Source organism: Crotalus tigris, unplaced genomic scaffold (assembly GCF_016545835.1).
Source record: "Crotalus tigris isolate CLP2741 ecotype Arizona unplaced genomic scaffold, ASM1654583v1 scf7180000018585.330925593:3314079, whole genome shotgun sequence".
Lineage (NCBI taxonomy): Eukaryota > Metazoa > Chordata > Lepidosauria > Squamata > Viperidae > Crotalus > Crotalus tigris.
This window is the reverse complement of record NW_024097088.1, coordinates 2823977-2888162: the sequence shown is the minus strand read 5'-3', so window position 1 is coordinate 2888162 and position 64186 is coordinate 2823977. Positions and strand designations below refer to the sequence as shown.

General features: G+C 48.1%; 2 protein-coding genes across 5 annotated transcripts; both read left to right on the top strand.

The window, feature by feature from the left end:
- The first annotated feature begins 13840 nt into the window (after positions 1-13840).
- Positions 13841-41289, top strand: PLS3 (plastin 3). 4 transcript variants are annotated; one of them, XM_039354809.1, is made up of 16 exons: positions 13841-13892; positions 31195-31282; positions 31802-31965; positions 32806-32935; positions 33605-33737; positions 33861-33942; positions 34625-34790; positions 35758-35900; positions 36366-36461; positions 36975-37170; positions 37439-37517; positions 37632-37746; positions 38125-38258; positions 38418-38541; positions 39114-39238; positions 39608-41289. In XM_039354809.1, exons 2-16 carry the CDS (start codon positions 31216-31218, stop codon positions 39738-39740), a joined length of 1887 nt encoding a protein of 628 aa, XP_039210743.1. In that variant the 5' UTR covers positions 13841-13892; positions 31195-31215; the 3' UTR covers positions 39741-41289. The 4 variants fall into 4 exon arrangements, with proteins under 4 accessions (XP_039210743.1, XP_039210747.1, XP_039210745.1 ...); XM_039354813.1 differs by lacking the exon at positions 13841-13892 and adding an exon at positions 23880-24512; XM_039354811.1 differs by lacking the exon at positions 13841-13892 and adding an exon at positions 24718-24874.
- A 3227-nt stretch (positions 41290-44516) lies between these two features.
- On the top strand, positions 44517-46772 carry AGTR2 (angiotensin II receptor type 2). Its single transcript, XM_039354659.1, has 2 exons — positions 44517-44898; positions 45383-46772. The coding sequence occupies exon 2, from the start codon at positions 45463-45465 to the stop codon at positions 46591-46593; it is 1131 nt and encodes a 376-aa protein (XP_039210593.1). The 5' UTR covers positions 44517-44898; positions 45383-45462; the 3' UTR covers positions 46594-46772.
- The last annotated feature ends 17414 nt before the right edge of the window (positions 46773-64186 follow it).

The window sequence follows — 64186 nt, the reverse complement described above, 5'->3', positions numbered from 1 at the left end:
GCGCCTGGCAAGCAAAGCGTAGCACGTAGCCAGGGCTGGTCCTGCCTGTCTCCCTGCGAGAAAAGACGTTGCAAGGCTCCCCTGCTAATGGCTGCCTTTCTCACAGGAAGCTCAGCAGCCTGGAAAGGACCGCGAGACCCACAAAAATGCCAGCCACCTGCTCTGCTCCCCCCCCTCACCTCGCTCACTTCCTCTCAAACTTCCGGCCTCCCCCTTCTCTTCTCAAGCTCATGGAAATGGGTGCAGTGTTAACCCCCCCCCCCAGCTTTCCAGTTGAAGGCGGGGAATTGGGTGTGTGTGTGGGGGGGTGTATCATGAAGGACTTGGTAAGGGAACTTGGTGCCCTTGTCAGGGGAAAATGACACCCAACCCAAAGAAGGCTTCAGACATGTTTCTCCAACGCCCGTTTCGAGCAGTGACTCAATCCTGCCCTGGGGTTTTTCAAGTCATTTCTTGCTGTTTGGAAGAACCTCAACTCTTTAAAGCTGAACGCCACCCACCCCTCCCTGATTGCTCTGCTAGGAGGCTGATTCTGCTCCTAATCAAACCTGATCCTCCACCCCCAGGACGCCCAAGTGGACATTCTTCCCCAAGATGGGTCCAGGCCACACTAAGCATGAGGAAACTTCAGTGGCCTTCCCTGTTCTGAAGACCAACTTGACGCCACTTAGGAGAAATGCTTGAGCTGTTTTGGAACTTGCTGTTGATTCCAGCTGCATTTTCCTTCCATCTTGGTAAACGGACACCTGAGGCCAGCCATGCCATGTGTCTTCTTTTTGCAAGCAAGACTCGCCAGGGCCGCCCATCCACTTGCCAGCCGTGCTTGTCTGCTTTTAGAAATCGGGGCCAGCTTCCTCTGTCATTACAAATATTCTTCCTCCATTTCGGTAACTTGCATGTTCGAGAGTTTGTGGGCAGGAAGTGGCCACCCTTCGTTCTCTCTGCTGCCCTTAATACATTTCTAAAAAAGACGAGCTCTGGAAGAGGACGTGATAATTGCCGGGGGGGGGGAGCACAGCTACACAACAATGGCAGAGACGAAATATACGGGGGGGGGAGTCCTCGGAGGGGGTGTCACACAGGTCAAGATGGCAGCCAGTGATGCACCCAGAAAAGGGGCAAGGCTTTGAGTGTATAGCCATGGCTGCCATGTTAACTTTTGTTCACAAACACACACAACCCGTGGAGGCATCTGCATCTGGCATTGTGCTAAAACTCGCTTGTTGTTCCTGTTCTACTTAGCCTTCTCTTTCCCCAGGAACTCTGGACCCCATTTAGAACAAAGTTGGCTTCGAGAAATGCCCAGCCCTTGGTGTCCCCTGGCATTGTCCATGCCATTTTCTTGGATGTTGTTGGCACTGCCTGCCTGCCCTTTTTGCCTTTGTCCCACCTTCTCAAGCCTCTAGGCTAGCCCTTCTACCCAGCCCGCTACAGCCTCACAACCCCGTTGTGCAAAACAATGTCTGGGCCTGGGACCCATCTTGCAGAGTAGCCCCCCCCCCAGGAGACAGAGTCTCCAGGGCTACCTGACATTCCACCTTTTGCACTTTTTTTCCCTGATACTTTTGGAGAGCAGCTTCCCATGAAAAGGAAGTAAAACTGTGGGTGAGCCGACCCACCTGATTGTTTACTTGGCACAGAGCTAAGCCAGGAGTACAAGAATAAAATAAATTGCAGTCCCTTGTCTGCTCTGGTGCTCAGACCGTTAATCTGGCCACAAGCTGGAAATTATTTGCACTCCATTTGCTTGCACGCTTCACTTGTTGGATGACACGGCCTGCTCGGGGCGTCCCTCAGAAGAAGAATTTAAAAGTACAATCTCTCGGGAATCTTTCTCATTCTTGGCTTGGCTAGTTTCTTTTCAATTTGCTCTTGGTCCAGTCAGAGCTGTTTTGACCTGAATCTCCTTCAGGTTGCCTTCAAGGCCTGCTGACTTCAAGGTCACCTCTATGGAGATGCCTTCGCAACCCTGAGGACCTAGTTTGCTATCACCTTCTTTCCAAGATGGTTTAAATGTCTCAGTCTACTTTAGAAAGAGGGATGTCCCAACCGAATGCTAAGCCAGTCTGATTCTGCAGCTTCTCCACCTAGAGAAGATCAGCCAAGCGGGATGACATACAGATGTTGCAACACCTGGACCTGGGAGGAATTCGTGTGGGTGTCGATCATGCTGCCTTCGTGTGCCCTCAGTGTGTTCTGAGCAAAACTCTGCAATGGAAACATCTGAAAAGCCCTGTCACACCATGCTGGAAGAGCAGCAATTGGTGGTTTCCTTGAGGGAGATTCCTGGCCTCATCAAAATCACCAGCTGGCAAGAAAGCCACGGCCAATTGCCTTGGAGAATGGGTTTCAGGGTGGTGCTTAAATGCTCTGGTCTGGTCCAATCCAATCTTTATTCCTAATTTTCTGCTAAAGAATTCTAGATGCACCACTAGATGGCGGCAATAAGCACTTCTGTCCCTCTAGGCTGCCCTCTGCAGCTGCAAACAGAAAATGTTCTTGAGACATGCAAGGAATGGCATTTGGGGTGTGTGAAAAAGATGTGGTTCTGATGTGAAGCATTTTCAGGTATTTTTGGCTGCTTTTTCTAAGTAGCAACCAGTGTGCATATTGATCCTTCAGCCACCAAATTGCCCTAAAGTTAACACTTCCGGCCTGAAAAACTCTAGTTAAAGTTTTAAAAATTACAATCTCATACCCTTCCTCCCTGGCGGAAGTTGACCGATGGAGTCTTTGTCTTGACTCTTGGGACCTCACTCCTAGCAGCCACCCCCACGGAACCCTCCCCACAGTTTATTTATGCCCTCGGCTTTTAGTCCATTAGAGCCTCTCAGACTCAGCAAGGCTTAAAGCTGGTTCGGCTCAGAGATTTGACACTGAGGATATGCAGCCAGCCAGCGCCGTGAGGGGGGGGGGTTGCAGGGGGGCAGCAGCCGGCAAGAGGGACAAAGGGCTCAACTCTCTTTTCAAAGAGCAGAGGCAGAAAATTGAGCCTTTTTTTTTTACTCCACAGCCTCTGGGGTTTCTTATTTTTAGAATGTGCCACCTCACCAGAGGCCGAATTGTGGGCTGGTTCCTTTCAAGCACTCTCCTCTGCTGGACACGGATGCCACCTGGGTTGAGGCTGGCAAGACAAAAGCCCAGTGCCCCTCCCAGACAGGGGAGCTAAAACTGGAGGTGGTATTTAGCCCCAGGACCTCTTCAGGGAACCAGGGCTAAAATCTGACTGTTCTGCCCAGGAAGTGAACAACGGAGGCCGAGGAGACTGTTGCCAAAATGGGGCAGGCGTTTGGAAACTCAGCAGAAGAGAAACGGGCCCTCCTGCCTGCAAACCCCAACCGGCTCAGGATGGAGCCCTCTCTGCCTCTGCAGAAATTCTGTTCGGGAAGAAGCAGAAAACAGGGAGGGAAACGGAAGGGAGTGCCATGGAAAAGGGCAGGGCCAGCTGGCAGGAGCAACGGCTCATCCTGCAGCCCTGTGTTGCAGTTCCCAGCTGGGTCGGGTCGAAGAGAGGATGCTTTGGGAAATCGGAGGCCAAGCTGTTGCCTCAGATCTCCGTGGTTTAGCAAGGTTCCAGAGGACGTGATTTTCAGTAAGTCTGGGGGTCACGCAGTTTTTCTCACGTCCAAAAGAAATCTTCCAGAGATTGCAAAGATTCATCAAGTGAGCCTGAAATGCGAAATTTCAAAACCTCCAGAGCACTCAAGTGTTGTCATCCTCTGACAGTACAAACGCTGAAAAACAGCCGCATAATTTCCTGCCAGTTTGTAAGTTGAAAACAGGTTTAATTTGGCTACCAAATGGTGCAAAGTCTTCCTTTTCACTGAAAATGCCAAATGATTCCCCCCCATTCCCAGCTGTGTGTCACAGCCCTCCCATGCCTAAAATGACAAAGGGACACACACAGAGACCAGCATCCGCACTGACACCCACCCTGACTTCTCCAGGGTAGATTGTTGAGATTCAAAACAGAAGCGGGTCACCCCCAGAACAGCCAAACCCCACCATCTAAATTTAAATCTCCAGCTCTCCAGCGCCCCAAGCAAATAAGAAAACCTTGGTTTCACAGCCCAACATAGCACTGGGAGAGAAATGCCCCCCCCCCAAACACACAGGCCTTTGCAGAGGTACCAGCTAAGCAGGAGGTCCCCAAACCTGAATGTTTTCATTCTGGGCTAGAAGCTCGTCTGCTGCTATTTTTGCAGACGTTTGGCTGGGATCTGAAGGCTGCTCTTAAGCATGAAAAGCTGAGTGCAAATTTGAGAGGTAAGTATTTCTTCTCATCTCCCCAAACCACAGCCTGGAAGGGAGGGTTTAAATTTGGCCATTTTGAGGCCATCTTAAGAAACCTGTCTCCTATTTCTGCACAGTTCCCAAATAAAGAGCTATATCCAGTAGCCTCCGTGTTTGGCTATCCCGCCCTCTGTTCAGTGACAACGCAAGTGGATCCGGCCCTTCCTTGCCAGGGCAGTCAGTGGGGAAGGTGGCCAGCCCCCTCCTTAGCTCCAGGTGGTCTTGAAAGAGGAAGGGGTAGATGTTCTTGGATGAGCTGCAGGCCTGTGGTTGTCGTGAAAGAGAGCTCAACGATGGAAGCAGTGGTCCATACAGGAAGTTGAGCTGAGCCTCCCCAAATGGAACCGAGATTCAGGGTGAAACTGAATATTTGCAAAGGTGTCTTTTGAAAACATTTATCTGTGATATTTCTGATAAGAAGGGAAACTGTGTGTGCACCAAAAAAGTGAAAATCGCTGCCCCAAACAGTGAACGATCAGGCTCCACCAGAGGGGAAGAGAAAAGGCTGCTTTGTCCAAAGTTCTGCAGATGTCCTTGAATGTGGAGACTTCTCAAAAGCCCCCTGAGATGGTGGTACTGCCACTGGCCTCTTCCGCAGGTGCCAAAAACACCACACACACTGCCTCAGGGCAAGGCTGGCCATCCTCTGCTCCAGCGTTGATAGCTAGCGGAGGGTGCTGGAGCCGCTGTGGTCCTTCAGAGGAGGAACCGTGTCCGTGATGTCATTCCAGAGGCCCAAGAAGGTCTGGAGGGAACTTCCTCTCCAAGGGGGAAGTGGGGAGACAGGCAGCCCTTGGGAAGGGGAAGCGGGAGACATCAGTGGAAAGCCTTTGTGGCTTCCTCCTTTGGCCAGCGAGACCCAAAGCCCAGGGGCCTTCGGATGCTCCTCCTCGGCTCAATTTGCAACCACCTCTGAGGACGGCAAAGGAGGAAATTAGAGATATTGTAGTTCAGGAGGGAACATTTCTCCAGGGCAGTTATTTCAAGACCATTTTAGGTATATTTAGCTTTGTCTTCTGTAGCTTTTAGCCTCCTACTGATTCCCTGGAGGTGTATTTGGAAGGCTTCATCAGGGCACCACTTCCACTTCAGTCTCCTTGTCAAGGGCTTTTCCTCCTTTGGAAGGCAAAGTTACTCTGAAAAACAGAATATGAAGGCCAAATCATCATCATCATCTCCTCGTCTCACAGTTCAACCTTGGGCTGCAAATATTCTCTTCTGGTTGAGAGTCTCCCTTTTCAAGCGCCTTGACCAGAACAGCAAGCAGCCTGGTAGTTACCCCTAGATTTTACAAAGGGGATTATTATATTGCGGGATCCAGTCTGGATCCTTCCCTGGGATCAGAGATTTACTCTTCTGAGCTTTCGGACCTGAGGTCTGTGTGAGCCTTAAGTCTCTGGTAGAAAATGCTCTCGGCTCATGTTCTCGGCTCACATCTGTTCAAAAGAGAAGGGAGTCCACAAGTTGAAGGCATAAAGCCCAAACATCTGGCACTGAATTCAGTTTCCTCTCTCTGAATTTTCATTCTCTCCTTCTTCCCCTGCCAAACAACAGTGCTGATGTCCACTTGAGTTTTAGGCAGAGGGGATTTAAGCCCCCCTCCCTGCTCCCATCCTAAGTGGCCTGTTATCTGAGGTGGGGGGGTTCTGCAAGGTGGCGGAGGGGCCAGCTCTACTTCTCCTCTGCTGCTTGGAGGCCGCAAGCGAAGGGCTGCCCTGAAGCCAAAAAGAACCACAGGAATGCAGCTGTCTCTGAAGGGGAGCTGGGGAGAGACGCCTGGCAGCTGAAAATAATACGTCTGCCTGCCGTGCATGGAAGATGGAGGGAAGTGATCCTTTTGTCCTGCTGGAAAGGAAGCAGATCCCAGGGCTGCGCTGAGCTGCAGGCCAAGGCAGATGAAAGGGGAGAGGGGCACCTCAATGAATGAAATTGCAGTTACTTTCCTCACTGGTTGAAGGGGACAAAGGATTTGGCTTCGGGGTTTAAGCAGTTTCCTTGGTTAGGAAAAAAGGCTGATCTTCCAACCAGGGGAATCTGGTGCCTTGGCTGTCACAGAGTTGAAGAAGGTCAGAAAGACCTTTAGCTGGTTCAGACTAAGTGAAGCCCTCCTGCTGGGGGAAAGGGAGAGAACTGGGCTGGAGTGATGGCCTTATAGACAGGGGTCTCCAAGCTTGGACACATTACGACTTGTGGACTTCAACTCTCAGAATTGCTCAGCCAGCCATGCCAGCCAGCCATGCTGGCTGAGGAATTCTGGGAGTTGAAGTCTACAAGGCGCAACAAGGCTGAGGTTGGAGAGCCCTGTTGTAAAAGGTGGAGTGGGAGGCTACTGTGTGATAGCACACTTCAGGAGGTCACCTGGAAGAGACTCAAGAAGTGCAGTCCATCATTCCAGAGTGTGGGACACAGAGCAATGGATTGAAATTATCCTTTCCAGCTTTCCAAGGCTCTTAAAAGATGGTTTTGCTAACCAGCTTAGACGCCCTATGGTAGAGTGGAGCCCGTTAGATCATTGTGTAACATTGTAGAATCCTATGACAATCACAAACCCCCCAACCATAATGGCTCTTTCTTCATGTTTGGTGTCTTCCAGATGAGTTGGGACACCAACCAGGAGGCAGTGGAACTTCAGCTCATGGGGGCTGTAGTCCACATCGGAAGAATTTTAGGTTGAGGAAAAACTATTTCCATCCAAATCCATCCATTAGTTGACCTGGAAAAAGAATTTGGGGCTAAGGGGGTCAGACTGAGGCCTTAACCTTCATGCATATATTCTCTGTTTTCTGGCTTTTTCTTTGGAACTGAATCCAAAGTGTTTTTTAAAAAGCATCCTCATGTGAGGGCTACCAGGATGAATTTTCCAGAAGGACAAGAAAAAGAAAAAAAAAAAAAAAAAGAGAGAGAGAGAGAGAGAGAGATGCTAAAAAGAAACCAACCCCAGACAAAGACTCTTTAATAAAGAAGGCCCCACAAGAGGCTATTTTCTTTTTTAGCTTTAGTCCCTTGGCTTTTCTGGTGGAATTAATTTACAAAGTTAAAAAAAAATCCAAAGTATTGAGTGTGTGATTGTAAAATTTCAGTTTATTTGATACTCCAATGATTAAAGATCAAAGAAGCAGAATGAAATGGAAATTAAAGGAATGTGGTACGGAAGGGGAATGGAATTTAAGTTAAAAATTATTCAAGACGGCTTAGTTTACATCAGAGCAGAAAAAAGCAAAGAATTTTTGTTTTTATTGTCCCTGGTATACAATTTATGGGTGTGGGAGTGGGTATGTGCACATGGGTGTGTCAGCAGTGAAACTGAACGGGAGTTAAACAAGCAAAAGACTTTTAACCAGCATTGCAAATTATTCTCTCCCAAATAAAACGCAGATTAGAGTCTGGGTTTTCTGAAACTCCCAGCTGAAACCATCAGCACATTTCTTATCTGTTGAATTCATAGGAAGGGTTTGTCAACCTGGGGGCCGCCTTCATTACCCAACAGGTTGATCTCACTTAGTTGCTCTTTGGAGGGGGGGAAGAGAAGGGCAAGAGGCCGGTCAGATTAGCAACCTCTTTTTCATCAGGCTGCCCAACATCTCCAGGAAGGAAGACGACACAGAGCAGCCCCTGCTGTCTCCCACTACCTATCTATTCATTCATTCATTCATTCATTCATTCATTCATTTATACTTTATGGAGTTGAGAAGTATGGAAATGCCACTCTCTTGGCAAGGCATATTTATTGTGCTCTCTCGCTCTTTTGCTAACGCCCTGATTTTGAGAAAAAAAAAAGGAAAAGAAAATGACTGCAAAAGCTCAAGAGCTGGAAACAAAGAAGTAGATCTAAAATATGGAAGTAAAATATGGAACTAAAAAAATTGTGAGCTTCCCAATTCACAGCTTTTTCCCAATATGTGTTAAAAATGAGACTTGCTCTGCCAGAGTTTCAGTGGCATGATGTGAGTATTAAGTCCATCCGGTGCATACAGAGGAACTCGGCTCTCATCCTGATGAAATTTTGCCTAAGCTCTTGCCAAAAATCCACTGGTCAGTCTACGTTCCAGATCAGCAGTTCCCAACCTTCCCGCTTCTGCAGACTGGTGACCCTGGCCGGTGGTGGCAGTGGCAGGGGAGAGGGGATGGTTTCATGTGTGCACATGGGGCTGTGCACGCTTGCCCATCACTTGCATGGCCTTGTTCCCAATGGGCCACAGGCAGGTACCCGTCCATGAACTGGGGGTGGGGGTCTAGGGACCTCTGTTCTAGATGATAAACCCTCTTCCTATCTTGCTGCAATTCAAGGCGAGCCAGAACTTCAAGGGAAAGTCAGCCCAAAACAATGTTGCTACCACAAAAAACCATCACTGCCTCATCTTGGCTCCCCTGGAGTGTGGGACTGCCAGCACCTGTCCCCACACCAACAAAGTGAACTTCTCAGCCCCGAGATCAAGGAAAGTCTTGGCATACATTTCTGTGAAAAAGTCCCCATTCAGGTTTTACAGGCTCTCCATCTTGGAAGAGACGACCCATTCTCTGGAGGTCAAGTCCTCTCCAACAGCCTGGGAAGAAAAAAACAGAACAATGCCCAACCTCAAACTGCTCCCTCTTTTGCTCACCCTTGGCATGAATTTCCACTGCACTTATCAAATGCTTTTTGTGTGTCATTAACACGAGGAAGTTCAGTGCTTCCCTCTGCAGCCTCTTTTACTTCCCTCTTTGCTTTAATGCTTCCCTTTCATTGAAGCAACTTGGCCAATTTCCCTCGCTTGCCTTAAGAAAGACCCGATTTGGGGCATTTTGCAAATCTAAAACAGGGAGAGGTAATTCCAAGATCAAGTTCCTAGGTCAGAGGCAAGGAGGTCCAAGTCACATTTTCTGTTTTTATGAAAGCAAAATTTATGAAAAACCAACACAAACTTGAAGGTCAGATTCGATAGCAAGACATGATAACTGGCTAACTGTTCAAGCTTTTTTTTTTAACTAGTTTTATTCTCTTAATTCACTGGCTAAGTGGAGGCGCTAGAGGGTGCCCCGTTTACACACAGACCTGGAATGTGGGTTCAGCTTAGCTGTTGAGTAGGAAGGGGCAGAGATGGAGCGTCCCTCTTCACTCTCCAAAAGTTCAGTGTGTTAATGCTGATTAGGTCTTTGGAGATGACCATGGCTGCATCAAGAAGCAGAGACACCCAGCATCAGTGAGGGCCCCTCTTCTCAGTTGTAATATTTCTGTAGTGTTGGCCAAGTTTTTGAGTATTGCAAGACGATTCGCAGGCCTTCCTCCCACTGTTTTGCAACTTGGGCAATGGGGAGAAAGTCCTCTGGTTGGGCTCAGATACTGATTTACACAAAAGTGCAAATAATAGACAGATCCAGAGTAATAAAATTTGTGGACAAGAAAAGTCCCTAACAAGCATGTAAACATTAAAGAAAGAGGAGGAAAGAGAAAACTAAAAATTAATATCTATACAGGTAATTCATTTTAGAATGGATTGTTCATTATTCACAATCAGCCATTTCCTATTTTGTTGCTTTCAGACATGTTGTACCAAAAACTCTCAGAATTTGGGGAACCCTCCAGATCCTCTGTTTTCAAGAGGATTATAGTATTCAGTCAAAGTTGAAACCAAACTTCCAAATCAGCTTTACTGCTTAAGAGTGTCTTGACTTGTCTGAGTTCAGCCTGAATTTGATGTTCTTCATCTACCCAACATAATTTCTGATCCTAAGATGGACATTCCCTCTCCAGCTCCTAACACAGGTCATCCAATGGAATCCACTGATCTGAAGCGGTACCAAAATGGAATTCAGATCATCCAGAAAACCTGGAGTTGGGAGCAAGTGGACAGTGGGGCACCTGGCTGAAGAACGGACAACTGGGCAATTGCATGAAGCCCTGTTAATGGGCCAGAATGATTTGCTTTTGCTTGCTCCTCATGGGTGGAACTGTTAGGGTGGCAGTGAAAGCCTCAGGAGGGCCTCCTCTCTCCTTGAGTCGTGGGAGCCAAGGGAGTTGGGCATGGAAAGAATGGCCCTTGATCACAGAAGCTCACAAAGGTTATCCTCATGATCATCCTTCTTCCTCTGGCGATCATCATTAGCTGGTGGCAATTGTGGTTCCTTGATAAGAGATCAGACCCAGCTCCTACCCGGATTTTTCTCTGACGTGTCACGAAACCCTTGCGGCAGAAATGTGCGCCTTTAACTTTGCATATCACTAGCTTTATTCACATCTTCTCTCTCAAGCTGTTAACACAGCAGTTGGGCAACGTTCTTTGGGGGGGAAAGCACCCAAACCACATCCTCCCATTTTTGTCCCTTTTCATCACCTTTTAAGTACATTTCTTGAGGCCCCAGGAAGTGGGAAGGGCTGCGACACAAAACAGCAAATCAGACGTGGAAGGTGATGTGATACTGTATTATCAGTAGGCAGAAGTCATTCTTAATTCAAAGAAGGGGGTCAAAGATCACCTCATCCTCCTCTTCCCCTACCAACCATATCAACCCCATTGTACAGGGAGCAAACCTCAAGGTTTTCCCCTGCAGTGAAAAGGCCTAAAAAGTGATTAGCTGATGGTGGCCATTGTTTACTGGGCTCGTGATGGGGGGAGGGAGGAGGGCTAGGCTACAACTGGGAATTTGAGCCTTCTTCTACAATATGCCAGTGCTGTATTTGGAGGGTGGTGGTGTTCTAGATAAAGTCATAAAGTTCCTCAAAAAGAAATTCTAAAAGAATCCCAGTTTAAAGGAAACAAACTTGAAATTATGTGCCTCCAGAAAAAAACACAACCTATACTTTAATTTCATTTGTGTTTAAACTTAGAACTCTTTGCGTCCCTTCCATGTTGAAGAAAGACAATGTACACATATTATTTCCAACTGACTATTATCAGTGTAAGAGTTAACTGTTCCATAAATCATCAAGACAAAATATGTACAGGTTGTCTTAAAGCCCAAATACAAAACTGTTCATTGGTTCATAATCTCTTTTTAATAATTGATCTTAGCATCTGTCATTTGTTGAAATTCTCTTCTCCTATCCCGATTTCTAGCAGGGCTATTTGGTGGATTATTTTTGTAGCATTGCTATTTTTTCCTTACTAAAGGCACTTTAAAAAATTGTTTAAAAGCACTTCTAAGATGGCACTTGGGTTTTCTAAACCCTTCCCCATCTGCTCCTGGCCTCCAGCCCCTCTTTGCTCCAGCCTTGATCTCCAATGGAAGACTTGGAGGGTGAAGTCCTGGGCCCATGTTTCTCCCTGCTGCTGCTTTGGACTTTTCTTGCTCAGCTGGGCCCCCGGAGGACCCCCGTTTCCCCTCCATGAGCCTGGATTTTCTGTTCCCCCAACAGCTGCTGAGCAAGTGTCTCTCGGCCGGGACAGCTGCCGAGGGACTCGTGGCCTTAGAAGAGAAGAAACCCCAACACTTGTTTCCAGGAACAAAAGATGTTTGATCACATGTAATCCGTTTTTGGTTTGGAACGCTGGGAATTTTGCTGACTAGTGAACATGCACCGCCTGGCTTTGCACCAGGGTGCCAGCAGGGTCTAGTCAAAAAAAGTCAAGATGGCAGTCACAGTGGTGGGATCAAAGTTCTCCCTGGTTTTTTGGTGTATCAAACTGTTGTAGCTACTACTTTGATGTGCGTTTTAAAAAAAAAAAAAATTATGATGTCCTGTGGATGCCAGAAGGCAGAGCTCCAACTTCCTTGGGTGAACTCAGCCCCTGCAGCTTCTGGACTAGCTGAATATGGGCAGCCACCCGTCATGGCTTATTGAATGATTTCCTTTGAGCCACCCTTGGCTTATGGGATGTATAGATCAGAAATGAAAAAAAAATGGAGAAGCCCCAAAGGGTAAATGGAACAATAGCATCTTTAGGAAAAACAGTGGTTCAGGTGGTGACCCCTTCAAATCAAGCAAGCCCGCCAAACTTCAGAGAAGGCAAATGGACGAGAAGGAACAGCTGGAAGTCTTTAAGGGGCACCAGGGAATCTCCAGGTCTGCTTGAAGGTCCGAGTGACCAGGCACGCGAGGGATCCACAGAATTTTCTGAATCCAGATCAGGCTGCTTGTGATCGCATCTGAAGATCTTTGAAGGACAATCAGAGAGACTTCGTCATAGTTTTAGTCCGGGCTGTCTGTTTGATTGAACCTTTTTAGCTGTTTTTATGTTCCCTCTAGTTTTCTACCCCACACAGTGTCCACTGGTGTCAGGGGCCAATACATTTAAATAAATAAAGGAGATATTTGCTTTGGTTTGTTCTTATGAGAGGAGAGTCAACTGACGGCCCCTGTGTTTGCATGCACAGAAAGTTTATTTAAAGTCAGTTAGGCTTGTAGGTAGACAGGAAGCCCCACGTGAGCAGAATATCACACTTGCTCTGAGGCTGGGTTTACCAAGGGGAAGCTTAAAACAATAACAAATCCTCCAGTCCTGCTTTCTGCAGAGCCCACTCCAGTCCGATCTTCCTGTAGAAAAGCAGCTAGCAATCCTGCCCAGAGGGCTGGGATTGTTTGCTCCCCAGCTCTGCACATCCTGGGCGGAGACCAAGCACTGACAGCCGAGGAATCCCGTGACAGGCCTGCCTTGCTGTGGCACCCGTGGCGAAGGGGGGGGGGGGGAGACATTTCCCAATGTACAAAGTCCAGGGTTCTTCACTTGGCTGTAGCACTCCAAAACCTGACATTCCAATATTTTACAACATTTCTAGCTTTAAATAAAGTTGCCTTACTTGGTGGTATCTACCTAGCATGCTCCAGATTGATCTGGAAGAAGAAGTAGATGCCACCTTGAAGGTGGGTCAAGCCATGGCCTGCTTAAGCCGGCATTCGAGGCCAGCCAACAGTGTGCTGGAGACCTCTCCTTGGCACCAGAGGCATGGACCGAAGCCGTTCATCTGTTGGGTTTCGGGAGAAGCGTGTTCTCTAGGAGAACTCCTTTGGGCCCGTTTGCTACCCACGGATGGGCCCATCTTGGTCAGAGTGCTGCTGGTCCAGCGCTGCGCGAAAACGGAGTGCGGAGAGCGCTCGGACCAGAAGCGGGAAGAAGAAGAGTCGGAGGGGTCGGAACCCAAAGCAGCCCCGGCCCTTCCTGGCAGGGGGAGGGCAGCGCTCAGGCGGGGAAAGACCCCCCCTCGCCCTCTCCTGGCACCCGCGGGCGCAGCGCTGAAGTTCGCGCCAGCTGGGCCAACTGGGGGAGGACGCCGGCCAGGATCGCGGGCAGCCCGGGGGGCTTCGGGGGGGCAGGGAGGCGTCCGGGATGAGCCGAAATTTCCCCGAGACCCCAAAGCGCCCCGCTCAGCTGGGTCGAGACCCCCACGATCTGGCCGCCCCCTCCAGCCCAGGCGGGCGCCCGGCACCTCCCCCCCCGCGATGGGGCGCTTCCGCAGCGGAGCAGCCCAGCCGGCGCAGCAGCCCCCCGAGAGGCGCGGGGCGGGGGGCTCCCTCCCTCACCCGATGCCCGCCCCCGGCTTTGACGGGCGGCCGCTCGGCCAATGGCACCGGACGGGCGGGGCGGGGCGGGGGCGAGGGCGGGGCGGCGCGCGGTGCCAGCCGGAGCGGAGAGCCGCGGAGAGCGAGCAGCGGGCGAGCAGCCGGAGGGCGGAGCGGCCGAGCCGTGAGTGGCGCAGCGAGCGGGCGGGGGGCTCCGGCGGGGCGAGCTCCGGCCGCGGGCGGCCCGAGCGGGAGATCGGGAGCCCGCCGGTCCCGGCTCAGCCCGAGGGCTCCGACGGGAGCGGGCGCAGCTCTCCGGGAGCCTCCAGGGCGAGGGGCAGTCTACCTCGGCCGGGACTCGCAGCCCCCTCGCAGGCAGAGCCCCAGGCGGCGCTGCGCCCAGAGGTGGCCGGGCAAACGGAGCCCGGGGCTTCCCGGCGCTGCAGACGGGCGGGAGGCGCGCGGGCTGGGCGGGGCGGGGAGGCTGAGACCGGAGAAAAAGGCCCTCCCGCCCCCCCCTCCCCCGCCATCTCTGCGGCTCTCCCCGGCCCCGGCCGGCCTTGGCAGTGGCCGAGCGGCCGATCTTCCCCGCGGGTCCCGGGGAAAGCTCGGGTGGGCAGCTGGGAAGTTTTGAACGGGGTTTCCGGCTCCTCACCGGCGCTCGAAGCGGCTTTTCGCGGATGTTCGTGAGGGCTGGGACGGGGGGCTGCAGGCAGCGGGCTCCCCCTTTCAGTGAGGCGGCTGCACGTGGCCCCACCCGGCCCCACCCGGCGCTGGGCACGAGGCCCCGCGTGGCGGCTCAGTCCGGAGTCCGGGCTGCCCATCAGGGCAAACCCGGTTGGCTTCCCCCACCTACCCACCCCCGCCCTTTGCTTCCCCAAAGGCAGGAGTCGAAGGACTGAGTCGCCCCAGACCCGCCTTTAGGGCTTGGCCAAGGATGCCGCGATCTCTGCCCCTCCGCTTTCCGGGGCGTCCGTCATCCGGAGGTGGTGAAGGAAACGCAAATGAATCTTCTTGCGGGTCTCGCTGGGCAGCTAAAGGGGTGTGCTGCACCCCAACATCTGGGTTCCCCAGGGCTCCTGCCACGCCTCCCCCTCTTCAGGCTGTGCCTTGACCTCCCTGAGGGTTTTGTCGACACCCAGAATCAAAACTGCCCCCATCGCCCCCAAGATAAAGTGATAAAGTCAAAGAAGACGAAGTGCCCCTCAAAGTTGGAGGCTCTTTGGTGGGATTTCTGCAGCACCCCCGGGATCCGGGCTGGGTCCGCTGAGCTCTTGCACACGGGGAAGGTGGGCCAGCCCAGCTAGAGGAAAGATGTGGGTCGCAGGAGTTCTTCTTGAGGGCTTGTCCCCACCAGGACTCCATTCTTCTGGCTCTGATGCTGAGTTTCTCAGCCTGGCTAACTTAAGACTTGTGGACTTCAATTCCCAGAATTCCTCAGCCGACTATGGGGTATCCTCAGCTAGTTAGCTGGGGAGTTCCTGGAACTGAAGTCTACAAGTCTGACAGTTGCTGAGGTTGAGGATGACTGCTCTGATGAATTCCCTCCTTTTTGATGCCGGAAGCCTTAATTCTAGTTCAAGGGTCAGGGATGAAGCCCTGCTGTTTTCGGGGAGGGGGAGACGTCCCTTCTGGTCCCCAGGGCATCGTCTTCAATGGGCTGATTCAGGCTGAAGTTTCTCAGGTCAAGCCCTCCTAGAGACCCACCATTGAGCCTGGCAAGATAAGAGTGCCATTCTCCTCCAGAGGAGGGGGAAGGGCTGCTGGGGGCAGCAGAGAGGGGAACATCGATGGGAAAGGCAGGCACCCCGGGGACATTTGATGTGCCAAGAAGCAGGGAAGGCGGCCCTGAGCATTTGGGTCAAATGCCAGCATTTCTGCACAAGAGGCTTCTCCAGCAGCTACTTTCATTTCTTTAGGATTCCAATTTATATAACCTCCATCTCTCATTTATGACTCTGGGCAGCTTACAGACCATTTCTCTCCTCTCTTTTTGGCTCCGTGCCTGCTTGCATTTTCCCGTCAAATCTCAAAACTGCAGAGTTTCAGAAAGCCTGTGAGCTTCAGCCTCAGAGCCAAAGCATCAAAGGGGGGGGGGAGTTAGGACCCCTTTGGCTCCTGAGACACAGCTGCAGCCAAGCTGCATCCTGGCTCCCAAATTAAAGCCTTTCGTAGAGAGTAAATTCAACTTCAGAAAATTGATTTCTGGTTTTACTCTTGCCTTAAGATGTTGCTTCCCAAAAATATTATCGATAACTCCTAAAACAAGCAGGGCCGAGTGGCCTGAACAAACTATGGCTAATATATTGCCTAATCCCTGTGGAATGTGAGGGCATTGCCCCAAACGGTGCTTCCTGTTTTTATTCTTTTCTGTGGATATATATATATAAAAAAAGCTGTTCAATACAAGAGGTGCCTCAGAATTTACCTTCTTGAAGCAGCTTCACTGGGGGGAGCTAGGCGTGAGAAACAAGCAGAGGACGTTCTTTAAAAGGGATTTGGATGACTTTTTTGTTTTTTTAATGAAGAGAGCCATACTGACACCCCCCCCCCACATGGCTCCCTCCGGATGGGCTAGACTACAAGGGCAATCCTGCCAACTGGTTGGTGGATAATGGGTGCTTAGTCAGACACACCGGGAGGCTGGGAATGGTGGCCAGTGAAGGAAAAGGCTACACACACAGAGTCCACTTTCAGAATGAAGAGGATCTGGCAGCCCCATGGCAGACTAACCACTTTCATTAAAACAAACTTTCATAAAAGTTCTGCCTTTTAATAAAATTAGCCTGTCACGGGACTTTGGCTAGCTTTGGCTCTCCTCTTGCAGACCTGGTTTTGGGAGACTTGGGGAGCAGAGTAAACTTGCTGAATGTTAGAACTTTTGGGTGAAGTAAAAAGGGCCTTCGGCCTTCCAAAAAGCATCCTGGGAGTCTCTTGGGGAAGGTTGAGAATTGCTGGCACCTAAACAAGATATGGGTTGTGCTGGAGGGACTGTCATTGATGGGACACATGATCGAGGGGTTTAAAATTATGCTGCAAATGTTGAATTGCAGTTGGGTTCCGTTGCATGCTCTCTAAGGAGATTTTCTGCTGCCATCATCTGGAGAAGCAGATTCCAGGAGACTTCCTTGCCGTAAGCTGCCCACTCATTCCCTTCCTTGCTCTTTGGAAAGAGTGCCTTAATCTCCCTTCCTCCTCAGTTCGGGGTTATTTCTCTGCCTGCTGACCATCTTTTCTTCTGCTGGAAATCTGTGCGGTCCTGTATATTACTCATGAGTAAGAGTCTTACATTCAGTGGGGTTTACTTCAGAAAACTTGTGGAAGATTGCAGACAGCTCAGAGACAAATCATTTTGCTTACTTTATTATTTCCATATTGCTGTATGTGCGTTTTCGGAAACATGGTAGTAAAAAATGCTTATTTGCCATAATTACTTCTGACTTGGTATGTCAAGCTGATGGAATTGACTTGCTGGGACTTCTTCTGTCTTGTGCTTATTGGAACATTGTCCTAGCAAAGATACTTTATTTTTATGTAGTTCCTCATTCTTTGTTGATGTAAAGCAGATGTGGAATATTTGGGGAAGTTAGAAATGCAGTTAAGGTTGAGTCTTATCTTGCAGATGTTTTAGGAGAGTCTCTGAAAATACCACAGGGTGGGTTATTTTTAGTATGAGTGGTCTTAGTTATCCTCCATCTCTAAAATAATGTATTCCTTGGTCATATCTCACATATGACTTAAAATGCTATTGGAGATGTGTCTGCTCATTCACAGGCCACCTGGATAATGTCCTTGTTAGGGCTAATCGAGATGCACAACAACATGGATTTATTTTTGACCTCCACTCTGCTTAGGATGTGAAGCCAAGAAGAAAACTTCCTTTCCTCCTGCCTCTAGTTGTGATGGGAGTTGTAGTCCAGCCAATCTGGGGAAGGGCTGGTTTCAGAAGATGGTAAGGAGGCAGATTTATGCCAGATGCTACATTTGCCAGTTGGTAGCCACAAAAAAACAACAACAAAAAACCCCACCTACTTTGCTGTTAATGCAACGGCATCATCTCAAACATGTTTTTGCAACCCATTTTAATTCTCCTTCTGGTGCAGATATTCTGCATTTCCCGTTACCTCTGATATTTCACCTATTGGATATTTGGGCTCCTCTGCTTTGACTATGGGAAGCCAGCAGGATACCAATAGATAATAGATAATCTTCCTCTTTCCTTGCCTTAAATGGCAGTTGTGATGGGGTTCATGGCAGTGTATAGAACGTGTGTTTGTAATACATTTTAACTGGTGCTTTGACTGTGCACTGAATTTGCTTTACAAGGGCTTAAGGGTTCCTGACAAAGGAGGTGAAGAGCCTCCCTTCCTGTCTCTTGACAGGGCAAGTCTGCCAGAGCTAATGGCTGTAGCAGCTGGCAGAACTGGGGGGGGGGTGTAAGGGGAGGGGCAGGATATGAACATGGTAGTCAGCTGACCAGGCCACAAGCACTGCTTGATGCAAACGATGGGAGAGAGTGCCCTGCAATTATGCAAACGTGATCCGGCTCTGTTTTATGGATGGGCATGTTTTCTTTTAATATTTTTGCTATGCACTGATCATAAACATAAACTCTAAACTTCTTTCTGAAATTGTAGGAGTTTTGCTCTGTAGAACTCAGTGGCTTGAATTGTTCAAAACTAGCACTCACTTTAAAATTATAAAGTGGTTTTAGGCAAGGCGGGCTCTTAGCTTCGCCAAATTTGGAAAGCAGTTGTCCCACTGAAAGGGCAGCTTGCAGGTGTAACACAGTGATAAGGGCTGAATTTTGCAAAAAACCATTCTCAAGAGATTGCAGCTATCTAGATGTGTCTGCGCGCATTGTTCTCTCCGGTGTAATACAAATTAGTCCTTCCTCAATATGCCCACTTTCTTTATTCTTTTCAATGGAGTGTGGCTTGAAACCAAAAGCCTGGCTGGGTGGAATTTATTGTCAAGAGCAGGGGTTCTCAGCCTTGGCAACTAAGACTTGTGGACTTCAAGCTGGCTGAGGAATTCTGGGAGTTGAAGTCCACAAGTCTTAAAGTTGCCAAGGTTGAGAACCCCTGGTCAAGAGCTTTGCACTGCATCTGTCCAAACACTGCCCCCCTCCTCCTCCCAGAATATTAGCACCCAACAGCAGTTGTTGAGACAGGTTCTTTTTAAGCCCTCATCCCTCCAGGGTAGGAAAGATGCCCCGAAGATTTTGTGGTGGACGAGAAGCTGCCCTTTTACCCCGCAAGCTTGCAACAAGTGTTCAGAGCAAAGCAAAAGTCTCTCTTTCCCCTACAACAAATGTTGCGAACAGCTGCTGTGAACACACGTGTGCAAAAGAGAACAGCCGTTGCACTGCACACTTAATGTAGTAACTCAAAATGTACAAGTTTGAGAAACATATTTATTTTATTTATTAAATTTCTGTTCTGCCTTCCTCATCTAAGTGACTCTGGGTGGCTTACAACATCATAACAAAACCATGTAAATACGTGAAGAGAAGCATAGACAACAAACAGAATCAATGACAAGTAAAAAAGAAAAATCAGAGTTACCAATTCAAAATGCTAAAAAGTATCCAAAAAAGGAAATGTTGCTTCTATACAGGAAGCAAAATGGATATTTTCCATCCACAAAGTAGCACTTTTTTTTCTTCTCATCCTTACATGGAAGCTACTTTTACATTTTGCTACTCTTTATTCATTCTTTCCTTCCTTTCCTATCAAAACAAACCTGTCCCAGTCCTATGCTTAAGATGAAAAAAATCCAGGCATCGTGACGTTTGAAAGAGTGAAGTGTGCCCTCTTGTCCTTTTTAAGAAACAACAACTGAGCTGCTAGATTCGGCTGCTTTCACCAGATACCAACTTCTAGTGCCCCCCAAACAATCCCAAGCAGCGATGATGGGCCTGCAAGGCAGCTGCTCTGCCCTGGCAGATGTTTTTCTGGGTCTCACTTGGCTGCCCCACGGCCGAGGGAGCCCTGCCAGCCTCTGTGGGCAGCCTTGGGGGACGGATTCGTGTGGATCGTAGCCCTCTGTGGCCTTCTGGAGGAGCGAGAGTCCTCACTTAGGCCACCTGGAATGGAGGAGGCCTTTCCTCCCCTGCGACAGCCTTGGCTGCTACCTTTAATGACTTGGCCAGAAACTCATTTTGCTGTGATTCCAGACATGACCTCCACCTTTGATCTGGCTTCCTGCTTGCATTCCTTTCTCAAAATGCATAAATGCTGAGCTCATTCTGGGAAGTGACTCTTCAGGCAGCTGAAAAACTCCTCAAGAGGCCCCCAAGCACCGGGGCAAGAATCCTGCTCAAGGCTGGGCCTCTCTAGAGCCTTCGTCCTGGGGTGTTTCCCAGACAGGTTGAAGCGCTCCCCGTCTGCCTCAGTCAAAACAGGCATCCCTAGTAGGCTTCCCTAAAAGCTCGATGCTTCGCAAAATGAGTAGCATCTGACAGGCAAGAGGATTGGCCGGTGAAAGACGATTTTCCCAAGAAGCAAATGGGAAGGATTATTGCTGTTGTCATTTTTCTACCGGTGAATCTAGAGCCGACTGATCCAGAAGGACATCAGCTGCATTAACAATGGCTGGTCTGTCTGGGTCATGCACCAATGGTATTTGGATGATGACGCTTTTCTGAAGAAGTGGTCATTACCCTCCCCTTCCAGCTCCGTATATAGAATCCACAGATGCCCCTGTCCATTTGGCTAGCTTGGCCTGAGAAGGGATGTAAAGGTTGCTCCAAGGCAGAATTGAGATGGAACTGTCGCCTCTTTGCCTTTCAAACCTTCTGTACCTGTGCATTAAACACGGGTTCAGTTGGGAGAAGGTCCATTTTTGCTCTGTTTTGAAAGGGGACATGTATAAGACTAGCAACTTTGGGTGGGGCAGCCCCCAAGATAACACCCCCCAAACAGCCTGCCAGTTCAAGATCTGTCCTGGGTGGAAAGCCAATGGACTTCCTATTGTAGTCCTGGATGTGTTATTGTATTTTAAAAACCCCAAAGCTATGAGGTCATTTTCCCTAAATATCCGCGGGGTGGATCTATAAATAAAGGTCGCCAGACTCCAGTCTTTGGGCAACATAATGGTTATTTTGGCCTGACTGGAGTCTGAGGCACACCCAGATGGGGGCTGTAGGAAAAATAACATCCTTCCCTGTGACAGAAGGAGATGTTTACATCTCATTTCCATACCAGCAGAGAATTTGGAACAGGGCAGACTTAAAAGGCCCCCCCCGGAGAAGGCAACCCTCTTCCAGCCCAGGGAGCCCACACTGAACCCCGGCTGGTTGTGGTTCCATTCCAGGAGGATCTAGGTAAACCTATTCCCTGTGAACATCACCTGGTGTTCTCTGCTTTTGTCTCGCCAAGCCTTTGTTTTTGGGCAGAGTGGCCGAATGAGGAATAGATGGAAGGAGGCCACCTCTGTGGGCTGACCAGCCCTCTCTTTTCTGCAGCAGCCAGCAGATATATTTGGGAAGTTTCTCCCGGGCTTACGTCCAGGCACTGGGAGCCTGGAATGCTGCGGAAGCGAAGGGGCTCCCTTGCCAAGGGGGTCTGGTGGGGGGGGGATTCACCTTGCAAGCCAATAACGCTCACAGAGAAATGCTCTCTGGAAGCTTCTGGGGGAAACAAATGTTTTGAAAAAGTCTGGAGCAATTCTCCCTCCTTGGGATGGGAAATGGTTAGAGATTGTCTGGAGTTTTTGACATTTATCCCAGCTGGGAGAATTCTTGGAATTTTCTCTCTCCCATTGGGGAGCTGGTGCATCGTGGTTTATCCATTGCTCTTGAAACAAATCGTATCTTTCTTAGGAAAGGTGTCGTTGCTATAGATAAAATTCGGAGAAAAAGCGCGAAAACTGCATTTGGTCTCCTTCCCAGGAATCCCAGATGAGATGGGAATCTGGGCTGCCCCGTTCAGTCTGTAGGTAAAATACTCTGAAGATGAAGGACTCACCTTCCCTGGCTGCAAGCATAGAAAGTGAGAGGCAAATTCCATCTGCCTGAAGTGATTTGTTTTCTTTTTGGAAAAGGGGTTTATTCCCTCATTTCATCTTGTTTTATCTCAGCCTGAAATTGTCAGAGCTCTGTTTCCCTGTGTCTGGATTCCAAAGGCGGCTGTTTCCTCCATTCTGGGGTGGTTTAGTGGTGACTTAACGACCGGCAGCCTTCAGCTCCCAGGATTCCCGAGCCAGCGTTACAAAGCACAATAATGAGGAAGATGCATACGATTAAGGCAAGAAAGAAGGCATAGAGAGCGCTCTAACCCCAAAGTGAAGGATTTGCAGAGCTGCTTTTACCAATTCTGAACATTTCAGAATTGTAGGGCTGAAAGCACTACCTGAGCACAATGGAGACAACTTCTTGCCTGGAACCTATAATAATCAGCTTTGACCCATTCATTTCCTGATGCTGCCAAACTCCACGAAGCGAGAGGCAAGGTTTAAATTTAGCTCTGAGTCTCTGGCATGGCTGCTGTGCCTCCGAATGGCGGGCGAGCCTGGGAGAGCAGCCACGAAGATGGGCAGCAGCTTCTTCAACAGCCCACGTTGAAGAAGGCTTGGAGGCTGCTCTCCCTATGCTTCGGTCCCATGGGTGAAAGGAGAGGACAGGGCAGCTATGGGGATATGGAGAGATGATCTGCCAGATCCTTCAAGGGTGAAGTTTGACTCCAACCCTCAACTTAACGGAGGATTAGCAATGTCCTGGCTCCTTGGTTGGTGTCCCGTCATCTAAAGGGGGGAATTGCATGCATTTCATGGGAAGGCCTAACCACCAGCTTGACAACATTTTAAAATGAAATGTGCAGACATGTGCTAAAACAGGAGCATGGTCCTGCCTTCCTCAGCAGCATTGACCCTAGTTGGACACCTCCCCACAGAATCAAAGCCTCTTCCGAGCCACCAAAAGGCTGCTCATCCTGGTCTTGGATGATTAAAAATCATTAGTGATCGCGGCCTGATTGCCGGCGGGGCTGCACTCTAAATTATTTGGGGGACGTGCTCCTAACAAGACACACTGAACTGGTCCCTTGCGACGTCTTGATGCTTAGGAATAAATCCATTGATGTGGGCGGAAAGGTGGTGGTAGAACTGGCTACTTTTCATCCTTGCAGATTAATTAGTTTAATGCATTTTGTTTCCTGTGGTCTGTTCTTACCACTCCCAGTTTCTTCTTTTATTCCAACTCTGCTGTCTTCATTCTCATTGCTTTTTGGAGGCTGCCACCCTGTTTGCTTTCCAGGAAACCTTACGAATAAGCCCTCTTTTGCTCCATGCAGGGTTCAGAAGAGGATTTGGGACACCTTCTGTCCCTGCCCCAAATCTGCAGTATTTCCACCCAGGGGCAAGACATCCCCTCCCTCCTGGTCTTCCCGCAGGGCTGGAGAAGTGGAGAAAAACAGGGCTGCTGCTGCAGGGCCCTCTCCTTCATTTAGAACTGCTGTGTCACCCTTTCCGAGAAGAGAAGAGAAGAGCCGTGTGCCCCCCTCCCCCGCAGCCTTCCCCTGCAGCTCTTCAGGGAATAATGGAGCGCAGGAAAGCAAACAGCTTTTTTCCCTGGCAGAGAGGCCAAGCCTGCCGAGGCACGTTCAGGCAGGCAGCAGTTCTCCTGCTCCAAGGCGCGGCTTGGGAGGCGATGCAAAAGTAGGTCAAACTGGCCTCTTTTTAGGAATCCCGGTGCCGTTTACCGTCCCCTCATTTTTGCAGGCTTTCCTCTGTGCAGGGGCAGAGCTGGCTTCTTTGGGGCTTTTCCCCGCCTTTCTCAGAGGAGATGTTCCCCGGTGGTCTTCCGGCAGGGCCTTCCATCGGCTGCAGCCTTGGCCTCCAGGGTGTGGAGCTGGGCAGCTGATCTTACTGTGCCAAGCAAAAGCCGCTTCCTCCCGATTTCAGCATCAGAGAAACCCACGTCCTTAGCAAGGCCTTGCCAAGTTTCACTGATAAATCCTTTCCCAATGGAAGGCCGGGTCTCCCCAGTTTTTCTGCCTCCATCTTGATCAAGAGCACTTGGCCCTGTTTACTTGAATGCCTCCATTGCAGAATTCAAAATGGTGGATTATCTGCCTATTTGGAAAACTTTGAGCTATGAAGGTAGCTTCTCTTTCCAGGCTAAACCACTCTCGGCAGGGATTTGACCGAAGGAGGAGGAAGAAGCGGTAGTACTAGTGCTAGTAGCAGTTCTAAGAGTAGTGGGGGTAACTTCTGACATTGGCAGGATGTGAGAGAAATGTACTGAGTCTTCCCTATTTTTCGGACTCAGGGTGTTGCCTCCCTCTCTGCAGAACTCTTTTCCTCTTCTTTCCCTGGTTGAAAATCAAAGAATAATCATTTGGGCATTGTGACATCTATGCTCATCAAAGCCTTAAGAGCTCCTGACTAATGTGTGGCTGGACCGCAACCCAGCAGCCCCCCAAACTCTGGGCTGGAGGCAACGGAGTCCTGCAGCGCCCAAGAGAACTTCTTGCTCTGGGGGTTGTTGAGTGCGGATCTGCAGAGACCGGGAACGAGAGCAATGGGGACGTGCCTGGTCTTGCAGGGCAGAGCGAAGCCTTCAGTCAGCCAATGCTTTGCTGTTGTGCTGGAGTCTGACGAGGCGAACGCAGCCTCTTCCGTGATAAAAGGACGGAGGCATGTTGCGCTCACCCTGCCTTGCAAGGAGCAGAATAGCTGCCTGATTCCCCAAAAGCTGAGCAGGGTCAGCCCTGATGACTGTTTAAAGCAGGGGTCTTCAACCCCGGCCCGTGGCCCACTACTGGGCCATGAGCTGTTTGGAATCGGGCCGTGGAAGTGGTAGGTGAGTGCCCACCTGCATGCATCCCCCCCTTGCACCAGCAGCGGGTGCTCATGCCCGCCACTTGGGCAAATGGAGCTGTGTGTGCACTTGCCCGCTGCTCACATGGAATTATCCCCTCTTCCGCCCCCCCCCCCCGCCAGTCTGCAAAACCGGAAAGGTTGGGGAACTCTGGCTTGAAAGGAAACGCCAGAGAGGAGGGCCAGGAGAGTAGGACAGACGGGAAGTTCACAAAGGTCTCAAAAGAAAACTGCAATGGGATGTTTTCATTCTGATGGAGTCGGCTGGCCGATTGGCTGTTACTTCACCTTCTCTGTGCCCTTGAAGCAGGCATTGGATGTCTGCCTGCCCTGCCATTCAGGCTGGTAAGAGTGGAGTAAGGAAGGTGAAGGGCTGGGGTGGCACCCGCTTTGGGTTCTTTGGGGGTAGGAAGAGAGGGAGGAAAGGGCGTCCTCCTGGCAGAGGACCGATGTGGCCAGACGTTCATCCCTCAACTGCTTTCCTTCTGAGGATGCTGCCTCTTTCCGTTTGCCACGAGCACCGGTGAGCCGAGTGGCTGCCTCCACGAGGCAAGGAGGCCCCGAGGCAGCGAGTGTCCTCCGGAAGCCTTCACCCAACGGAACTGGCCGGCTCTTTCAGGCACGCGAGAGGGAGGTGCCAGGTGATGCCAGGCTTGTCCTGGCAGGGCTCTGTTCCAAGGGTCCCCCAACCAGACAGCAGTCTGCTAGCAGGCTCTGCTGGAGAAGGGCAACACCATCAATGCATCCTCCCAAAGTGAGGGGGGCAGAATAATCAGACCCTCTTGACGGGGAGAAAGATGGCAGCCCTCCTCCCGTGCCCAGGCTGGCAAGGCCTCCCTCCAACTGCTTGCTGAGACTTGCTTCCTAAGGGAGATTCTCATCTCACAGGATAAATTTATATTGATTAAATTGGTTAGTTATAATTGGTTCTGTTAGCTATTGGTTATATAACCAATATAACAACCAGGTGACCAGGTGTTATTATACTGGTTTCTGCTCTGGACCCCCTCAGCCCTACATGTGGCCTTTGGGGGGGGGCAGGTGGAAGGCTTGGAGCCGGAAGGAAGCCGGACCCTCTCCTGGGCTGTGATGCGTGAATTGCTTGGCCCCCAGCCCTGGTCTTACACGCACCTTGGCAAGAGTCTCCACTCTTGGGAGAAGCAGCAGTTGAGTTCTGGGGAAGGCCTGGGCGAAGGGGACTCACTTCTCTGGCTGATGGAAGCCCTAAGCGTGGAGCTATCGGGGCTCTCAAAGTCTCTTGAGAAATCTTGGGGGGGGATCATCCATCCACACCTATTGGGTTGGCAGGGCCGGGACTCCCACTCCTGTCTGGGCAGAAGAAGAAATGCTGCTGGGTGGAAAAGATGCACACAAGTGATCCTGGGGACGGGTGGGGTGGGGAGACGCCTGTGGTTTCCAAGCAGCCCCCTCTGCCTTCTCTTTGCTGCTGTCAATATCTGGTGCATTCAGCAGCAGCAGCAGCAGCAGCAGCACTTTTGTGAAGGCTGATCCTGCTCTATGATTTGTCTGCAGAAGGAGAGGAGGGCGGGCAGTAGTTGTGTGTGTGTTTGTGTGTGCGTGCGCAAGTGTTCAAGTTTTGCTGTGTAATGCACGATTCCAGCCCAAGAGGGCCGAGAGCAAGCGGGGCCTCCTCTCTGCACACCCTCCTGTGCTGGCAGGAAATGTTTTGACTTGCTTGCCTGGGAAGAATGCTGGGCTCCCAGATTTAATGTGCGTTTGGGGCGTGGGAGGAGGCCCCATCCTGTGCCTGGGCTGGGCTGAGAGGAGCTGCTCCCTCGGGGGTCCCAGCGGGCGAGGTAAGGGGGCTTCGTGCTGCCGGGTCCAAGCCTGGCTCAACTCTGCTGCAGAGTGTGTTTGGGGGGGGGGGGGGAAGAAGGGGTGTGGGAGATTCAGCTTGTCAACCTTCCTCTCTTCTATGCGCTTAACTTTTCTTCTGCCTCCCTTCGCCTTCCTCTCCGCCTTGGGTTTCCTGCCAGTCTGCCTGGTGGTAGGATGGAGGAAATGAACGCTGAATGGGAAAAAAAGAGAGGGCCTTTTGGATTTTTGTTTAGTCTCTGCGTTCAGCAGAGTTTGCTCGGTTTGGGGGGATCTTTGGGGTTCACTGGGCCAAGAACGCCAGTTCTGATTTGCTTCCCATTGAAAGCCTTGGGAAGGTGGCCCATTTGCTCACTGCACTGGGGCGGAGTTGATGGGAACGGCCATGTAGCACATCTGGAGAAGGTCTAAGATGGAAGTGCAAGTCATCATATGGGGGTAAGGAAAAACATCTGGCCGGTGCTTTTCTTGTGAGGCACCCAGTCGAAGGAGCAAAGGCTGCAGCAGCTGCTGGGAGGCTGCTCTGCTGGAAATCCTGAGGGATCAAAGAGATCCAGAGAGGCCTGAACTTTGAAAGGTCCCAGGGAGCTCCGGGAATCCTGACCTGGAGATGGCAGAGGCGCCTTGCTTGCCTAACTGGCATGGCGGGCAATCTGTGTCTGGTGGACAGAGGTGTGTCATTGTTTTCAGCAGGAATTCAGTGTGGGTCGTGATGTAATGCCAAATGGAAAGAAAGGCCTTCTGGTGCCTCTCCTTCTAAAGCTGGTAACCTGATGCCCAGCAGGAACAAACATCCTGAGGTCTGGGAGCAAGGCAAGGGGAGGGAGAGGCTGGCCAGGCTGGCCACAGTCACCCCTTTGGCTCACTCAAGACAGAGGTGGGAGATGCAGCCAGCCTTGTGCAAAGACGGCTGAGCGGCTGGGAGATGCTTTCCTGTTCTTCCCAGGAATGTCTTTGCCAGCATATTGGCCACCACCGTCCTGCCCCCCCCCCCTCGGAATGTGCTTTTATCATCAGCACCATTTGGGCCATCTCATGATGGGGCTGCTTCTGCCTGACTTCTGGGCAGCTGAATGACCTCGCTGGGATGGGGGTGGGGGATGTTTGCCAAGAGCACTTTTCTCCTTTGGGGGAGGCAAAATAAATACATGAAATATGTTCCTGAAGAAGCCCCAAAGAAGGGAGCTCTAAAGGACATCCAGCTGCTTCTCCAGGCAGGAATGTGAAAAGGGTAACGGCACTCCAGGACTGGGCAGTGGCTACACCCTTGGAACATAGAAGAGATTAACCTCCCCAAAGATTTGGTTATTTCGTATTCAAGGATTGATTATTTGGAAGAGGAGCTAACTTCTCCCTGGGGGGGGGGGAGCTGCAGGGCATGTAGGGTCCCATAAAATAAACCATAACTTCTTTCTTAGATGCCTCTGCAAAACTTTTTTTTTTTTTAGAACTGTTTGCAGTTTCCTAGCAAAGGACCTTCCGTGCAGAAAGCAAATCTATGTTTCATTTCCAGGTGCTGAGAGCTTTGTGCTAAAGTAGGTTGGGAGTAAGACCCCCCCCCCCAACACAAGGATGGGTCTCCCTGCCTGGTGTGATAAGAGCAGCAGGTGTTTCCTTCCCAGCCTGGAATTGGGGAGGGACTGGGGTCACCCCTCCCTCATTGGAGCTGATCTTAGAAAGCGCTAGTGCAGCTCCCTCCCTCTGTTTTTCTCAAATTTCCGAGGAGAAGTTAGGAGCATTAACCGAGGTGAAGGCACATCATTTCTAGAATTTTTTTGTGTTTGGCAACACATGTCTGCATTTCCCACCTCCTCCGTGCCCATTTTGCCTGTTGCACATGTAAAATATGCAAGGACTGGCACTCACCAGGACCAAAAAGCATGGGGAAACTCTGATTATGCTTCATTTAGAGCGAAGTCTCCCTTCTGCAACTAGTTCAAAATATTTTAGTTCATCCCTGCACTGTGGCTGTTCCGGTCTGTGAGAATTCATTTGGAAAAGATGCAGCTGGAGAAAAATGAATGTGAATTTCCTTAGCAAGACGTATGGAAAAGGCAGGCGTTGTGTGCAAACTGTATTCAGTGGAGCACCGATATATGATCTGTCTCGCGCATGTTCGGGTGGAGCCTCTCTGAGGCTTTTTCTCACAGTCTTGTAGTGCCCCAGAGGGGAGGCGTCTCCCTTCGCTGATAGTGGGGACGTTTGCAGTTGGTTGCCATAACTGTAGCTTGGATCTTTATCAACCTGGGAACCAACACTTAGATAGGGGTGGCCGTATGTCTGGGTGCTGCAATTATTAATTTCTTCCCTGAACAGGGAGTTGAACTAGATCAAGGTTTGATCAAAGAAGAGGGGGGGGGGATCAACCTCTTCTCCAAAGCACCAGAAGGCAGGACAAGAAGCAACAGATGGAAACTAATCAAGGAGAGAAGCAACCTGGAACTAAGAAGAAACTTCCTAACAGTGAGGACAATCAACCAGCGGAATGGCTTGCCTTCAGAAGTTGTGTGTGAGCCATCACTGGAGGCCTTTAAGAAGAGATTGGACAGCCACTTGTCTGGAGTGGCACAGGGTCTCCTGCTGGACTAGAAGATCTCCAAGGTCCCTTCCAGTTCTGTTCTGATTGACTGATTGTTTTCCATCCTTGGCCACAATGCCAGCTAGGGAATTCTGAGAGTTGAAGTCCACCCATCTTCAAGGGGCCAAGGTCCTCCTTCACTTCCATGTGATCTCAGCGTTCACTTTTTCTTCGATTTCTGCAAAAGGCAGATGCATGCCAGCTCCTTTCCAGTACAGAAGAATGACTTTCTTCACGAGAGACCTGTCAGGGCCCTTCAAGCTGACCTTATTCAGGAGCCCTCAAATGTTAACGCTGCTATGTGACCTACAATAAAAGACCCGCAGCTCCCCCAAGAAGTTTTCCAAACCCCAAGTGGGTAAAACTTCCCAAAGCAGAGAAGAGGCCAAGGATGGACAATCTCTGCCCTCTCCTGGCGATGCTCCTACTTGGAGTACAAAATCCCAGAGCCCAGATGGGAAAACCTCAGCCCTTCCGGAGGTGAAAATGGAGCGCTGTCTGTTGACCCTGTCCTGGGTCTCCTGCAGCTTCTGCTGTGGCTCTTCGTGGGCTCAGCCTGAGTCAGGCTGATGTCATGGCGGCTGGCGACTTCCTCCAGATTGTCCTCCCGCCTGGGCGTTCCCTGACCTCGGGGTTTACTCCTACTAGTAAAAGCAACACGTAACTAATTAGAGAAGGAAGGCCTCCTCTGCTTAAAGACATAACCGTCTCGTCAGCAAAACACAGATCCGTCTGATGGCCTGCATTTTTGTAAGTGGCAAATTCTATTCCTTTTTCCGAAACTGAGTCTGGGCCAGCCTGACAGTCCACGCCTTTTAAAATGGGATAGTTCCACAGCTGCCCGTGAGCCGTGGAGCGTTGTGCAATGGCGACCGGCATCTTTGGCATAGAGAGAATTTAGCAAACAAGGAAACGGCTCATCCCTTCAGGCTTCCAGACAGCTGCTGCAGGAAAGTAGGAGATGGTTCAACTCTCACCCACCCCCCTGCTTGTTTACCTAGAGGAAAATGTGCCTTAGGACAGGAAAATCCCCCGCCCCTCGGAAAAACAGAATTGCTCCAGATCAGAGGTGAATCAGCCTGTCTGCCCAAGAAAGGGAGGGAACCTCAGGTAGTTCCCCCCAATGAGAAGACCCGCCTACTGGTGGAGCCAAGGAGTCTCTGGGCTGCAGGCGTTTTCATTGCACTGGATGGTTCGCAGCTGGAAAACATCTGGGAGGGGCTGTTCCCTGGGCCTCTTCCCACCAAACCTGCTGGCAGGCAGCAGTTTCCCCCAGGTGATGGCTCTTGTTGGCCAAGGCTGTTTTTCTGAACACCTTTTCCCTGGCCAGAGAGGGCCACAGACACACCTTCTGCCCCACGTTTGAGTTTTCATCCTGCTGTTTGTGAGTTTTCTCCAGTTTTTCTCCAGGTGGCTTAGCCAGGTGTGCTGGGCCTGGACCCAGGAGGAGGTGTTTGTTTTGCCAAGGGGGTGGCTGGCTTTAATCCTGGATAGTTATTGATCCCAAAGGAGGAGGAAAGCCTCTCGGAGACCTCCCTGCTAAAACCCCCGAAACCCTAGTCTGGCCTTGGGTCAGTTTCGGCTCTCAATCCAACCCAGCCCCACCCCCAGCAGGGTTGCATCTGTGCTCAGGAGCTCTTTCTGGGAGGGTGGAGAGAAAGGGGAGAGTAAACCCAGGTACACACAACGGAGTGTTTGCTAGGACTTTGGGAACATGATTTACAGGATTTGTTTATTTGCTTAAGACCTGCATGTCCCTTGGTGACAGAAAACCAGGAGGCATAAACCAGTTTGAAAAGGGGATGGAATTAGGAGCGGATCTTTTCAGCCAGTGCGAAGCAGCTGAAGGAGAGAGTCTTTCAGAGCAGTTTGCGGATTTTAAAAACAAGGTGACCCCGTGGTTATCAAATCCCAGAAAAAGCACTGAAGAATTTCAGGATTTACTCTGTTAAAAAATCAGGTGTCTGGTAGTGCCTTCTTTGGTTTTTTTTAAAGGTTTTGTGGGCTGTGCCTCTCCATCTTTGGGGTTGACTGTAACATAGAAGCCTTCCTCAAAACACAATAATTTCCCCATGCCAGATGGGAGGTGCAACTCTTTAGCCAACTAATAACACAAGCCTGGCAAAATGAATCAGTCCCTTGTGTTGCTTCAGTAGATGAATGAATGAATCTTAAGGGATATGGACTTGTGTTCCTAATTTATTGATTTTCTGTCTCTCTCTCTCTCCCCTCCCTCCTGCTCCTTTTTTAGGTGTAGTGTTAATGCACAAAAATGGCCAACGTCACACAGATATCCAAAGATGAGCTAGAGGAACTCAGGGAGGCTTTTTCCAAAGTTGGTAAGTGGTTCTTTTCTTGCCAGCACCAGGCCTGATGCCTTTAGCTTGGACCCGTTTCCCAGAACCCCCGTTTGTTTGCAGTCATTAATATTTTCTCATCCTTCACTTGCTTTTCACCAGTTGCTTCCAACTTGGATATTTAGCTTCCAACTTGGATAAAGAAGTCGTAATGCTCCCTGTTTGGGAGGCTCAATTCGGATTCTCTGTAGGAAAAGCTAGAGCCTTTAGCACCGAGTTTTTCAGCCCCAGCAGCTTTTAAGAGACAGAGTGGAGCAGGGGATGGCAACTGGCCCCCAATGACTTTGGATGTTGGCCTTGCAGTGGAGCAGGGGTCTCCGACCATGACACCTTTAAGACTTGTGGACTTTGACTCCTGGAAGTTGAAGTTCATGAGTCTTAAAAGGTTGCCTAGGCTGGAGAGCCCTGCAGTAGGGGAGTAAGGAGTGAGGGGGCTGGAGGTCAGACTCCTGCCTTGTCCCTGCTCTGATTTTCCACCTGTCTCTGTCTTCCACCTGCAAGATCTCAACAGCAACGGATTCATCTGTGACTATGAGCTGCACGAACTCTTCAAGGAAGCCAACCTTCCCCTCCCGGGATACAAAGTCCGAGAGATCATTCAGAAACTCATGATCGACGGAGACAAGAACAAAGACGGAAAGATCAGCTTCGAAGAATTTGTTTACGTAAGGCTGGAACCATCTTCGTCTGATCCCCCAAACTCTGGACTGCGGCTTTTCCTGTGAAACCACCCAGCTCTCCTTCCTTCAGTCCTCCATCCATGCATTTATTCACCCCGTTATTCTACCACCCATCGCAGCCGTTTTCTGGGCAGAGCTAAAATGTGTAAAGTGATAAAACAACGTTGAAAGCAGCAGAGCAGAGAGAATTGAGCCAGAAAATTGGGGGGGGGGCTCCTCAGAATAAAGTTATGGTGGGTTAATGCAGGACCTTCCCAGAGGTTCCATTTTCTCAGCTGCTCCAAAGACCCAAAAGAATAACAGAATAACAGAGTTGGAAGGGACTGTGGATGTCTTCTGGTCCAAGAGCCTGCCCAAAGTAGACCTTGCTGCATCCCGAACATACAGCTGTCCAATCTTTAAAGTCTCTAGTGAAGGAGCCCCCACAACTTCTAGGGGCAAGTCATTCCACTGTCAGGAAATTTTTCCTCACCTCTAGATTAGTTGTCTCCTTGATTAGTGTCCATCTATTACTTCTAGTCCTGCCCTTTAGAGAATAGGTTGACCCCTTCTTCTATGTGGCAGCCTTTCAGATGTTGAAAGATGCTATCCTGGCACCCCTAGTCTCTCAGAAGACTCTTCAGGATTGGTGTGGGACTCTCCTGCTGCCCAGGTCCTCCTCTCCCAGAACTTATTCTGGGTTGCATCCCAGGGTTATCCTGGCTAGGTAGACTTTGGCCACTGCGGAGCAAGACCAAAACCTTTTTGGGGTTTATCCCGTCCATCTTCAGAGACTTCCACAAGTCCCTCAAGGCCATGAATTAACAGTTGCATTTCTGCTTGCAGCTCTTCCAAGAAGTGAAAAGCAGTGACGTTGCCAAGACCTTCCGCAAGGCCATCAATCGGAAGGAAGGCATCTGCGCCATCGGGGGCACCTCCGAGCTGTCCAGCGAAGGCACCCAACACTCGTACTCAGGTACTGCCTGGGGGCTTCATCTCCCCTCCTGGCCCTGCCAGGCCTGCGACTAGGTGGGCCCTTTCCTGCCCTTCCAACATCTGCCCTGAAGTTCTCACAGCTGCCCAAACCTCTTCTGTAGACCCCACCCCACCGATGCCTTTAGTGGCCAAGGTGCCCATGGTTAAGTCTATTTGTTTTGTTCTCCACCTTCCTTGATAGACCCAATATCCTGATATCCATCAGGACTGTAGTTCTGATCCTTGGGTGATCTAAAGCAGGGAGAAAGTCTGTCTCGGGATTTTTCTAATGCGAGTAGTCCTCACTTTATGAACATTTGTTGAACTACGGTTCAAAATTGTAATGGTTTCTGGTCAAAAAACATTTCGGTTTGAATTGTGCTCATAAGTTGAGGATTATCTGAAGTTCATGCAGTGTTGATCCAGGGGCCCCCAAGGGGCAAGAAGGATGAGATGGAGGACACGGTATTGCAGTGCAAACCCCAAGTCTTTGACTTCAGGGGGAGAACTGACACAGAGTCTCCTCTCTATTCTCTTGCCTTGGCAAACTGTTGTACCCCCTCCCACGCTACCCTCCCAGGTGCCACTGGGGGGCTTTGAGCTGCAGTGTTGGTGGGTTTCCCCAGTGGTGTCACTTGAGTGTTAATCTCAGAGCTTTTTTCCACTTTAGAGGAAGAGAAATACGCCTTTGTGAACTGGATCAACAAAGCTTTGGAAAACGACCTGGACTGCAAGCATGTCATCCCCATGAATCCAAACACGGACGATCTCTTCAAAGCCGTTGGGGACGGGATCGTCTTGTGGTGAGTCCTCTGCTCTGGGATGATGCCCTTGGCGGGAAGGCTAGGAGAAGCCCCCGTGCAGAATTGTCTCTAACTCCAGGGGTTCCCGGGTGGATGTTCATTTTCCTTCTTGCTTCCTCGTAGTAAAATGGTCAACCTCTCTGTTCCTGACACCATTGATGAACGAGCCATCAACAAGAAGAAGCTTACCCCATTCATAATTCAGGTGGGGGTCCATTGTTTCCCAGGTCTTCTCTCCCCACAGCTTAAATAATGCTGGATTTGTTCATTATCTAAGGGGGCGGCTAAGAGAGGAGATGGTTTTGTTTGCTTTAAATTATTAAAAGAGGCTTTTGTGCTGTCTCTTTGTTGGACATTGAAAGCAGAACCTTTCCCAACAAAAGAGATGCTGCTCAGTAAATATTAATTGCATTCAAAGAGGAAGATGAACCAAGGCTGCATTTGGCATCTATTCAAGTGGAGAAACTACCAGGAGCTTTTCAATTATCCCCTTCTCTCCTCTCCTTCTGCCTTGTCTCTCCCCCTCTTTCTTTCCCTCTTTCTCTTTCCTCCTCCCTTTTTCCTTTCCTCTTCCATCTTTTTTCTTTTCCCTCCTCTCTTCCTTTCTTGTTCAGTTACCAGCATCTCAAGCCTTATCTTGCTCTGGCAGTGAGAAAGCTACCCGTTTCTCTCTTGTTTTCAACTTGCTATCTCTCCGTTCAAGGTTTGCAAGGCGGAGAATTTTAAATATTTTGATTCGGAGAAGCACTGGTTTGATGCCTTTCATTGGGGTGGGGGGTGGGGGATGGGGGGTTAGGGAAAATTCAGGGCCTCTGTAGGCGTCATTGTGACCCGCATAGCCGGAGGACTGCAGATGACTTCCTATTAAAAGACTTCTTCATTTGCAGGAAAACCTGAACTTGGCTTTGAATTCTGCTTCCGCCATTGGGTGCCACGTGGTCAACATTGGGGCAGAGGATTTAAGGGAAGGGAAGCCCCATCTGGTTCTTGGCCTGCTCTGGCAGATTATCAAGATTGGCTTGTTTGCAGATATTGAACTCAGCAAAAATGAAGGTGAGGGAAGTCCACCTGGGCCTCTGCTGGGCGGTTGTTCATGCCAGGGGCTGGGTAACGGTGCCCACTTCCACGGCTGGTTGCAGAGGGCCCTGAATGGGTGGGAGCGCAGTTGGACTAGCCTTTGACTGGGGATAAACATGTAATGGCGTGGTAAGAGAGCTGGGCTGAACTGTGCAAGGAATGGGGCATGCCAGCAGAATGCCCACACTGGTATTTTTCAAACTTGGCGATTTTAAGAGGTGTGGACTTCAACCCCCAGCATTCCCTAGCCAGCATGAGGAATTCTGGGAGCTGAAGTCCATATAAAGTTGCCAAAATTGAAAAGCACTGGTCTAAATAGATATGTAACCCTCAGTTAAGCCAAAGTATTTCCTAAACGCGTTAGTTCATCTCATTTCTTTCTAGGTAAGAATAGGATTACAAATTTTGTTTTCCAAAGGCCAAGCTCTCTTGGCCACATCTAATAGACTGCTTCTCATAAATTAAAACCTTTATTTGACCCTATTTTGGTTTCATAATCCAGCATAATAATAATAAAGAAAAATATCTGCCAAGAACTTAAAGCTTCAAAGTCATTAATTTGCTTCCCTTGTAAATAAAGTTAGAGATCAAATCTAAGGACTAGGATTTAGCAGAGGCAATTTTTAAAGAATTCTAATAAACCATTTAGTGTTTAATTGGCTCCTCCGGATAGTTTTGAGAGGCAGCATCTTCCTTGGTCAGAGAATTGGGCTGGGACCAGAGAGACCCACGGGGTGACTTTGGGCCAGTTGTCCTCTCGGCCCTGCCCTCCGCCAGGGTTGCAGTTGTAGGGATCCAAGGAAGGGACCTCATCACGGAAGCCTCTGTGACCTCCTGGGGCACGTGAGGGTTTACATCTACTGAAGAGGCCAATGAAGTATGTTCACTGGGGAGGGTGAACCGTGAACTGGAGGCCTGAGACTTCCCTCTCTCCCCTTCTCAGCTCTGGCTGCCTTGTTGTGTGATGGAGAGACTTTGGAGGACCTGATGAAGTTGTCCCCAGAAGAGCTTCTCCTGCGATGGGCCAACTACCACCTGGAGAACGCCGGGTGGCACAAGATCAACAACTTCAGCTCCGAGATAAAGGTATTGGCGGTCTCGGTGGAAGTTTGTCCAGGCAAGTCTTTCATTTGGGGAAAGGAGCCAGGAGTTGAATGCTCCTCTAGGGAGTTTGCTCTGGATGGAGGGGCCGGCATCCTTAGCCTTCTCTCAGTTGAAATGATTGTCCATCTAACCTTCTTAATTCTCTTCTCTCCTGTGCTATCTGGACTCTCTCTCTCTCTCCCCTTTGGCTTTTTTTATTTTGATTTTACAAGCTTTCCGACTTCCATAACTCTGTTAAGGTACAGGAACCGTTCCTACTTCTGATTAACGTATTACATTGCACGGGATTCGTAACATTGGGCTGAAAAAACTCAGCTGCTTCTAATGCAGCCTTTCTGAATCCCAGGCTGGCTGGGGAATCCTGGGGGCTGAAGTCTGCCCGTCTCAGAATTGCTGGAGTTGAGAGACCCCGCTCTAATCCCCTTGGTCTGATTCTGCCTCCTCCAGGACTCCAGAGCCTACTTCCATCTCCTCAACCAGATTTCCCCCAAAGGACAGAAGGAAGGAGAGCCAGAGATCAACATCAACATGTCAGGCTTCAATGTGAGTAGGGGTCTTGGTGGCCTGCTGGGAACCTTGAAACCAATATTCTACTAATCCTGAACAGAAGCTGTATTTCCCACTCAACGATGGCCAACATTTGTGGTTATCAGAGGATGCTTTCCAAGTTCTCTCATTGTCTTCTGGTTTCAAGCATTGACTCTACCAAGCAGCGCTTAGGAACGCTTCACCAGGGACCCTCTGGCTGATTTTCACTCTCAGACGGCATTGCATTGTTTATTTGAAGACCTCGTAGAAGGAGAGCCACGCTAGTCCATGATGGTTCTCTTCACTGGGAGCTCCTCCTGTGAAGAGCATCCCGGGGGGGGGGGGAACATCCAAAGAAACGAGATGGCAGCCTCAGAACCTGATCACGACTGCCATCTTCAGATTGCTGTGGACACCCCCCCGCCTTCCGGATCTCAGAACCCACCTTTGAAAAGTCTTCCTCCCAAGGTGGCAGCTTCATCTAATCCAACATTAGAAAGTAGCCTCTGTGCCATTCCTTCCCTGTAGGAGAAAGATGACCTCAAGAGGGCCGAGTGCATGCTCCAGCAAGCGGATAGGCTGGGCTGTCGGCAGTTTGTTACCCCAGCAGATGTTGTGAGTGGCAACCCAAAGCTGAATTTGGCTTTCGTGGCCAACTTGTTCAACAAGTACCCAGCCCTCACCAAGCCTGAAAACCAAGACATTGACTGGACGCTGCTGGAAGGTGAGAAGTTTTTCTTTCTGTGTGATTAATGGAAGGGTGGCTGAGAGAGAAAGAGAAGGAAGGAAGGAAGGAAGGAAGGAAGGAAGGAAGGAAGGAAGGAAGGATGCTGTCTTTTGATTGCTCTTTGCATCTTTGTGTCCTGAAGATTTCTTCTCCTTCTTTCTTGGTTTAGCATTTTTAGAACATTTGTTTGGTGTCCATAATTTCGTCTGTCTGTCTGTCGAGAAGCAAATGTAGATTCCTTCAATAGCGACTCTTTGTATCTTAGGTGAAACCCGTGAAGAACGGACGTTCCGCAACTGGATGAATTCTCTTGGCGTAAACCCTCATGTCAATCATCTCTACGCGTACGTCTGGCTTTCTTTCAGGAGGCCCGAAAGAGGCATGACCAGGATCCCATCCATCAGGTATTTTTTGAAGACTAAACTTCTCAGTGAGCAGATTTCTGTTTTCTCTTTCAGTGACCTGCAAGACGCCCTGGTGATTTTACAGCTCTATGAGAAGATCAAAGTTCCTGTCGACTGGAACAAAGTCAACAGACCTCCATACCCAAAACTTGGGGCAAACATGAAGAAGGTGCTGGAGCCTGGTTGTTTCTAAACTAGCCATTTTCAGTTCAGTTCGGGGAAATCCTGTTACTTTAGCCCAAGTTGTTAAAGGAGTTCTGAGTGCTGCCCCAAAGCAGATAGCCTTCCTTCTACCTGATGCCCACCCCTCACCCATTAGGGATTGGGCCAAAGAGTGTATTCCTCTCTGCGAAATGAGAGTCTCTCCTCAGGGGCAGAGCCCTTGCTTTGCTTGTAGAAAAGACCAGCTTGGGGGCATTTCAAACTCCAAGGTCTTCTAGCAAGGAGGGATGAAAAGAAAACCACCAAAGTATAAGGCAGCTGTGATCTCCCTCCCTCTCTCTCTCTCTCCCTCATTCCCCCAATTTCCTTCTGTCTCACCAAACAGCTGGAAAACTGCAACTATGCAGTCGATCTAGGAAAGAATCGAGCCAAGTTTTCATTGGTCGGCATTGGCGGGCAGGATCTCAACGACGGGAACTCGACCCTCACCCTGGCTGTAATCTGGCAGCTGATGAGAAGGTATCCTTGCACCCATGCCTCTTAGTCCAAGTCATTGGAGGCTCATATTCTCCACGAAAAACCTACATTTCTAGGGGTTCAAACACACCTAGCAGGTCCCTTAGAGACTTTCCCCAGTTTTTGTGTGCTGAGTAACTTTCCTGTGTCTCCTTTGCCCAGATACACTCTGAATGTTCTGGAGAACCTCGTAGATGGTCAGAAAGCAAATGATGACATTATTGTAAATTGGGTGAACACGACCTTGAAAGACGCTGGGAAATCAAGTTCTATCCAGAGCTTTAAGGTGGGTAATATTGTTTCTTTGGATCTCGTTGCCACAAAGAAGCCAACTTGTGACCAGGAGTACAAGTGGAGTGGATGAATTGGGAAAATGAATAGACGTTGCTACTTAGAGCAGACCCTACAAAAGTGTCCTCCCAATTCCAGCAGCTGAATTTTTAAAAGTTTATTGAGCATCTGAAAACAAAGGACTTTTGCAATAAAATAATAATTAAGAGGTTTTTGCTCCTTTACCGTAATAGTCTTCCTGGCCATCTTTGGATAGCTATCTTGTTTCCAGAAAGCAAAGCAATCAGGCATTATTGAAAATATTTATCCTGGACGCCACCAGAAAAAGTTCTGTATCTTTGCTGGCAGAAAAAGATGTTGATTGTACTTTGCACAAACCTTATATATCCATAGTTCTTAACACCACAAATCTGAGCACTGCTCCAAGCGGGCCAGAGGCGTCACCAATTGACCAGTTCTTCTCCAATGACTGGGTTCCGCCGTGTTCTCACAGCCCCTTTAAAGAGGGTGGTGTCCATCTGATGCGTCCACCCTTTTCATTGATGTGACCCTCGTCTTTCTCTCCAGGACAAAAGTATCAGCAGCAGCCTGGCCGTGGTGGATTTAATTGATGCTATTCAGCCTGGCTGCATAAATTACGACCTGGTGAAGACAGGCGACCTCTCCGAGGAAGACAAGCACAGCAATGCCAAGTGAGACGCCGGACTTGGTTGCCCTTTCAGCCTCCCTCTGGTGCACGGCTGGTTCAGACAGCAGGTTTATCCCAGGTTGTGGAGGAAGCCATTGTCAGTGGCCATGCCCGAGACTTGAGCCATCGCTAGTTGTAGCTTGCAAGCCATAAGAACTGGGCTCACCTGTTCTCGATTCAAGGGAAGCCAGTTGGACCCCCTCGCCCGGGATGTCCCTCGCCAGGGCTCTGGGGGAGGTTAATCCATCCTGCTCCATTTATCCCCATGGGAGTTCGATGGGCTCAGGGTTCAGGTCCAGCTCTGTGGGGTGTGTGCAAATCTCTTGTAGATCGGACCTTGCCAGATCTGATCGTGCCCCTCTTTCCTCTCCAGGTACGCTGTCTCCATGGCCAGGAGGATCGGCGCCCGCGTCTATGCCCTGCCAGAGGATGTGGTGGAGGTGAAGCCCAAGATGGTGATGACCGTGTTTGCCTGCCTGATGGGCCGAGGGCTAAAGCGTGTTTAAAGAGCAAAGACCCCCAGCCTGGCCTCCTCCCCACCCCCAGCGCAGAAGTGCTCTGCTCCGCTTCCAGAAAGGTGGACTCTCTTTGGCTGAAGGACTCTCTGTTGGGCTTGGCAACCCAGACCCGGAGAGGCCTCGGAGAGGGGATGGGGATCAGTCCAGCCCCCTCCCTCCCTCCCTCCCTCCCTTCTTCCCTCCCCCAGGAATTTCAAGGTTGCATCTCCTCAAGTGCCCAAGGGAACAACAATCCGCACTCATGCCGGTGGCCGGCACACCGACCGAAGCTTCCTTTCCTCGTCCGGAGGGGCAGTTTTTGGGAGAGTTGCCAGTCAGGGGATTGGCCTTAAGGCTCCGTCTGGCTCTCCTGTCTTGAAAGGATAAAGGAAAGGAAAGAAAGTTTCCTTTTAAAAAAAATTGAAGTTTCTAGAGGTTCAAGGGTTTGAGATGAGCTTGAGTTTTTTTTTTTTTTAATCTAACCTGCTGTTCAGTCATGGGTGCAAATGCAGCAACATTTTTAAGCCACACCTTAAAAGGAAACAAAACAAAAACCACTTAGTAGAAATCATACAAGATAGGCAAGATGGCATAAAGGCTCTTATTTTAAATAACTTATCCTGCCGTTGGAAGCTAATTTGGCACACTCCGTTCTTCACGATTTGGTCACAGAGAGGGAGCCGTGCCACTGGAAGTTTTAGGCAACACCCCAACTGTCTCTCACTTTCAGTCCTCCTCCCAAAGGACTAGAAACTTGGTTTGGTTCTGATTTCAGTGTGAGTTTCCCCTTTTGGGAAGCGGCATTTGGTGCCCAGCTGCCCCTTGTGGTGTTCCTGTGGAGCAGTGGCACAGGGGCTGCTCTGCACCCGGTCAGGTTCAAGTTAGGTGCAGTTCGAACGGCCGGTGAAAGGGTACTTGCCAAGCTCAGTCTTCCTGCAGCCTTCTGAAGCCACGGTGCTGCTCTTATTTGCCTTTACAGCACAACAGTGTTGTTGCTTCCCTTTTCCGACAAAAGCACAACAGGTTTTCCTTTGTGCGAGTTTTTTATTTTCACATTACTCATTTTTATGCAAGGTACCATCTTCAAAGGTTACCGCCTTGCCTCAGCTTAACTGAACCCAGAGAACCGAATTGATGCAATTTTTATGTGTTGCCTTGGTTTGTTTTATATTTTGCCTGGACATATTTTTTTAAGTTTTGTTTTTCCAAAAACTGCATGTAAACCATTTTTTAAAAAAGAAAAAAAAAATAAGATATTTAAGTTGACATGAGCTGTTTGTTACAAACTGTGTGAGAAGGGTGCCACAGGTGAGACCAGGCCCATTCTGCAAGAGGCAGGGACTAGTAACTTGAAGAGCAGAATGTGCCAAGATTAAAGAAACTATTTTTATAAATAAAATGTTATCACCAAAGAAAAGACTTTTATCCATAGGAGCAAGTATATTCTGGCTTTAGCAAGCTGTTAGCTACCCCTGAGATCATCTTGTTATATATTCACAGCCTTGGATTATGGTGACAAAGCAGCTAATGATGAAATAAAAATGGTTCATAAACCTGTCATTTGGATTTCTTTCGCAAAACCTCTTTGAAATTCAGCTCTGGCTTGGAATCCTGGCTTTGACCATGGAGGTCTTGGATGTCTCTCCATTAAATCCTCCTGCTTCTTCCATGGGCCAGACCCAGCTGTTCCTGTCAGTCATTTGAGGGGTTGAAATCTTTTAGTCATTAAAAAAAATATAAATCGGGAGTGTCCAACTTCAGTAACTTTAAGACCTGAGACTCCAATTGCCAGAATTCCCAGCCAGCCTTACCAAGGTTGGACACCCCTGATACAAATGGAATGGGAATAAACTCACCACCTCTTCACGTCCGCCTCTGTCCACATTCAAAGCTAGTTTGCATAATGATAGTTTATTAGTTAAATAACTAGGGGATAGGCTTGTGACAACATGTTTTGCCTTGTGTATTTCACTCACACAATGCCTAGATTCGCCCAACAGCTAAACCAGAAGCCTATCTGTTGGGTGGGAGGGGTAAAGAACATAAAAAAGCCCCCCAGCAGTAAAGCCCAAAATTGCAGAAGGGAGTTAATTATACGTGAGTAAAAGAATTTAACCATGGAAGTTAATGCAAGAAAAATGAATATGACCCGGTTGGAGTTGCTTTCAGCCATTAGGGGGCGCCCTAAACTTTCCAAATAGATGAGCCAACTCTGGAATTGGATTTAGAAAGTTAAAAGTGTTTTTGTACTGCCCCAAATCTCAGCTGGATGGCCGCCGCGCGCGAAATGTGAGATTGGCAAGAGAGCCCCATCTGGCCTGTGTCAAGCTCCATCCATCCCTGAACCCTCTTCACTCAGCTCTCTGCTGCTTCCTGTCTTCCCTTCCCCCGTGGCAGCCTCCCACTCCACTCTCTGTGCCAAGGGCAAAGGGGTCTCTCTTTTGCAAAGCAGGCATGGACCCGCCTGGCCAAGAAAAGCCAGCTTAATTTAGCCCACATTCTGAATCGGCTTTGGCAGAAGGTCTGGGCCGCAGCCCGTCTGGTTTGGGGTGGGATTTATTGACTCCTATATCTGTGTGGGAACTTTTTTCCCCAAGCACAATTGCTGATTTGAAAAGAAAGATGTTACGTTATTCAAAGCTTTGAGGTGACACAAACAGTCTCGGGGAAAGAAGTCGGCCTGGGATTGTCTTTCTTCTTGGCTAGAAGTGCTGCAGGCTCTGCGTCTCCAGGACCACTCCCAATAATGACAGGCATGAGAGTAATAAGGCTTGATTGCAAAATGCAAAGGTAAGTGCAGTCATTCGGGGCATTTCCCGTAATCAAAAGCATCATCCTAAAAGTAGTTTAGATAAACAATGGGATGAGGAAGGGAAAACACCTCCCAGGTGTTTATGCCACGTGTAGCAGAAGAAGTCCAAATATCACACGACCGAATCCTAGCTCAGGATTTCCCAGATAAAATATTTCCTGGAAAAACGTTTGCTCAGATTTCACTGATCCAAAGCTGAAAAAAAATGAAAGTGCTATTGTGAATTTCTGGTCTGCTTCCAGCCCCAGCTGCATCTTCAACCTCTTGGTTTCCTCAGTCTGCAGAAGCTGAAAGGTTCTCACAACCTCCATTCAGGGCCATCCACCGGAGCGCGTTCTTCTGCTTTTCCAAGAGGCAACGGGAGTTTCCTGTTTTTTTCCTTGAAGATGTTTCGCTTCTCATCCAAGAAGCTTCTTGGACTGAACTGAAGAGGTTTTGTGGATGAGAAGCAGAATGTCTTCAAGGGAAAAACAAAGAAACTCCAGTTGCCTCTTGGAAAAGCACCTTTGGGACAACCGGGACCCGGATGATGGAGAATCTCTATGGACATTCTTCTGCTTTCTTAGAAATTCTGAGCACAAACTTGCCAATGCTTTCTCCACTGGGATCCCACAAACAGGACTTGGCACATCAACAGTTTTCAGCGGCGGAGCCTAGCTTGACCATCTCAGGAGAACATTTTGAAAGGGTGCTGCATGGAAACTTCCAGGAAAGAACAGCATTTTAGTCCATCTTGCTGCCAAAGCCTAGAAAGTGTGTTTTTGTTTAGACATTTCTGCAGAACGAGAAGCCACCAGAGGATGAAGGATTCTGTTGGAAGATCTCATAGATTTTTTGTAAACCTCTTTGCAATGAATTATCTTCTGTCATACCTCATGACTAACCACATTGTTTGGCCGAGGGGAGCACAACTCTCAATTTGTGTCATGTTTTGTTCACAGCAGGAAACGGGGCCAGCTCCACCCTCCAAGCGTTGGATAATTAGTACATTTAGAATGGCGTAAAATCTGTGCATCGGGACCCAATTCATCAGCTGCAAAAGCTGTTTTTCTCTATTGATCACTATTTTCCACATGGATGAAAAGAAAACGGGAAGAAATGGCTGCAGGACTCCCAGTTCAGCTCCAGCTTCTCCAGGAACCTGAGAAGATCAGAGCTTCTTGAACCTCTGGAGAGCTACCATCATGTCCTACTAAGGTTGGTAGCTACGGCTACTACCAGATCCCCTCCTCATTTTAGGTTGTTTTGTAAAATAAAGAGGAATAAGTGGAGAGCTGCAATCCTGAAGAGCAAAACGCCAGCCTCCTTGTCCCCTGTGCTGTTTCAAGAATGGCCTCCAGAAGAATTCTAAGAAAGTTGACTTATTCTCAGAACGTCAGTTGAGCTCATGAACTCCTCCCAAAAGTTTCCCCTCCCAATATTGGCGATCAGAGAGCCCCAGAGTGGAAGAGGTGCTGTTATCTCAACAGGCCTAGCAGGTTGATCTAAACCAATGTTTCTCAACCTTGGTGACTTTCAGGAGTTGCAATCCACAGTTCTTGGAGTTACCAAGGTTGAGAAACTCTGGTTTAAAGAGCTGAGATGTTTTTTCCAGCTGCTATTTGTGGCTCCGGAGGCCAGTTTCTTTCCAGTTTTCCCCTCCTGGGGGGGGAGTAGGGTAAATTTCCCGCATTCCAGCAGAAAAGATGGACCCCAGCTGGCTTTGGGATAATGCCAGCTCCACCTCCCTGCTGAGCGTCTTTAGAAAACAGGGCTTAGAGAGGCTGTCCCGGGGTCTCTGCTCTCCAAGTGAATCCAAGTGAATCCTTCCCCACTAACACCAGCAAGTCTCCAGGCCCCCCCCCCCCATTCCCAGCCTGGCTCAGCTTGGCTGACTCTCCTTCAGCCCAACTTCAGGGCAGCAGCCAAACCAGGGGCCAGGCGAAAGGCGAACTCAGAGCTTTAAGGAGTGGAAATGAGGATGCAAAAGGGGTTAAGAAAAGTATCCCCACCCAGACAGTATGGAATGGGTGGCTAGAGTGCCCGCCCACTTCCAGCCCCCCTGACTCTCACTGGCTGCAGAGAGAGAGAGAGGCAGAAGGTGTCAATTCCCTCCCCCGGAGCTGCAGGGAGACAGGGTGGGGGTGGGGGTGCACGGATTTTGCTAATTCCTTCCTTGGGATCCGGGCCTGCGCTCACTTTCTGCTCTGCTCTGGGGGGAGCCAGGAAGAGGCCAGGCTGCCTTGCTGGACCCTGCAGTGGCCAGCAGTGAGTGATCACTCTTCAGATGCAGGAAAAGGAGGCAGCTGTGGACATCTGAGGATTTCCCGATGGGTCCCCCACAGGACAGATTCTGCATATTCGGTTTCTCAGCTTGTAAGTGACAACTCTGCTCTTTTCAAGTTTTCTTTCATAGGTTTCCATCCTTTAAAGAATTGTACAGCTTTACGATGATGTGTACTCCTAAGGAAGCCTCTTCACTGCTGAAATATCTGGATAGCATCCAGAGGCCAGTTTCTTTCCAGTGTTCCTCTCCTGGGGGGGGGGAGTAGGGTAAATTCCCCGCATTCCAGCAGAACAGTTCTGCTGCCATCCAATTCCATTCTTAGACTATCTCGATCCTCGTTTCTGCTTTCCTTCTCCTACCTTCAGCAACTGACTCTAGTTTGCTAATGGGGAATATCTGTGCTGATTCAGGTGGGAGAATTTATCCCTCTCACACCAGAGGGGCCGTCCTAAATGTCTTTTAAAAGGGCTAAAACTGGAACTTTCGAAACCTGGGACCTTGGGGAGAATGGAAGTTCTCCTGCTGAAGAGACAGCCTTCATGCTTCCGTTCTGTTGTCCTTCTTTCTTTTAAGAGCCAGCCACCTCCAGCTCAGAGCACAGATTCCATGTCTCAGAGGGTCCTGCAGGCCGTCCCATCTTGTCTGACCCCAAGATGCATTTCAGGAACTTCTCCATCACCCTCGCCACGGAACAGACTCCCCAGGAACCATCTCCCACCAACGTCTCCACCAGAGAGGCCTGCCTCGTCCGCTTCTCCAGCCACCAGTTTGTGCTCATCCCTGTGGTCTACTGCATCATCTTCATCCTTGGACTGGTGGGCAACAGCCTGGTCATCACGGCACTGTGTCGGCCGAGGAGCCCGAAGACGGTGGCCAATGTCTACATCTTCAACCTGGTGGTAGCCGACCTAGTAGCCCTCACCACCCTCCCCTTCTGGGCCGCCAGCTACGCCAACGGATACAGCTGGGTCTTTGGTTCCGTGATGTGCAAGCTTTCCAGCTCCATCCTTTCCTTGGCCATGTTTGCAAGCATCTTCTTCATAACGTGCCTGAGTGTGAACCGTTACCAGGCCATTGTGCGCCCCTTCCAGTGCCAGCAAGGAACGCTGGGACGGGCCGTCATTGCCACATTTGTGGTTTGGGGACTGGCGACCTTGACCTCTCTGCCCACCTTCTGCTGGCGTGAAGTCAAATACATCGATGAGCTGGGCGTGAACGCTTGCATCATGGCCTATCCCTCCGAGAATTACGCCACCTGGTCAGCTGCAACAGCCTTAATGAAAAACCTCCTTGGCTTCTTGTTTCCCATGGCCATCATCCTTGGGTGTTACATCTGCATCAGGGTGCACCTGAAGAAGGACCCAGGGTTCGCAAAAAGCATGAGGGTCAGGGACCGGGTGCTGAAGCTGGTGGCTGCCGTGGTGGTGGCCTTCTTGATTTGCTGGCTCCCGTTCCACATCTTGACCTTCCTGGATGCCCTTTCCTGGATGGAGGTAATCAGCAGGTGCCACCTCACCTCCATGATTGATGCGGTGCTGCCCTTTGGGCTCTCCATGGGCTTTGCAAACAGCTGCATCAACCCTTTATTGTACTATTTTGTGGGCAGGCAGTTCCGGGATAAACTCCAGCATTTATTCAAGCTGAGCCTCTCCCAGTTCAACAGTGGCCGGGAAACCCTTTCCTCCAGCAAAACCAGCTCCCTCAAAACTGCTGGGTCCCTGAAAGAGACTGACCCAGGAGGAGACATGGAGAGGCCACTGACCCACCCACTGTGGGTTCCCTAACCACCATCTGGAAACACTTAAGCTGTGGTTACTCCTCTCCGTGATTCATGGTTTTCCTCCTGTCTCTCCTTGTTCCTCTCCTAGGACAATCTGTCCACTGAAGACCATGTTTTCATTTGCTTTGAGAAAGGTTGTAGAGGGCAATTAATTGGCAATAAATATCTTAACATCCTTACTAACCCAGCCTATTTCTATGACTAAAGTTTGTTTTTTTTTTACATGGCCCTGAGAAAGAGGAGTTTGCAAAGAAACTTAACTTTCAACACTTACCTATTCTTAGTACACTAAAAGTCTATTAGGGAGAGGAGATAAACCAATTTCTTGGTAGTCTACATTGCCCATGGTCTAATTTTTCTACAACAGTAGCTATTTGCATATTTACATTTTGGTTTTTGTGTTTTAAATAGGATTTAGTCCTGACACATTTTTGTCATCTTTCTCAGTTTCTGATGACCCATGATGACCAATTCACCCCTTTGCAGAAAATTATTACTTTCTTCCTTGTGCCCAGCAACCTTCTACTTCCCAGTACCCTTCAGAGTTCCTGGATTGGTACCAGCTGGAAGCTCTACATTCCCAACACACCTAGGCCTAGCCAGGTTATGGGAGACCACAATAGCACTCTCACATAGGCCATCATCCCCAAATGTGGTTGCCCTCGTGGATCAACAAGGGCCTTGGGTTTAACTCTCCCACCTTCAAGGGGTCAATTGTCCCAGGTGAACTTTGCAGAAGGCAGAACATGTGCAGCAGTTCTGAAGGGCTGGAAGGCCAAATCAAGCCTGCAAATAAGGCCCCAATCAAGAAATTGCCATAGAACCGTCAGTAAACAGCCCAACCAAAGAATCCTTAAGGCAGCCCCCACCGCCCACCCAGACAGGCAAGCCACCAGGATATAAACCGGTAGCAAACAGCCCTCCTTCCTAGCACTGAGGGTGCTACCTAGTTTGGGCAATGAAACGTCTGCAAGAAAACAAGCAAGCTCAGAGAGCACCAAGGATGCCTCGTGTCAACCCTGACTTACAGATATTCTCCTTTATTAGAAGTGCGTGTTTTTTAAAAAAAGCCAGTTGCATCAACGTAGGACAGCTTGGTTAATTGTGGATAATTAATGCAATGAAGTCTGGCATGGAGAGGGAAATTAACTCTTTCTTCTTTAAAAAAAACCTCTTCCATCCCCAAATTAGATGGTTATCCTTAGGATCCCTCCTAGCAGTTACCATGAAATGCAAACTTCCATGTAGTTGTTCGTGGGAACATTTTCAGCGTAAAGAGAAGGAACCCTCTCTAGCCAGTCTGTATTTGCTTTTGACATTTGATGTACTGGACAAAACTGCTTGTTTATCCCCTGAATATGCCTCTCGGAACGATATGTTCCTTCCTACGGACACCCCTTAATTCCCCACCCCCAGGACAGCAGCCAACCTTGGCATGGCTTGGGCTGCCCATTCACTCTGATTTATGGCACCCAGCAGCACAGAGTCTTCCCATACATCTGCAACCAGATGGGTGTCAGCAAGGCTTTCTGAGCCCTCCCTCAAAGCATTGCCCAATCCGTGATGGCCTTGGGCCACGATCCAGTGTGGGCTGCTGTTGCTTATCCCAGCAGTGGGGGCTGAAGAATGAGGGAAGTCATTAGCGACCTTCCTTTTAGCCAGAGGGACAAATAGCCTGAAGCCACAGAACACTGAGATGCTACAGAACCTGTTGCTATTTTTGTAGCAGACACCTGCACAGTTTTACCTGTGGAACGTGAGGCTAACACGTCCCTCCACCTGTGTTGACCTCTACTTATTTTATGTGACACCCATCGTTCTACAATGAGATAATGGGACTTTGGGCTCCAAATTAAAAATAAAATGTCCAGGGTGGTCTCCAGATCCTAGAATTCTGCAATCTGCCCCTCCCCTCAGTCTTGTCCATAACTGGGCTGAGAAGGGCCTCCCTCTGCTCCTCTGATGAGGAGAAGAAAAGCAATGAGGAAGGGGCTGTGGCCAGATGGGAAGGCCACCTCAACCTGCATCTCCTCCAGAACCAGAGGCTGCCCACCCAACCCCACCCGGAGGGCTGAAAGTCACTTTTGTGACCAGCGCTGGTATCCCCAGTGCTTCATCTTATTGATTCTACAGCATAGAAAGTATCAAAATTTAATCTCTCTTGCTAATCAGAACAGTAAGTTCTATAGAACAATGAAGTGGCCTTCTGACCTCCAAGGCTGGGAATCTTCCCAACTCAAACTGACACACCCAAGATCCTGGGCAGGGCGCCTCATAGCTTCAAGCTTTCCATAAGGACCTCAAGTCCCAGCGATTACTCTTTTTTAACCAAAAGAACACAGGAGTGGCTCCACGTGTCAACATTCTCCACAATTCCATATTCTCAGTTGCTGCTGCTGTTTCTGTCTTTCCTTCAGTTCCATTCATTATGCAGACTTGCACAAAGGGTGCCTACCTGGGGCTGCTGGAGACAAACACTTGCTGGGAAGTTTGAAGAATGAGATAAGCCTCTTCAAACGGTCCCCATTCATCATCTGGAGCAACCAGATTATGTGAAGTTGGACTAGATGAACATTATGGAAAGTTCAGAGCTTTATCTTTCTCAAAGGCCAGACTTCTTGGCAGTTGCTCACCAGGCATTGCCTGGGCCCCTTCTGTGGCCACTAGGGGATTTTATAAATAGGTTGCTTTTGTAGTCTATGTTTTTAACCAGCACATCAGGTCCTTTGAGAACAGATAATAGCAAGGAAAGGGTTATTTCAGAGGATGCAACTAGTTCCACCTTGAAGACATGGTTCCACCACTACGAGCTCCCTCTTTTCAAAATCTTTTATTTTCAGAAATTCAGTGCAGTCAGGTTTGAAGCTGGCCCTGCCTAATACTTCTTCATAGAAGCCTGCCATAGAAAATCCTTCTACAAGCTATTTTTTGGTCCTTGTGGAAGCTCTCCAAAGGGGATGGCATCTCCTGCTGTGCTTTTTCTGGCAAATAAGAAGCCTTAGTTCAAGAATTTGACCCAATCAGCTGCCCAAATCAAGGTTAGTGGGACATGGGTTGAAGAGGCCTCCTTTTTCTCGACCAAAAATGCTTTGATGAATGACTTTGGAGTTTCTTCTCCAAATGTCTCTTGGGAAGCGGTGATCACTCATGGTGTGTCTCCTTTGCAGCTGCTTTGTCAGAAACTTGGGGGAGGATGATGCAGTACAAACCCCATATTCCAGGCTCTTCCAGGGAAGGCAAGGGTCATTGCAGAAAGGGGTTCACATGCAAGGCAACCAAGAGTCCCTTTGATGGTCCCAGGAGAGACACCGCAGCTCCACCAAGTCTGCAGAACATGCCAGATTCTCAGTCCCTGGCATCTCCTGATTTCCAATGGGCACACCAGCCCAAATGCCCCTGAAAACCAAAATACTTGCAATTCCCCTGATGTGCCAAAAGTCTCGATAGGCACTTTTAAGAGGCAGAAATAGAAATCCTTCATTAATTTGGGCTGAGACCTGGAAAAGTCTGGCAGCTTGTTCAGGGATGAAAAGCTTGGCAGGGTCCCCCTTGTCAAAGGCCAAACATGACCTGCTGCTCAGAGTGTCCACAGGGTTGGGTCAAAAAGTCAAGATGGCGGCATGAAAACGCTATGTCCAAGTGGATTCCAAGCTTGTGGGCTTTCTTCCTCTGCTCTATACTGACCAAACGGTCACCAGGGGCTTCAGCCATTTGAAGTCCAAGAGACAAGGAAGCCGAATTCTGCTCTGGCATCCTTGTGCCTTCTCCCCACACCCTTCCAGACCTCTTTGTCTCCTTGCTGGTCCAGCTTCTAGATAGCTAACAGCTTTACTGTCAATCTTTCCAAGGACAAGTCACGTTGTTGCAGCAAGAATTAGCCAGGATCCCAGCTGGGCTGCTACTTGGATAATAGCCCTCAAGTTCTGTAGGGTTTTGTCTGAGAGAAAATGGATCTTCAGGAAACACTCCAAAAAGCCCTGCAAGAAACACAGAATGTGTCCAGCTGCTGAAGTTCTGGCCCAGAAGAACCAAGGAAGCCTCTCAAGGAACCAAAGGGAGCATCCTGGAGACAGAAGGGGGAGGGGGCTCTTAGTGGCTATGCCTCTCCCACTCCTACCTGGAGGAGCACGATTGGCTCCAATGCGGAGAATGGCTGTGGTCAAGACAAATAAGGCATTTGGTTTTATTTGCTGCACACGCAGAATACCATCAGCCATGGATGTGATAGTTCTTCCTTCTGCAAATAAGATCTCTGGGTGACACACCCAAAGTGTTCAAGAGCGCACCCAGCTGGGAGCTTCTGGTCTGCCCCTCCCCTTTATTGTTTTTATAACACAAGGCCCAAAGTTGTCTTTTTACTGCCAAGCCAGATCCTTGGTGTCTATTTTTGCACTGCGTTACTTCATCCGCCTGAATGTGGCTTTTCAGGGTTTTGGATGCAACATGATTTTCCCAGCTCTGCTGGCCAAGACATTGTGCAACGTGGAGACCTCCTCCCGGGACCTTTGGGACACACAGGAGACTCTCTGGGGCTGAAATGTGCTGCCCCCAAATTCCTCCGGCTCCACTTTTCGGGGTTTGCCTTCTGGTAGAGGCCTCTGAATGGTGCCAGAATTAGCAGTCTGCAGCAGAGGTGTTCATCCCGTCTGCCTTTCCCTAGGCCACTGTTCCTCAACCTTGGAAACTTGAAGATGGATGGACTTCAACTCCCAGAATTCCCCAGCCAGCATTCCTTCCTTTTCCTCCTCTACCAGCACCACAAGTATGAACCAGCACCAGCACCACATCCCATTTCCACTCCAGAGGTTTTGCAATCTTTGGCCAAATCCCAAATCAAGCTCAGCTGGAGGATACGTCTCTTCCCCACGAGATGGCAGCACCCAATTAATCTTGAGGTTCTCCAAAAGCTATACAGGATTGTACCTACTAAACAGGTGACAGGAAGTCACCAGAAAATTGCAGGGCTTTACTGTATGCTAGATTAGGAAGTCACCTCTATTTATGTAGTCGCTAGGCATGCAATCCATCAGCCAATCAAGGGAGTCAAAAAGTCACCCAAAAGAAGGCAGTTGCAGACTTGTTAAGAAATCCAGCTGAATGAAGTCAAGGGACTCCACTTTATTTACATTGTCCAAGGACATTGAACACAAAGAATTCTCCTTTAGGGTTTTAAATCACTATTAGTCCAGCTATTATACAAAACCCCTTTACACAATGTGTAGCTATCATAGGTAATGGTATCTAAAGCCAACTGGTCAGAGTGGCACAGTACAATCTCTTGGATCAGAGACAGCTTGCTAGTAATGGTAGCTGTTCAGAACTTCATTGTTGAGGAAGTCATCAAGAATTATTGGAGGTTTCTGAGAAGCATCTCAAGGAGCACAGTGAAAGCAATCTGCTGACCTAGATGGGAAATTGGGACTATCCAACGCTAGGACTTTCCTGATTTAAATAACCATGGAAAAATTAAGCCTTGGCTGAAATTTCTCCTAATGAACTCAAGACTGATTCTTAAAATATTTGAGTTGGTAGCTCATCTTCAAACCATGGAATGCCATCATGGATGATGAACAGCTGAAGAATGAAACCTTCTTCAAGGACTCAGATCATCTTTAGCCCACTTCTTTTCCAGATTCTTAGGGACACAAAATCCCAAACAAAGTCCAATGGATGATTACAATTATGGAGTTGTAGACTGTTCCTTTAACTTGTCTCGTCAAACTCCTTGCTCTGTTCAAGCAATCCATGGCTAAAATATTATGTCTGAAATATAATATTCCTGGCTGGCTGAGGAATTCTGGGAGTTAAAGTCCACAAGTCTTAAAGTTGCCAAGATTGGAGACCCCTAGTCTAGGGTTTCCAGCTTGAGCAAGGAGTTGGACTAGAAGACCTCCAAAGTCTCATCCAACTCTGATATTCTGTTAAACCTCCAGTGGCGAGCGAGACTGACACTCTTCTGCTTAATGATATCCAAGTATTTGGTTCTGGCTGTTACAAACTTTCAGTACTTATGTACAAATGTTTTTATTGACCAACCCTTTGCTTGGTCTGTAGATAGTTGGAATTTCTGCAAGATACAAACATCTTATCTTATCCTAAGCCGGAGGAATGAAAGTGTATCTTCAGAGGCTCTCTGAATAAGCTTCCCAATGCCCAGATAAAACCCATTCTACTATTTTTTAATCTTTAAGCAAGAGATAGGGAGTTAAAATTAGAAGGGGAAAACTCTTTCATTGCCTTCTTCTTTGGGGATTAAGATAGCAATGCTTGAAAGAATGTTGGTTATTGTCTATTCTTGAAAATGGTGTGTGTGTGTGGGGGGGGAGGAATTTACAGCAGCTTTACTGGATTTGCTCTTTGCCAATCTTTTTCTGGCATGTGGAATTCAATCTTCCAAACTTTCTCTCCTATGTTTTTATGAGCATTCAAAGGACAATCGGCTGCAAGAATGAAGTTTTGTATCAAAGGTTCACAATGCGCAAAACGAGAACACCTCAACTTATCACACACCTGATCAAATTTGAACATTCAGAAGCCTTACTTAAGCGGGGGTGTCTCTTGAGGGGTGTCCCCTCTCCTAGCACCCATGCAGCTTTCACGCACAAAGGCAGGGGACATTTTTGCCTCTGTTTTGACTAGTTGCAAGATTTTATCCCTTCTCCTATAACTATTGCACTGTCTCCAACTAAGATTGGGGTTTGAAGGGTTTGTGCGAACCCACCAAGGTATCTTATTTTCCTAGGTCCTCTTGGTTAAGAATAGATGACAGACCTAAGTGGAAGGTATCCCTTCTGTCAACCAACCTCTGTGTGTGAACATGCATCTAGCTAAGTGAGACACACTATCTACAAAGGGCAGCTTGAAAACCATTTTTTTTCATTCTTTTCTTTATATCTAATTTGTGGGAATTAAATGGAATAATCTCTGCAGCTGGACGAGATCTAGTGTGATCCACCCATTCCTGGTCAGACCCAGATCACAGATACTCAGCCTGGCAACTGGTCCAGGTCCTGCTAGAGGCCCTACTCAGAATCCTTCAGAAGGAGGAACCAGGAGTACAAAGAACAATACAAAAAACTGTGGCCAGTTTTGAGTCGAGAGTTGACTTTATTTTCTTTTGTTCCACAGCCTGAGATAGAGACATAGGACCTTTGTGCTCTATCCCATCACAGTACAGGTTGTAAACAGAAGACATCACCAAAGACTTTTATCCAGCATTGAGCAAAGTTTTGTCCAAAGTCTTCCAGACCAAAATTTCTCCTAAATTCCAGATGTTGATACCTAGAATCTCCAGGCAGAGGGAGGAAGCAAAGGTCATGAATAGCATCTGAAGTTTCACTTCTCAGGATGATGTTGAAATAGAGACAGTATCCAATATTTAATCAGCTCATCAGAAATGCCTCAACAGCTTCTCCCTCATTTTTAATCTAACCCACATTCTTTCTTGGCTCTCGGCCCTGTGGGCAAAACCTTTCCAGCAAGGCCAGAGTCAAAGAACACATGACACTAACAATGGTTTCTGCTTTTTCCTTCCTACACAGCACTGCTTGCCGTGATCAGGGCAGGGTTCAAGTAACTATCCTGATTTGACCTCTCAGTGGCTTTTGATACCATCAACCATGGTTGCTTTGTGGACTGCCTGTGGGGTTCTTCTCTTTTCCCTGTTAGTGTGTGGTTGGGGGACAGGCTGGTGTCTCAGGGCTTTGGGCTGTCACGTCACGTATTCCCTAATAAATGAGATGTTTTATGGCTGAAATTTAACCCCTTCCAACTCCAAGATCCTAGATTGCATCTCCCTTTCTCCTGGCAATCCAGAGGCTGTGTGAATCTTCTTTCCTGGGCCACCTGGAGATCACGAGGAAGGCCTTGGCTTGTGAGGTTGGGTGACGCAGCTGAACCTGCCTGCTAAGATGGGAGTTTCACCTCCTCTCTGCCAGTTAGTAAGTGGAGAACTGCCCAGATTGCCTGTAGGCAGAGTCATTGTGCAGATAATCTTTTAATAATTCTTGCGTCTTTTTTTAGTTTGTTTTGTTTTGCACCCTGAAGAGTTGTGGGTTTGTTTTCCTCTCTCAGTCTGCCTGTTTGGTTCGTAGGCTGATCCAGTGATACTCACAACAGAGGTTACGGTTGACTATTTATCTACTCACATCTCTTTCATGCCACCTACCACATCTGGCTGCTTTTTGACTGAGATGTTTGGAGGTGAGACTGAGGGAACAGCCTTTGTTCGGCGGTCAGGCATTTTCCTGGCCATTCGGCTTATCTGTTTGCCAACCATTACAGTGGCCAAAACTTTTAATAAGCTGGGCAAACACTGGGATAAATAAAGGAAGTCTATTTTCAAAAGCTACAGGAACAAAAACATCCGGCCACCAACTCACCTGTAAGCAGGTGCTCACAAATCTTTAGACTTTAGACTTTCAGATATTTGGGGGGTGGTAAGATCATTTAAGTACCTATTCTAAAAGCCACAGAATCCTAAAACCAAGCACATTCTTTTGGGACACTCATCAAGACTTTTTTCAGCTTCTCCCTTCTAAAATGTATTCCTACAGGTCCTTTTTCCTCTGTTCACCCCAAGGCCGACAGGAAACCTATCCCAGATCAGCCCCATAAGCCAAACGGAGCTTCCCCAAAGAAGTGTTGTTATGGTAAATAATACAACACAAAGACGATGATTCACCTCTTAGGTCTATCAGCAGACCATACAAACCAGTGGTGAACCCAGGAACAAACTGGAGCTTGCCAGAACAGATCAAACTGAAGTTCTCTGTCCCGCAATCATGTTCTCAGGCTGAGCTGGGCACTTCCCCTAAACAGCTGCTCTAATTCAGCAGGCTTCCCCTCTAAATCATGTGTCAAAGAGGAGGTGTAGGTGTATTAAGGGAGAAACAGAAGAAGAAGAAGAAGTAGACCATTACTTAACCAGGAGGACTTAAGGTAGAGAGAAAGTCCATGGCTTCTGCAACTGTCCTTGGGACTTCCAGCCTGTCTTCCTTCTGCTTCCAGGACAACTCCAACACAACTCCAATTTGATTGTTCTACCAACATCTCCCCCAAGATCAAGGATGGACCTTTCATTTGCATGGAACAAAGATCATCCCTCATAGACATGGAGCTCTGCCAAGCTGGTCAACTGGGTAGACAAGCAAGACAACCTTGCCCAAATACAGGATGGAGAACGTCTGGGGAAGAGCCGATAGGCACCTTGGCAGACCAACGACAATGGAAGGTCATAATTTGAGAATTACTTTTTAAGGTGAAAGTAAATGTAGTTTTTAAGAATCATTACCTGAGAGACGTATTATTAAGAACAAATATAAGCCATACTGTTCCCAAAGATACCACTGTTGACGTCCGTTCAAGAAGCTTTTCACAGAAGAGAAACCACTGATAAACAATGATGATTAATGTGAGGATTTATTAATACAAGATAAGGAAGAAATTAAGATGCAGAGGAATAATTAGCAACAGAATAACACCCTTTTCAATGGTTTTCTTAGAACAAATGAAAAAGAGAGGTTTAATATGAGTAAAGGGATAATAGGAATTAAGAACAAAATGACTTTGAAATAGAATTATATACAAATGATGGTCATATAATAGATGAAATGAATAACTTTTTGCTAAGATATGAAAAAGAGGATGAACAAGTTAAAGACTGTATGGTGAAATGGACTGTAAATTTTGCTTGCAATGTTAATATGAATGTTTGGGAGAAACCATTTGGAACTGCTGTTAAATTGACATTGTGCTTTAATGTAAAAGAATACGTTTACAAAATGATGTACCAATGATATATGTATGATACCCAGCTAAATTCTCTAAAACGTACAAAGGAATATAAAATCAGTGTTGGAAGTGTTATATGTTGGAAGTATTATATGCAAAACATTGGAAAAATAATGAAATGCTTTCAGTAGATTGGATTATAACATTAACTGAACTGGCAGAGGTGGAGAAGATAACCAGTTGCTTCAGAGATAAAAAGATAAAGACTTTTTGAAATACCGGAAGGCTTAAATGGACTTTTTGTTGAAAGAAGAAAAAGAAGATGGTTTCAGGGTTGAGGAATTAAAAGGATGACAAAGAAGTTCAGGGAAACTTGACAAAAAGGCATAAAAAGTTCAGAAGGCATAATTGTATGGATTTTGTTTTTGTTTTTTAAAAAAACCTTCCTTCTTGTTGGTGCTCCATTCTCTTGGCTTCAACCAGATCTTAGAAATTACAAAGATGGTTTTGGATGTTTTGACGGTTCTGTTTCAATCTCAGTAATTCCTTGCTGGAGAGAAGCTTCTGAGTCACCCCCAGGGCTACTAAGGGGGTGAATGACTTCATGTCTCCAGTCATTTTGGGGTTTCTTATTTACTCATATTAAATATGTATAATACATAGAAGGTAAGTATCTGTGGTTGGACCAAGCATTGGTGACTCACCTGTTTTAGGCATAAGCTGTATATGAAAACATTAAAAATAATAAAAGCCTTAACAAAGTCTTACCATCAACAGTCCAATTCCAGTTCTAAAATTAGACCATCTAATCAGACAAGAACTGGATCTGTCATCTCCATAAATCTCAGATAATTTCAATGAAGCCTGTTGCAAATAGGTTTTTATTGTCTGAACGGTAGTTAAAAGAATGTGGTTTAATGCCTTAAGTGTCCTTGCGTGGCAACAGCTGAGAATAACAATTCTGAAGCCCTAAAATCTGAAACAGAGGGTGTAAAAACCCTGTTATCAGTTTATAATGTTCAACGTTCCAGCTGAGAAATGCTCTAGAACAAAGGGAGTAGAATTACAGTAATTGTTTGGCGTGTGTGTTTAAAAAGTACCCATGATTATGCCTCCTCCCTCACATATAATAAATAAATAAGTGCATTTGAAATAACTAACCGTAAGGCACGATCATTTGATAATGACCAAAGTGACTGAAACAGCCAAGTTCATAATGACTTGGCTCAAAGTTTGATCCTCACCATCTTGCCAAGCTCTGCTGCTTCTGGATCTCCCAGGGTTTGGACCTTGGTGGGTTCTTCTGCTCAAATGGACGAGGGAGGCGCCTTGGGTGGAACAGGGCTGGCCAATTCCGGGGTCCCCGGTGCAACAGAGATTCAATCAGAATCCCTCCAGAAGGGAACATTTTTTTTCAAAAAGCCTGGTGGAGAAGAAGGATAGAGGCAATCAGAAAGGAGAAAGGAGGCTCTCTGGGACATTCCCCACCTCCCTGGTGACAAGCTAGGCACCTGTCATCCACATCGACTTTCTGATTCGGGGTCTTGCCAGAAAATCAAGTACATTTCCTCCACAGCCACTGAAAGCAACTTTCCCTGCCTCTCGGAGGTAGGTCTGACTAGCCAGAAAGCATTGTTTGTGCACACCTGTTCTTGGAGAGACAAGAAAGTCAAGAACAGCGTGGCAAATTTGGGTCTATTGTGCATTTCCTGAGCCTGACCTTACGTGAGATGGGAGAGAATGTGAGGCTTGCGTGTCTTGGAGCCAAGGAGGGAAACAGAGCTATTTGTCTTATTTGAAGGACAATAACATTGTCACACCAGCAGATGCCAGAGAATGGAGAGCCTTCATATTTTGACTTTTAAATCAACAAGTGAGCAACAGATTATTTAATCAAGTCATTTCTGATCTGACGGAAGATTTCGCAACACCAAATAGGAGAATCCATTCTGGTTTTCCCTCTTGAAGAAACAGCAGTGATGCAACATGGAGCAGAGAACACATGGCAGGAAAGGGAACCATCCAGGTGTGTCCAGGGGGCTGAAATTATAGTGACTATCCTGACTTTTTAGACCTCTTTTCTCAACCCAAACTCAGCTTTCTGTACCTTTTCTGAGTCAACTTGGGAAAACCAGAGGTAGATTCCAAAGTCACATTTCCCTGACTGATTCTCAAATGAAATTCTGCATTCTGGGGAAAGAACCAGAGAGTCTTTCTGGATCCTCAAGGGTCCTTGAACCACACCTGAAGAAACGCGGCTCTAGGGAAACCAGCAGGGAGGGAGAGGCAGGATCCAGCCCAGGAGGGAGGCGCTGGGCTGTCTTCCTGGGTGCTGCTGTGTTTGTTGACGTGCTTCAAAGCAGAGCTGAGGTCAGTTTGTAACTAGGAGGGCAGAGAGGAGAAGCGAAGAAAGTGCTTTGGTCTTGTCCATCCTGAAATGACAAAAGGGCAGGTCATCTCTTAGCTGGCAGGCTTGCCAGCTGCAGGGAGGAAGACAGGAAAGGTGGCCACGGTCCCAAGGACCAAGACCAGCCCATCTCCCTCCCTCCTGAACGAGGTTTCTCATGGGATGCCCTCATAGGATGCTGAGCAAGGGCCCTTGGAATGTAGCATAGAGCTGGGGAATCTCCCAGGCAGGCCACAAGATCTCTGGGGAACATCGGTGTGTGAATGCAGCTAAGAATTGTGTGTGAATGCAGCTAAGAATTGGAAAGAGATAGAGGCGAAGGCAACTCCGTGGTCTTGCAATAGCACAGAGATAGGAAAGGAAGCATCCAGTTCTTATCTGCTTCCCCCAGGTGTCCCCAAGGATTAACTTTTGCTTGTTCCATAGCCCTGAGGATTTGCTTATATCAGGTGCCAGCCAGGATATTCTGTCCACACAGAAACTCCAGTGGGAGGAAGCCCAGGGTGTGGATCTGGCCTTGCCTCCTCTCCTCTTCCCTCTCTTTTGCTCCCGGTTGAAATTAAATAAAAGCTCAAACACAAAACCCAGAAGTTGGTCATGCCTTAACGTTTGCACCAGGGTTGCTTCCTTGTGGACAGCAGCTGGGTTATCCCCTGGGAGGTGCCAAATTCCCTGGCACTGAATGCCACTGAACGTTCAGTGAGGCATTCTGTGGTCATCTGGGTAGTCATCCTTCTTTCAAAGCCTCATTAAGCCTGTCACCTTTCTATGAAACCCAAATGCTGTAACACAGAGAGTCCTCAATGACATCACAACTCTCCTTTGTTTCACAGTTACGGCAACCTCTCATCTCCCCTCCTGCGATACTGGGCATCTTGCAACTTGCCTTGAACCCTTTGCCAATGCATTGGGTTACTTAATTGGGTGCGGAAGATTGTGCCAGCTTTGAATAGTGCAAGGCTTCCCTCTCTGAACTTACATAAGCAGCACCTCTCACCGGTTCTTCCAGTCTGCACATTTCAGAACATCTCAATTCTAAGACAGCTGTCAATTGAGGTGAAGAATTTGGCAATCTGGGGCATGAGACCATCGTTGGTACCCGAAGGATGTTGGATTTTACTTGTAACTGGATACAAATTCATCTGTAGGAAATGTAGGAGATGACCAGGCTGAGCCCGAGGGAGGGAGGGGTCAAGTATGCTATCAGTCTCATCCTTTCGCACCCACAAGAGATCTAACTCTCATCTGCAGTTCTCTTTTCTGAATATTACCATTGTAAAACACACACACACACACAAACACATCATTTTTGGAGAATTTCCCCTTCAACTGCCTTAGAGCTTTTTGAAGTTATGCATCAGGATTTAAATTTCTCCACTGAACAATAATTTAATAAATAATGAGAGTTTAAGAAGCAACCGATATTCTGTTTTCCAGAGAGATCCAAGAAAATATCTCTAAAAGCTCACAAGGAGTCACAGAAGGCCATACAATTATCATGCCCAAGTATATATACATAATGCTTTAGGATCCTCAGAGAAAATCCCCAAATGCGCTATTTCTATATAAAATTTATAATTAAATCCATCCTTTAGCAAGCTGAATGCACACAAAAAAAAACCCCAATCAACATGTCCCATCCATGATCTGCTAACTCAAAACTGGGCAAAGCCAAACTGGCTGCAATCTGAAGGCCACTTTGAACACGGAAGCCTAAATCAGACGGTGCTTCTGTGAATGATGGGCTGCTTCAGACCTTCATCCAAGCTGCAGGGAGTCTCTGGAGGAAGTTTGAAAGAGCTGCGTCATGTGTAAAAATAAACACAAACAGTGCAACCCAGCCTCCTGACTCAAAATCTGGAAAACCTCTAAAATGAATCACGTCCCCTTCCTGAGCTCAGAAAGGAGCATTTCCCCATGCATTCAGATTTTGTCACCTTACGGACACAAAAACTTTGAAGTTGTCCTCAAAATGAAAATTCCCTGAGAAAAATGATGACCTCAGAGCAAGTCACAGATCTCCCTCCTACGGTGCGTGAACAGGCAACATCCCTTGAGCGCAACCCCTGCCTTATTCACCATCATCTGATCCCAGGGCTGATGCCGTCTTCCCGGGTGGGCACCAAAGGACCCATTCCTTCTTTCACTTATCACTTAAAGTTAAAGAAAGATCCCACAATGGGGGGGGGGAGGAAAAAAGACCCTGGAAGGAGGCTCGGTTCTCATTTTAATTTTATAGGGGACATTTTTAACCATTAAGCCTCTCTTTCCTTTGTACATGAATTGCTCTTTTTTTTACTGCAGCAGAATAACAAGTAGCCACTCTCTCCTTAGGGCAATTCCACAAACACTAAATGTCTACGGAGATTCTCCATCATCCAGGATATGGTTGCCTCTAAGGCGCTTTTTTCAAAAGGCAACTGCACTTTCTTGGTTTTGCTTGAAGACATTTTGCTTCTCGTCCAAGAAGGTTCTTCATAAGTCCACAAATACTATTTTATGACTCTCCCTACACCCCGCATGGCCTTAACCCTCCTTCTTTTCCACATGCAGAGTTTCTATCCCATTCTGAAGCCCCTCTGCTCTCTCCAGGTGGTGCCGCTTGGGTCTTGAAGTCTTCCAGCTACTGACTCTGCTCAACAGACAGAAAGCCGGAGCTAAAAGAAAGAGAAGAGAAGCAACTTGACTAAGTACCTAGAAGGCTTCAGATGGCCAGGAGATCCGGTCTGGTATGCACCCCATTAAAGCCACTCTTCTTTGGAGGAGCCTCAGCTATTGCGGTCTCACTCCAAGGACTGTGCTGGGACTTTATTTGCAGCTAAGCTGCCACGGCTGAAATGTTTTCATATATGCTTCGTTGGTCCATCAACCAAACAGGCTACTGCATAGGAGTTAATCCGCAATGGCACTAAAATGAGAACGTACTAGGTAGACGTGTGCCAAGTGCCTGAATGCCAAGCCACTGCGCTGTATAGGAGAGTATAGCTGTTCATCGTCTCATCTTTCATCAGCAGATAATCTGGCGGGATAAAGCCTCCATTGTCTCCTACCTGGGTTTCTACCACCCTTGCATGGCTTCTGCCAGACAGGTTTGCACACTAAGATATTTACAATGCCAGGTTGTTGAAGATGATTGAAAACGAGAGGTTGCATCAACACAAGAGCAGTTCCCGGAACTGCACGAACCGAACGAGGGACTGGGACTGCGAGGGGGAAGCTGGAAGAATTTCAGGACTAGATAAGGCGTGGGTCACGTGCCAATCCTCCTCCACAGATTGGCAGAAGCTGTGGTGGGAATGCATCTCCTTCATAGAGAAGCCTTCCTGGTGCCTCCTTGCCCTTTGGACCAAGCAAGGGTGCCTGTCTTGTTTGCCCAAACTTTACAGAGACAGTGCTGACTTCCTGATGGATTTATATTTCTTTTTGTAAAGTTGTAGCCCTTTGGATTATTGTTTTATGTGGAACTACAAGGGCAGAACAATAAAATAAAGTATCCTTAACCTTCTAATTGGTTTGATTAACTATAATACATCGTAAAATGCTAGATAAACCAGAAACAATGTCCCATGGCTCGTGGAAGATAAATGACTTTATGTGCATGAAACCAGGTGGAAAATTTTAAAATGAATGCCTCATGTTCAAAATATAAATATTATTTTCAGCATCAGGACCATCCCCTCCTTTTAGAATAGATGCTTTCCATTATTCCCTCCCCACACAACTGCCACCTTGATAGGACGTTGTTGGTTCCATTCACTGATGCTAATGCTCAACAGAACAGTAGAAGGTCAACATGCTCATTTTTCTGAGTAGGTGAAGAAAAGGATACCCTGAGTATGAGGATCTGTCAAGGGCAGATCAGAAATAAGTGGAGGACAGCTCATAAATCCTTTTTTCAGTGCCATTGTAATTTCAAGCAGTTGCTGAATGAATGGTTTTAATTCGAGGACTACCTGTAGAAGCATGCCGCCTGGATTTCCTTTACAGCCTTCACCTTCTTAAGGCCCGTGGGAGCGGTCTAAACCTTGGGCAAAGGAGATGCAAAGCTACTCCAACCTTCCTGGAATGATCCAGGCTTTGAACTCAGCCAAACCTTATCCTGAAAGTTCTGGCTAGTCCATCCTTCTGACAGAGTTCAGAAGGGGGAAACGTCCTCTTGACTTGGAGAGTTTGATTCCTGTTTCCTCCTACGTCAGTGTTCAGCTAAGCTCCCTTTCCCAGTTTGCAAGGCGGGGCACTTGGCCCAACCTGCCTTTTCAAATTCACCTCTTCAGTTCACAATATGCAAAATTCTGCTATGAAGCAATAGGGTTGACTCCTTTGTGGGGCCGCATCTCCTGAACCGCGGGAGGAACCTCCAGGAACAGGTGGCAATTTTGTTTGTAGGGCGAATTCATTCCAGAAATCTCACTCTTGGTCATCTTGAAGCTGAGGGGACGGGGGTCCACCCTGAAAGTCTTAAGGGTGGACGATCATGACAAACAGGAGGGAGTGAGATAACTCTGGGTTAATAAAAGTCCTGGCAAGGAAAAGTAGACCCAGTTCCAAATGCCACCATGAAGCTTCAGCAGGTATGACATGAGGTTTCTTGGAAATCTCATCTTCTCTTCCTATTTTCTGAACACGAGATCATGTCGTTGGTGGAGGGGGCAGGATCTTCCTTCCTTCCCATTTTCCAGAAGAGAAAACATCTCTGCACCAACATTATCACTTGAACTACTGAATCACACAAATGTTTGGAGTGAATTCGGAACCTTTTCTCATTCTTCGCCAACTCCACTCTGGAATTTGGCCTAATTATCCCCAACAGGGAAGCTGGTACTTCCCGGTTGCAGATGTGGAAACATTCCCAACTTTGACGATTTGTGATTTCTCTTCCACTGCTACAAATTCTTCCAGACTTGAGAATTTTTCACAGATGGTAGAAGGGATTAAAAATAAGAATGACGTATCGACTGAGTGGCTGTAGAAAAACTGAAAGAGGAAGGAGGAAATAAGATATGTTTGCCACCTTGAGTTATTTATAAAAATAATAAGGGTGGGATAAAAAAAATCTAAATCAAATATATCATTTTGCAATAAGTCACAACTGCTCATCTAATCATGTTCACCGAGACTAATCCAAGCCAAATATTACTACAGTGCATACTCAATTTTCAAATTAATGTGATATGAAGATAGTAAGGGTTGCACGCCCTATCTTAAAACCTTGTTTCCTTCATGAAATGCAATAAAAAGCTGGTTTCTGGAAAAGCTAACTTCAGGCAGCTTCCTGGTAGCCAAGCCCATCACTAAGACATTAGCAAACTAACAAGGTCAAAACAAGAATGTTTAACAGATAAAAACTTAATCCCGCGCAGTTTATCTATAATAAATCTCACAGACCCAACGGTCTTCAAAGCAGGGAAATTTGTATTTTTAACCACAAACTCAGTTAATTGTTCTGTATTTAAATAAA

What these genes read in the sequence shown, in the direction of transcription:
- AGTR2 (XM_039354659.1), top strand. Translation starts at nt 45,463, where the DNA reads ATGCATTTCAGGAACTTCTCCATCACCCTCGCCACGGAACAGACTCCC.
- PLS3 (XM_039354809.1), top strand. Translation starts at nt 31,216, where the DNA reads ATGGCCAACGTCACACAGATATCCAAAGATGAGCTAGAGGAACTCAGG. An exon ending in GGGGACGGGATCGTCTTGTG is followed by an intron (nt 33,738 to 33,860) that starts GTGAGTCCTCTG and finishes GCTTCCTCGTAG; the next exon opens with TAAAATGGTCAACCTCTCTG. An exon ending in ATCTGGCAGCTGATGAGAAG is followed by an intron (nt 38,259 to 38,417) that starts GTATCCTTGCAC and finishes TCCTTTGCCCAG; the next exon opens with ATACACTCTGAATGTTCTGG.